Source organism: Chiloscyllium plagiosum, unplaced genomic scaffold, assembly GCF_037043375.1.
Source record: "Chiloscyllium plagiosum isolate Xiang-an unplaced genomic scaffold, Cpla_swu_hap1 HiC_scaffold_47, whole genome shotgun sequence".
NCBI lineage: Eukaryota > Metazoa > Chordata > Chondrichthyes > Orectolobiformes > Hemiscylliidae > Chiloscyllium > Chiloscyllium plagiosum.
This window is the reverse complement of record NW_028270185.1, coordinates 25,784,202-25,851,743: the sequence shown is the minus strand read 5'-3', so window position 1 is coordinate 25,851,743 and position 67,542 is coordinate 25,784,202.

Sequence of the window (67,542 nt, the reverse complement as noted above, 5' to 3'; positions counted from 1 at the left end):
TCCTGTGTCCCAGTCTCGAGCAGTTGAGTGACTGCCTCCTGTTCCTGTGTCCCAGTCTCGTGCAGTTGAGTGACTGCCTCCTGTTCCTGTGTCCCAGTCTCGAGCAGTTGAGTGACTGCCTTCTGTTCCTGTGTCCCAGTCTCGAGCATTTGAATGACTGCCTCCTGTTCCTGTGTCCCAGTCTCGAGCAGTTGAGTAACGCCCTCCTATTTCTGTGTCCCGGTCTGGAGCAGTTGAATGACTGCCTCCTGTTCCTGTGTCCCAGTCTCATGCAATTGAGTAACGCCCTCCTATTTCTGTGACCCAGTCTCGAGCAGTTGAGTGACTGCCTCCTGTTCCTGTGTCCCAGTTTCGAGCAGTTGAGTGACTGCCTCCTGTTCCTGTGTCCAAGTCTTGAGTAGTTGAGTAACACCCTCCTGTTTCTGTGTCCCAGTCTCGTGCAATTGAATGACTGCCTCCTGTTCCTGTGTCCCAGTCTCAAGCAGTTGAGTGCCTGCCTTCTGTTCCTGTGTCCCTGTCTCGTGCAGTTGAATGACTCCCTCCTGTTCCTGTGTCCAGTCTCGAGCAGTTAAGTGCCTGCCTTCTGTTCCTGTGTCCCTGTCCCGTGCAGTTGAACAACTGCCTCCTGATCCTGTGTCCCTGTCTCGGGCAGTTGAGTAACACCCTCCAGTTCCTGTGTCCCAGTCTTGAGCAGTTGAATGACTGCCTCCTGTTTCTGTGACCCAGTCTCGAGCAGTTGAATGACTGCCTCCTGTTCCTGTGTCCCAGTCTTCAGCAGTTGAGTAACGCCCTCCTGTTCCTGTGTCCCAGTCTCGAGCAGTTAAGTGACTGCCTCCTGTTCCTGTGTCCCAGTCTCGAACAGTTGAATGACTGCCTCCTGTTCCTGTGTCCCAGACTCGAGCAGTTGAGTGATGACTCCTGTTCCTGTGTCCCAGTCTTGAGCAGTTGAGTGACAGCCTCCTGTTCCTGTGTCCCAATCTCGAGCAGTTGAGTGGCTGCCTCCTGTTCATGTGACGCAGTCTCGAGCAGTTGAGTGACAGCCTCCTGTTCCTGTGTCCCAATCTCGAGCAGTTGAGTGCCTGCCTTCTGTTCCTGTGTCCCAGTCTCGAGCAGTTGAATGATTGCCTCCTGTTCCTGTGTCCCTGTCTCGAACAGTTGAATGACTGCCTCCTGTTCCTGTGTCCCAGTCTCGAGCAGTCGAGTGACTCCCTCCTGTTCCTGTGTCCCAGTCTTGAGCAGATGAGTAACGCCCTCCTGTTTCTGTGTCCCAGTCTCGTGCAGTTGAAGGACTGCCTCTTGTTCTTGTATCCCAGTCTTGAGCAGTTGAGTGATGCCTCCTGTTCCTGTGTCCCTGTCTCGAACAGTTGAATGACTGCCTCCTGTTCATGTGTCCCAGTCTCGAGCAGTTGAGTGATTGCCTCCTGTTCCTGTGTCCCAGTCTCGAGCAATTGAATGACTGCCTCCTGTTAATGTGTCCCATTCTCGAGCAGTCGAATGGCTACCTCCTGTTCCTGTGTCCCAGTTTCGAGCAGTTGAGTGACTGCCTCCTGTTCCTGTGTCCCAGTGTCGAGCGGTTGAGTGATGCCTCCTGTTCCTGTGTCACAGTCTCGAGCAATTGAGTGATGCCTCCTGTTCCTGTGTCCCAGTCTCATGCAGTTGAGTAACACCCTCCTGTTTCTGTGTCCCAGTCTCGAGCATTTGAGTGACTGCCTCCTTTCCTGTGACCCAGTCTCGAGCAGTTGAGTAACGCCCTCCTGTTTCTGTGTCCCAGTCTCGAGCAGTTGAATGACTGCCTCCTGTTCCTGTGTCCCATTCTCGTGCAGTTGAATGACTGCCTCCTGTTCCTGTGTCCCAGTCTTCAGCAGTTGAGTAACGCCCTCCTGTTTCTGTGTCCCAGTCTCGTGCAGTTGAATGACTGCCTACTGTTCCTGTGTCCCAGTCTCGAACAGTTGAATGACTGCCTCCTGTTCCTGTGTAACAGTCTCGAGCAGTTGAGTAACACCCTCCTGGTTCTGTGTACCAGTCTCGAGCAGTTGAGTGACTGCCTTCTGTTCCTGTGTCCCAGTCTCGAGCAATTGAGTGACTGGCTCCTGTTCCTTTGACCCAGTCTCGAGCAATTGAGTGACTGGCTCCTGTTCCTGTGACCCAGTCTCGAGCATCTGAGTGACTGCCTCCTGTTCCTGTGTCCCAGTCTCGAGCAGTTGAGTGACTGCCTCCTGTTCCTGTGTCCCTGTCTCGAGCAATCGAGTGACTGCCTCCTGTTCCTGTGTCCCAGTCTTGAGCAGTTGAGTGCCTGCCTCCTGTTCCTGTGTCCCAGTCTCGAGCAGTTGAGTAACGCCCTCCTGTTTCTGTGACCCAGTCTCGAGCAGTTGAGTGACTGCCTCCTGTTCCTGTGACCCAGACTCGAGCATTTGAGTGACTGCCTCCTGTTCCTGTGTCCCAGTTTCGAGCAGTTGAGTGACTGCCTCCTGTCCCTGTGTCCCAGTTTCGAGCAGTTGAGTGACTGCCTCCTGTTCCTATGTCCAAGTCTTGAGCAGTTGAGTAACACCCTCCTGTTTCTGTGTCCCAGTCTCGTGCAATTGAATGACTGCCTCCTGTTCCTGTGTCCCAGTCTCAAGCAGTTGAGTGCCTGCCTTCTGTTCCTGTGTCCCTGTCTCGTGCAGTTGAATGACTCCCTCCTGTTCCTGTGTCCAGTCTCGAGCAGTTAAGTGCCTGCCTTCTGTTCCTGTGTCCCTGTCCCGTGCAGTTGAACAACTGCCTCCTGATCCTGTGTTCCAGTCTCGGGCAGTTGAGTAACACCCTCCAGTTCCTGTGTCCCAGTCTTGAGCAGTTGAATGACTGCCTCCTGTTTCTGTGACCCAGTCTTGAGCAGTTGAATGACAGCCTCCTGTTCGTGTGTCCCCGTCTTGAGCAGTTGAGTAACGCCCTCCTGTTCCTGTGTCCCAGTCTCGAGCAGTTGAGTGACTGCCTCCTGATCCTGTGTCCCAGTCTCGAGCAGTTGAGTGACTGCCTCCTGTTCCTGTGTCCCAGTCTCGAGCAGTTGAGTGACTGCCTCCTGTTCCTGTGTCCCAGTCTCGAGCAGTCGAGTGACTCCGTCCTGTTCCTGTGTCCCAGTCTTGAGCAGATGAGTAACGCCCTCCTGTTCCTGTGTCCCAGTCTCGGGCAGTTGAAGGACTGCCTCCTGTTCCTGTGTCACAGTCTCGAGCAATTGAGTGATGCCTCCTGTTCTTGTGTCCCAGTCTCATGCAGTTGAGTAACACCCTCCTGTTTCTGTGTCCCAGTCTCGAGCATTTGAGTGACTGCCTCCTGTTCCTGTGACCCAGTCTCGAGCAGTTGAGTAACGCCCTCCTGTTTCTGTGTCCCAGTCTCGTGCAGTTGAATGACTGCCTACTGTTCCTGCGACCCTGTCTCGAACAGTTGAATGGCTGCCTCCTGTTCCTGTGTAACAGTCTTGAGCAGTTGAGTAACACCCTCCTGGTTCTGTGTCCCAGTCTCGAGCAGTTGAATGACTGCCTCCTGTTCCTGTGTCCCATTCTCGTGCAGTTGAATGACTGCCTCCTGTTCCTGTGTCCCAGTCTTCAGCAGTTGAGTAACGCCCTCCTGTTTCTGTGTCCCAGTCTCGTGCAGTTGAATGACTGCCTACTGTTCCTGCGACCCTGTCTCGAACAGTTGAATGGCTGCCTCCTGTTCCTGTGTAACAGTCTTGAGCAGTTGAGTAACACCCTCCTGGTTCTGTGTACCAGTCTCGAGCAGTTGAGTGACTGCCTTCTGTTCCTGTGTCCCAGTCTCGAGCAATTGAGTGACTGGCTCCTGTTCCTTTGACCCAGTCTCGAGCAATTGAGTGACTGGCTCCTGTTCCTGTGACCCAGTCTCGAGCATCTGAGTGACTGCCTCCTGTTCCTGTGTCCCAGTCTCGAGCAGTTGAGTGACTGCCTCCTGTTCCTGTGTCCCTGTCTCGAGCAATCGAGTGACTGCCTCCTGTTCCTTTGTCCCAGTCTTGAGCAGTTGAGTGCCTGCCTTCTGTTCCTGTGTCCCAGTCTCGAGCAGTTGAATGACTGCCTCCTGTTCCTGTGTCCCAGTCTCGAGCAGTCGGGTGACTCCCTCCTGTTCCTGTGTCCCAGTCATGAGCAGTTGAGTAACGCCCTCCTATTTCTGTGTCCTGGTCTCAAGCAGTTGAGTGACTGACTCCTGTTCCTGTGTCCCTGTCTCGAGCAGTTGAGTGCCTGCCTTCTGTTTTTGTGTCCCAATCTCGAGCAGTTGAGTGACAGCCTCCTGTTCCTGTGTCCCAGTCTCGAGCAATTGAGTGATGCCTCCTGTTCCTGTGTCCCAGTCTCGAGCAGTTGAGTGACTGCCTCCCATTCCTGGGTCCCTGTCTCGAGCAATCGAGTGACTGCCTCCTGTTCCTGTGTCCCAGTCTTCAGCAGTTGAGTAACGCCCTCTTGTTCCTGTGTCCCAGTCTTGAGCAGTTGAGTGACTGCCTTCTGTTCCTGTGTCCCAGTCTCGAGAAGTTGAGTGACTGACTCCTGTTCCTGTGTCCCTGTCTCGAGCAATCGAGTGACTGCCTCCTGTTCCTGTGTCCCACTCTTGATGAGTTGAATGACTGCCTCCTGTTTCTGTGTCCCAGTCTTGAGCAGTTGAGTAACGCCCTCCTGTTCCTGTGACCCAGTCTCGAGCAGTTGAGTGACTGCCTCCTGTTCCTGTGTCCCAGTCTCGTGCAGTTGAGTGACTGCCTCCTGTTCCTGTGTCCCAGTCTCGAGCAGTTGAGTGACTGCCTTCTGTTCCTGTGTCCCAGTCTCGAGCATTTGAATGACTGCCTCCTGTTCCTGTGTCCCAGTCTCGAGCAGTTGAGTAACGCCCTCCTATTTCTGTGTCCCGGTCTGGAGCAGTTGAATGACTGCCTCCTGTTCCTGTGTCCCAGTCTCATGCAATTGAGTAACGCCCTCCTATTTCTGTGACCCAGTCTCGAGCAGTTGAGTGACTGCCTCCTGTTCCTGTGTCCCAGTTTCGAGCAGTTGAGTGACTGCCTCCTGTTCCTGTGTCCAAGTCTTGAGTAGTTGAGTAACACCCTCCTGTTTCTGTGTCCCAGTCTCGTGCAATTGAATGACTGCCTCCTGTTCCTGTGTCCCAGTCTCAAGCAGTTGAGTGCCTGCCTTCTGTTCCTGTGTCCCTGTCTCGTGCAGTTGAATGACTCCCTCCTGTTCCTGTGTCCAGTCTCGAGCAGTTAAGTGCCTGCCTTCTGTTCCTGTGTCCCTGTCCCGTGCAGTTGAACAACTGCCTCCTGATCCTGTGTCCCTGTCTCGGGCAGTTGAGTAACACCCTCCAGTTCCTGTGTCCCAGTCTTGAGCAGTTGAATGACTGCCTCCTGTTTCTGTGACCCAGTCTCGAGCAGTTGAATGACTGCCTCCTGTTCCTGTGTCCCAGTCTTGAGCAGTTGAGTAACGCCCTCCTGTTCCTGTGTCCCAGTCTCGAGCAGTTAAGTGACTGCCTCCTGTTCCTGTGTCCCAGTCTCGAACAGTTGAATGACTGCCTCCTGTTCCTGTGTCCCAGACTCGAGCAGTTGAGTGATGACTCCTGTTCCTGTGTCCCAGTCTTGAGCAGTTGAGTGACAGCCTCCTGTTCCTGTGTCCCAATCTCGAGCAGTTGAGTGACTGCCTTCTGTTTTTGTGTCCCAATCTCGAGCAGTTGAGTGGCTGCCTCCTGTTCATGTGACGCAGTCTCGAGCAGTTGAGTGACAGCCTCCTGTTCCTGTGTCCCAATCTCGAGCAGTTGAGTGCCTGCCTTCTGTTCCTGTGTCCCAGTCTCGAGCAGTTGAATGATTGCCTCCTGTTCCTGTGTCCCTGTCTCGAACAGTTGAATGACTGCCTCCTGTTCCTGTGTCCCAGTCTCGAGCAGTCGAGTGACTCCCTCCTGTTCCTGTGTCCCAGTCTTGAGCAGATGAGTAACGCCCTCCTGTTTCTGTGTCCCAGTCTCGTGCAGTTGAAGGACTGCCTCTTGTTCTTGTATCCCAGTCTTGAGCAGTTGAGTGATGCCTCCTGTTCCTGTGTCCCTGTCTCGAACAGTTGAATGACTGCCTCCTGTTCATGTGTCCCAGTCTCGAGCAGTTGAGTGATTGCCTCCTGTTCCTGTGTCCCAGTCTCGAGCAATTGAATGACTGCCTCCTGTTCCTGTGTCCCATTCTCGAGCAGTCGAATGGCTACCTCCTGTTCCTGTGTCCCAGTTTCGAGCAGTTGAGTGACTGCCTCCTGTTCCTGTGTCCCAGTGTCGAGCGGTTGAGTGATGCCTCCTGTTCCTGTGTCACAGTCTCGAGCAATTGAGTGATGCCTCCTGTTCCTGTGTCCCAGTCTCATGCAGTTGAGTAACACCCTCCTGTTTCTGTGTCCCAGTCTCGAGCATTTGAGTGACTGCCTCCTTTCCTGTGACCCAGTCTCGAGCAGTTGAGTAACGCCCTCCTGTTTCTGTGTCCCAGTCTCGAGCAGTTGAATGACTGCCTCCTGTTCCTGTGTCCCATTCTCGTGCAGTTGAATGACTGCCTCCTGTTCCTGTGTCCCAGTCTTCAGCAGTTGAGTAACGCCCTCCTGTTTCTGTGTCCCAGTCTCGTGCAGTTGAATGACTGCCTACTGTTCCTGTGACCCTGTCTCGAACAGTTGAATGACTGCCTCCTGTTCCTGTGTAACAGTCTCGAGCAGTTGAGTAACACCCTCCTGGTTCTGTGTACCAGTCTCGAGCAGTTGAGTGACTGCCTTCTGTTCCTGTGTCCCAGTCTCGAGCAATTGAGTGACTGGCTCCTGTTCCTTTGACCCAGTCTCGAGCAATTGAGTGACTGGCTCCTGTTCCTGTGACCCAGTCTCGAGCATCTGAGTGACTGCCTCCTGTTCCTGTGTCCCAGTCTCGAGCAGTTGAGTGACTGCCTCCTGTTCCTGTGTCCCTGTCTCGAGCAATCGAGTGACTGCCTCCTGTTCCTGTGTCCCAGTCTTGAGCAGTTGAGTGCCTGCCTCCTGTTCCTGTGTCCCAGTCTCGAGCAGTTGAGTAACGCCCTCCTGTTTCTGTGACCCAGTCTCGAGCAGTTGAGTGACTGCCTCCTGTTCCTGTGACCCAGACTCGAGCATTTGAGTGACTGCCTCCTGTTCCTGTGTCCCAGTTTCGAGCAGTTGAGTGACTGCCTCCTGTCCCTGTGTCCCAGTTTCGAGCAGTTGAGTGACTGCCTCCTGTTCCTATGTCCAAGTCTTGAGCAGTTGAGTAACACCCTCCTGTTTCTGTGTCCCAGTCTCGTGCAATTGAATGACTGCCTCCTGTTCCTGTGTCCCAGTCTCAAGCAGTTGAGTGCCTGCCTTCTGTTCCTGTGTCCCTGTCTCGTGCAGTTGAATGACTCCCTCCTGTTCCTGTGTCCAGTCTCGAGCAGTTAAGTGCCTGCCTTCTGTTCCTGTGTCCCTGTCCCGTGCAGTTGAACAACTGCCTCCTGATCCTGTGTTCCAGTCTCGGGCAGTTGAGTAACACCCTCCAGTTCCTGTGTCCCAGTCTTGAGCAGTTGAATGACTGCCTCCTGTTTCTGTGACCCAGTCTTGAGCAGTTGAATGACAGCCTCCTGTTCGTGTGTCCCCGTCTTGAGCAGTTGAGTAACGCCCTCCTGTTCCTGTGTCCCAGTCTCGAGCAGTTGAGTGACTGCCTCCTGATCCTGTGTCCCAGTCTCGAGCAGTTGAGTGACTGCCTCCTGTTCCTGTGTCCCAGTCTCGAGCAGTTGAGTGACTGCCTCCTGTTCCTGTGTCCCAGTCTCGAGCAGTCGAGTGACTCCGTCCTGTTCCTGTGTCCCAGTCTTGAGCAGATGAGTAACGCCCTCCTGTTCCTGTGTCCCAGTCTCGGGCAGTTGAAGGACTGCCTTCTGTTCCTGTGTCCCAGTCTCAAGCAGTTGAGTAACACCCTCCTGTTTCTGTGTTCCAGTCTCAAGCATTTGAGTGACTGCCTCCTGTTCCTGTGACCCAGTCTCGAGCAGTTGAGTAACGCCCTCCTGTGTCTGTGTCCCAGTCTCGAGCGGTTGAGTGATGCCTCCTGTTCCTGTGTCACAGTCTCGAGCAATTAAATGACTGCCTCCTGTTCCTGTGTCCCTGTCTCGTGCAGTTGAATGACTCCCTCCTGTTCCTGTGTCCATTCTCGAGCAGTTAAGTGCCTGCCTTCTGTTCCTGTGTCCCTGTCTCGTGCAGTTGAGTAACACCCTCCAGTTCCTGTGTCCCAGTCTTGAGCAGTCGAATGACTGCCTCCTGTTCCTGTGTCCCAGTCTCAAGCAGTTGAGTGCCTGCCTTCTGTTCCTGTGTCCCAGTCTCATGAAGTTGAATGACTCCCTCCTGTTCCTGTGTCCCAGTCTTGAGCAGTTGAGTAACGCCCTCCTGTTCCTGTGTCCCAGTCTCGAGCAGTTAAGTGACTGCCTCCTGTTCCTGTGTCCCTGTCTCGAGCAGTTAAGTGACTGCCTCCTGTTCCTGTGTCCCTGTCTCGAACAGTTGAATGACAGCCTCCTGTTCGTGTGTCCCCGTCTTGAGCAGTTGAGTAACGCCCTCCTGTTCCTGTGTCCCAGTCTCGAGCAGTTGAGTGACTGCCTCCTGTTCCTGTGTCCCAGTCATGAGCAGTTGAGTAACGCCCTCCTATTTCTGTGTCCCAGTCTCGAGCAGTTGAATGACTGCCTCCTGTTCCTGTGTCCCAGTCTTGAGCAGTTGAGTAACGCCCTCCTGTTCCTGTGTCCCAGTCTCGAGCAGTTGAGTGACTGCCTTCTGTTCCTGTGTCCCTGTCTCGAGCAATCGAGTGACTGACTCCTGTTCCTGTGTCCCTGTCTCGAGCAATCGAGTGACTGCCTCCTGTTCCTGTGTCCCACTCTTGATGAGTTGAATGACTGCCTCCTGTTTCTGTGTCCCAGTCTTGAGCAGTTGAGTGACTGCCTCCTGTTCCTGTGTCCCAGACTCGTGCAGTTGAGTGACTGCCTCCTGTTCCTGTGTCCCAGTCTCGAGCAGTTGAGTGACTGCCTTCAGTTCCTGTGTCCCAGTCTCGAGCAGTTGAATGACTGCCTCCTGTTCCTGTGTCCCAGTCTCGAGCAGTTTAGTAACGCCCTCCTGTGTCTGTGTCCCGGTCTCGAGAGGTTGAATGACTGCCTTCTGTTTCTGTGTCCCAGTCTCGTGCAGTTGAAGGACTGCCTCTTGTTCTTGTATCCCAGTCTTGAGCAGTTGAGTGATTCCTCCAGTTCCTGTGTCCCAGTCTCATGCAGTTGAGTAACACCCTCCTGTTTCTGTGTCCCAGTCTCAAGCATTTGAGTGACTGCCTCCTGTTCCTGTGACCCAGTCTCGAGCAGTTGAGTAACGCCCTCCTGTGTCTGTGTCCCAGTCTCGAGCGGTTGAGTGATGCCTCCTGTTCCTGTGTCACAGTCTCGAGCAATTAAATGACTGCCTCCTGTTCCTGTGTCCCTGTCTCGTGCAGTTGAATGACTCCCTCCTGTTCCTGTGTCCAGTCTCTAGCAGTTAAGTGCCTGCCTTCTGTTCCTGTGTCCCTGTCTCGTGCAGTTGAGTAACACCCTCCAGTTCCTGTGTCCCAGTCTTGAGCAGTCGAATGACTGCCTCCTGTTTCTGTGTCCCAGTCTCGTGCAGTTGAATGACTGCCTCCTGTTCCTGTGTCCCAGTCTCGTGCAGTTGAATGACTGCCTCCTGTTCATGTGTCCCAATCTCGACCAGTTGAGTGCCTGCCTCCTGTTCATGTGTCCCAATCTCGACCAGTTGAGTGCCTGCCTCCTGTTCCTGTGTCCCAGTCTTGAGCAGTTGAGTAACACCCTCCTGTTTCTGTGTCCCAGTCTCGTGCAGTTGAAAGACTGCCTCCTGTTCCTGTGTCCCAGACTCGAGCAGTTGAGTGATGACTCCTGTTCCTGTGTCCCAGTCTCAAGCAGTTGAGTGCCTGCCTTCTGTTCCTGTGTCCCTGTCTCGTGCAGTTGAATGACTCCCTCCTGTTCCTGTATCCAGTCTCGAGCAGTTGAGTGCCTGCCTTCTGTTCCTGTGTCCCTGTCCCGTGCAGTTGAACAACTGCCTCCTGTACCTGTGTCCCTGTCTCGTGCAGTTGAGTGACTGCCTCCTGTTCCTGTGTCCCTGTCTCGTGCAGTTGAGTAACACCCTCCTGTTCCTGTGTCCCAGTCTTGAGCAGTTGAATGACTGCCTCCTGTTCCTATGTCCCACTCTTCAGCAGTTGAATGACTGCCTCCTGTTTCTGTGTCCCGGTCTTGAGCAGTTTAGTAACGCCCTCCTGTTTCTGTGTCCCAGTCTCGAGCAGTTGAATGACTCCCTCCTGTTCCTGTGTCCCTGTCTCGAACAGTTGAATGACAGCCTCCTGTTCCTGTGTCCCAGTCTCGAGCAGTTGAGTAACGCCCTCCTGTTCCTGTGTCCCAGTCTCGAGCAGTTGAGTGACTGCCTCCTGTTCCTGTGTCCCTGTCTCGAGCAATCGAGTGACTGCCTCCTGTTCCTATGTCCCACTCTTCAGCAGTTGAATGACTGCCTCCTGTTCCTGTGTCCCAGTCTTGAGCAGTTTAGTAACGCCCTCCTGTTCCTGTGTCCCAGTCTCGTGCAGTTGAATGACTCCCTCCTGTTCCTGTGTCCCTGTCTCGAACAGTTGAATGACAGCCTCCTGTTCGTGTGTCCCAGTCTCGAGCAGTTGAGTGATTGCCTCCTGTTCCTGTGTCCCAGTCTCGAGCAATTGAATGACTGCCTCCTATTCCTGTGTCCCATTCTCGAGCAGTCGAATGAGTGCCTCCCGTTCCTGTGTCCCAGTCTCGAGCAAATGAATGACTGCCTCCTGTTCCTGTGTCCCATTCTCGTGCAGTCGAATGAGTGCCTCCTGTTCCTGTGTCCCAGTTTCGAGCAGTTGAGTGACTGCCTCCTGTTCCTGTGTCCCAGTCTCGAGCGGTTGAGTGATGCCTCCTGTTCCTGTGTCACAGTCTCGAGCAATTGAGTGATGCCTCCTGTTCCTGTGTCCCAGTCTCATGCAGCTGAGTAACACCCTCCTGTTTCTCTGTCCCAGTCTCGAGCAGTTGAGTAACGCCCTCCTGTTTCTGTGTCCCAGTCTCGAGCAGTTGAATGACTGCCTCCTGTTCCTGTGTCCCATTCTCGTGCAGTTGAATGACTGCCACCTGTTCCTGTGTCCCAGTCTTCAGCAGTTGAGTAACGCCCTCCTGTTTCTGTGTCCCAGTCTCGTGCTGTTGAATGACTGCCTACTGTTCCTGTGACCCTGTCTCAAACAGTTGAATGACTGCCTCCTGTTCCTGTGTAACAGTCTTGAGCAGTTGAGTAACACCCTCCTGGTTCTGTGTACCAGTCTCGAGCAGTTGAGTGACTGCCTTCCATTCCTGTGTCCCAGTCTCGAGCAGTCGAACGACGGCCTCCTGTTTCTGTGTCCCAGTCTCGAGCAATTGAGTGACTGGCTCCTCTTCCTTTGACCCAGTCTCGAGCAGTTGAGTGACTGCCTCCTGTTCCTGTGTCCAAGTCTCGAGCAATCGAGTGACTGCCTCCTGTTCCTGTGTCCCAGTCTTGAGCAGTTGAGTGCTTGCCTTCTGTTCCTCTAACCCAGTCTCGAGCAGTTGAATGACTGCCTCCTGTTCCTGTGTCCCAGTCTCGAGCAGTCGAGTGACTCCCTCCTGTTCCTGTGTCCCAGTCATGAGCAGTTGAGTAACGCCCTCCTGTTCCTGTGTCCCAGTCGCGAGCAGTTGAGTGCCTGCCTTCTGTTCCTGTGTCCCAGTCTTGAGCAGTTGAGTAACCCCCTCCTGTTCCTGTGTCCCAGTCTCGAGCAGTTGAGTGACTGCCTCCTGTTCCTGTGTCCCTGTCTCGAGCAATCGAGTGACTGCCTCCTGTTCCTGTGTCCCAGTCTCGTGCAGTTGAATGACTCCCTCCTGTTCCTGTGTCCCTTTCTCGAACAGTTGAATGACAGCCTCCTGTTCGTGTGTCCCCGTCTTGAGCAGTTGAGTAACGCCCTCCTGTTCCTGTGTCCCAGTCTCGAGCAGTTGAGTGACTGCCTCCTGTTCCTGTGTCCCAGTCTCGAGCAGTTGAGTGACTGCCTCCTGTTCCTGTGTCCCAGTCTCGAGCAGTTGAGTGACTGCCTTCTGTTCCTGTGTCACAATCTCGTGCAGTTGAGTGACTGCCTCCTGTTCCTGTGTCCCTGTCTCGAGCAATCGAGTGACTGCCTCCTGTTCCTATGTCCCACTCTTCTGCAGTTGAATGACTGCCTCCTGTTTCTGTGTCCCAGTCTTGAGCAGTTTAGTAACGCCCTCCTGTTTCTGTGTCCCAGTCTCGAGCAGTTGAATGACTGCCTCCTGTTCCTGTGTCCCAGTCTTGAGCAGTTTAGTAACGCCCTCCTGTTCCTGTGTCCCAGTCTCGTGCAGTTGAATGACTCCCTCCTGTTTCTGTGTCCCTGTCTCGAACAGTTGAATGACAGCCTCCTGTTCGTGTGTCCCAGTCTCGAGCAGTTGAGTGATTGCCTCCTGTTCCTGTGTCCCAGTCTCGAGCAATTGAATGACTGCCTCATGTTCCTGTGTCCCATTCTCGAGCAGTCGAATGAGTGCCTCCTGTTCCTGTGTCCCAGTCTCGAGCAATTGAGTGATGCCTCCTGTTCCTGTGTCCCAGTTTCGAGCAGTTGAGTGACTGCCTCCTGTTCCTGTGTCCCAGTCTCGAGCGGTTGAGTGATGCCTCCTGTTCCTGTGTCACAGTCTCGAGCAATTGAGTGATGCCTCCTGTTCCTGTGTCCCAGTCTCATGCAGCTGAGTAACACCCTCCTGTTTCTCTGTCCCAGTCTCGAGCAGTTGAGTAACGCCCTCCTGTTTCTGTGTCCCAGTCTCGAGCAGTTGAATGACTGCCTCCTGTTCCTGTGTCCCATTCTCGTGCAGTTGAATGACTGCCTCCTGTTCCTGTGTCCCAGTCTTCAGCAGTTGAGTAACGCCCTCCTGTTTCTGTGTCCCAGTCTCGTGCAGTTGAATGACTGCCTACTGTTCCTGTGACCCTGTCTCAAACAGTTGAATGACTGCCTCCTGTTCCTGTGTAACAGTCTTGAGCAGTTGAGTAACACCCTCCTGGTTCTGTGTACCAGTCTCGAGCAGTTGAGTGACTGCCTTCCGTTCCTGTGTCCCAGTCTCGAGCAGTCGAACGACTGCCTCCTGTTTCTGTGTCCCAGTCTCGAGCAATTGAGTGACTGGCTCCTGTTCCTTTGACCCAGTCTCGAGCAGTTGAGTGACTGCTTCCTGTTCCTGTGACCCAGTCTCGAGCATTTGAATGACACTCTCCTGTTCCTGTGACCCAGTCTCGAGCATCTGAGTGACTGCCTCCTGTTCCTGTGTCCCAGTCTCGAGCAGTTGAGTGACTGCCTCCTGTTCCTGTGTCCAAGTCTCGAGCAATCGAGTGACTGCCTCCTGTTCCTGTGTCCCAGTCTTGAGCAGTTGAGTGCTTGCCTTCTGTTCCTGTATCCCAGTCTCGAGCAGTTGAATGACTGCCTCCTGTTCCTGTGTCCCAGTCTCGAGCAGTACAGTGACTCCCTCCAGTTCCTGTGTCCCAGTCATGAGCAGTTGAGTAACGCCCTCCTGTTCCTGTGTCCCAGTCTCGAGCAGTTGAGTGCCTGCCTTCTGTTCCTGTGTCCCTGTCTCGAGCAATCGAGTGACTGCCTCCTGTTCCTGTGTCCCAGTCTCGAGCAGTCGAGTGACTCCCTCCTATTCCTGTGTCCCAGTCATGAGCAGTTGAGTAACGCCCTCCTGTTCCTGTGTCCCAGTCTCGTGCAGTTGAGTGACTGCCTCCTGTTCCTGTGTCCCAGTCTCGAGCGGTTGAGTGACTGCCTTCTGTTCCTGTGACCCAATCTCGTGCAGTTGAATGACTGCCTCCTGTTCCTGTGTCCCTGTCTCGAGCAATCGAGTGACTGCCTCCTGTTCCTATGTCCCACTCTTCAGCAGTTGAATGACTGCCTCCTGTTTCTGTGTCCCAGTCTTGAGCAGTTTAGTAACGCCCTCATGTTTCTGTGTCCCAGTCTCGAGCAGTTGAATGACTGCCTCCTGTTCCTGTGTCCCAGTCTTGAGCATTTGAGTGACTCCCTCCTGTTCCTGTGTCCCAGTCTCGTGCAGTTGAATGACTCCCTCCTGTTCCTGTGTCCCTGTCTCGAACAGTTGAATGACTGCCTCCTGTTCCTGTGTCCCAGTCTTGAGCAGTTGAGTGACTGCCTCCTGTTCGTGTGTCCCAGTATCGAGCAGTTGAGTGATTGCCTCCTGTTCCTGTGTCCCAGTCTCGAGCAATTGAATGACTGCCTCCTGTTCCTGTGTCCCATTCTCGAGCAGTCGAATGAGTGCCTCCTGTTCCTGTGTCCCAGTCTCGAGCAATTGAGTGATGCCTCCTGTTCCTGTGTCCCAGTTTCGAGCAGTTGAGTGACTGCCTCCTGTTCCTGTGTCCCAGTCTCGAGCGGTTGAGTGATGCCTCCTGTTCCTGTGTCACAGTCTCGAGCAATTGAGTGATGCCTCCTGTTCCTGTGTCCCAGTCTCATGCAGCTGAGTAACACTCTCCTGTTTCTCTGTCCCAGTCTCGAGCAGTTGAGTAACGCCCTCCTGTTTCTGTGTCCCAGTCTCGAGCAGTTGAATGACTGCCTCCTGTTCCTGTGTCCCATTCTCGTGCAGTTGAATGACTGCCTCCTGTTCCTGTGTCCCAGTCTTCAGCAGTTGAGTAACGCCCTCCTGTTTCTGTTTCCCAGTCTCGTGCAGTTGAATGACTGCCTACTGTTCCTGTGACCCTGTCTCAAACAGTTGAATGACTGCCTCCTGTTCCTGTGTAACAGTCTTGAGCAGTTGAGTAACACCCTCCTGGTTCTGTGTACCAGTCTCGAGCAGTTGAGTGACTGCCTTCCGTTCCTGTGTCCCAGTCTCGAGCAGTCGAACGACTGCCTCCTGTTTCTGTGTCCCAGTCTCGAGCAATTGAGTGACTGGCTCCTGTTCCTTTGACCCAGTCTCGAGCAGTTGAGTGACTGCCTCCTGTTCCTCTGTCCCAGTCTCGAGCAGTTGAGTGACTGCCTCCTGTTCCTGTGTCCAAGTCTCGAGCAATCGAGTGACTGCCTCCTGTTCCTGTGTCCCAGTCTTGAGCAGTTGAGGGCTTGCCTTCTGTTCCTCTAACCCAGTCTCGAGCAGTTGAATGACTGCCTCCTGTTCCTGTGTCCCAGTCTTGAGCAGTTTAGTAACGCCCTCATGTTTCTGTGTCCCAGTCTCGAGCAGTTGAATGACTGCCTCCTGTTCCTGTGTCCCAGTCTTGAGCATTTGAGTGACTCCCTCCTGTTCCTGTGTCCCAGTCTCGTGCAGTTGAATGACTCCCTCCTGTTCCTGTGTCCCTGTCTCGAACAGTTGAATGACTGCCTCCTGTTCCTGTGTCCCAGTCTTGAGCAGTTGAGTGACTGCCTCCTGTTCGTGTGTCCCAGTCTCGAGCAGTTGAGTGATTGCCTCCTGTTCCTGTGTCCCAGTCTCGAGCAATTGAATGACTGCCTCCTGTTCCTGTGTCCCATTCTCGAGCAGTCGAATGAGTGCCTCCTGTTCCTGTGTCCCAGTCTCGAGCAATTGAGTGATGCCTCCTGTTCCTGTGTCCCAGTTTCGAGCAGTTGAGTGACTGCCTCCTGTTCCTGTGTCCCAGTCTCGAGCGGTTGAGTGATGCCGCCTGTTCCTGTGTCACAGTCTCGAGCAATTGAGTGATGCCTCCTGTTCCTGTGTCCCAGTCTCATGCAGCTGAGTAACACTCTCCTGTTTCTCTGTCCCAGTCTCGAGCAGTTGAGTAACGCCCTCCTGTTTCTGTGTCCCAGTCTCGAGCAGTTGAATGACTGCCTCCTGTTCCTGTGTCCCATTCTCGTGCAGTTGAATGTCTGCCTCCTGTTCCTGTGTCCCACTCTTCAGCAGTTGAGTAACGCCCTCCTGTTTCTGTTTCCCAGTCTCGTGCAGTTGAATGACTGCCTACTGTTCCTGTGACCCTGTCTCAAACAGTTGAATGACTGCCTCCTGTTCCTGTGTAACAGTCTTGAGCAGTTGAGTAACACCCTCCTGGTTCTGTGTACCAGTCTCGAGCAGTTGAGTGACTGCCTTCCGTTCCTGTGTCCCAGTCTCGAGCAGTCGAACGACTGCCTCCTGTTTCTGTGTCCCAGTCTCGAGCAATTGAGTGACTGGCTCCTGTTCCTTTGACCCAGTCTCGAGCAGTTGAGTGACTGCCTCCTGTTCCTCTGTCCCAGTCTCGAGCAGTTGAGTGCTTGCCTCCTGTTCCTGTGTCCAAGTCTCGAGCAATCGAGTGACTGCCTCCTGTTCCTGTGTCCCAGTCTTGAGCAGTTGAGTGCTTGCCTTCTGTTCCTCTAACCCAGTCTCGAGCAGTTGAATGACTGCCTCCTGTTCCTGTGTCCCAGTCTCGAGCAGTCGAGTGACTGCCTCCAGTTCCTGTGTCCCGGTCTCGAGCAGTTGAATGTGTGCCTCCTGTTCCTGTGTCCCAGTCTTGAGCAGTTGAGTAACGCCCTCCTGTTTCTGTGTCCCAGTCTCGTGCAGTTGAATGACTGCCTACTGTTCCTGTGACACTGTCTCGAACAGTTGAATGACTGCCTCCTGTTCCTGGGTAACAGTCTTGAGCAGTTGAGTAACACCCTCCAGGTTCTGTGTACCAGTCTCGTGCAGTTGTGTGACTGCCTTCCGTTCCTGTGTCCCAGTCTCGAGCAGTCGAATGACTGCCTCCAGTTCCTGTGTCCCGGTCTCGAGCAGTTGAATGACTGCCTCCTGTTCCTGTGTCCCAGTCTTGAGCACTTGAGTAACGCCCTCCTGTTCCTGTGTCCCAGTCTCGAGCAGTTGAATGACTGCATCCTGTTCCTGTGTCCCAGTCTCGAGCAGTGGAATGACTGCCTCCTGTTTCTGTGTCCCAGTCTTGAGCAGATGAGTAACGCCCTCCTGTTTCTGTGTCCCAGTCTCGTGCAGTTGAAGGACTGCCTCTTGTTCTTGTATCCCAGTCTTGAGCAGTTGAGTGATGCCTCCTGTTCCTGTGTCCCAGTCTTGAGCGGTTGAGAAATGCCCTCCTGTTCCTGTGACCCAATCTCGAGCAGTTGTGTGACTGCCTCCTGTTGCTTTGACACAGACTCGAGCAGTCGAATGACTGCCTCCTGTTCCTGTGTCCCAGTCTCGAGCAATTGAGTGATGCCTCATGTTCCTGTGTCCCAGTTTCGAGCATCTGAGTGACTGCCTCCTGTTCCTGTGTCCCAGTCTCGAGCAGTTGAGTGACTGCCTCCTGTTCCTGTGCCCAAGTCTCGAGCAATCGAGTGACTGCCTCCTGTTCCTGTGTCCCAGTCTTGAGCAGTTGAGTGCTTGCCTTCTGTTCCTGTATCCCAGTCTCGAGCAGTTGAATGGCTGCCTCCTGTTCCTGTGTCCCAGTCTCGAGCAGTCGAGTGACTCCCTCCTGTTCCTGTGTCCCAGTCATGAGCAGTTGAGTAACGCCCTCCTGTTCCTGTGTCCCAGTCTCGAGCAGTTGAGTGACTGCCTCCTGTTCCTGTGTCCCAGTCTCGTGCGTTGAGTGACTGCCTCCTGTTCCTGTGTCCCAGTCTCGAGCAGTTGAGTGACTGCCTTCTGTTCCTGTGACCCAATCTCGTGCAGTTGAGTGCCTGCCTCCTGTTCATGTGTCCCAGTCTCGAGCAGTTGAGTGACTGCCTTATGTTTCTGTGTCCCTGACTCGAACAGTTGAATGACAGCCTCCTGTTCGTGTGTCCCCGTCTTGAGCAGTTGAGTAACGCCCTCCTGTTCCTGTGTCCCAGTCTCAAGCAGTTGAGTGACTGCCTCCTGTTCCTGTGTCCCATTCTCGTGCAGTTGAATGATTGCCTCCTGTTCCTGTGTCCCAGTCTTCAGCAGTTGAGTAACGCCCTCCTGTTTCTGTGTCCCAGTCTCGTGCAGTTGAATGACTGCCTAATGTTCCTGTGACCCAGTCTCGAACAGTTGAATGACTGCCTCCTGTTCCTGTGTAACAGTCTTGAGCAGTTGGGTAACACCCTCCAGGTTCTGTGTACCAGTCTCGAGCAGTTGTGTGACTGCCTTCCGTTCCTGTGTCCCACTCTCGAGCAGTCGAATGACTGCCTTCTGTTCCTGTGACCCAATCTCGAGCAGTTGAGTAACACCCTCCTGTTTCTGTGTCCCAGTCTCGTGCAGTTGAATGACTGCCTCCTGTTCCTGTGACCCTATCTCGAGCAGTTGAGTAACGCCCTCCTGTTCCTGTGTCCCAGTCTCGAGCAGTTGAGTGCCTGCCTTATGTTTCTGTGACCCAATCTCGAGCAGTTGAGTGCCTGGCTCCTGTTCATGTGTCCCAGTCTCGAGCAGTTGAGTGATGACTCCTGTTCCTGTGTCCCTGTCTCGAGCAATTGAGTGATACCTCCTATTCCTGTGTCCCAGTCTCGAGCAGTTGAGTGCCTGCCTTCTGTTCCTGTGTCCCTGTCTCGTGCAGTTGAATGACTCCCTCCTGTTCCTGTGTCCAGTCTCGAGCAGTTGAGTGCCTGCCTTCTGTTCCTGTGTCCCAGTCTCGTGCAGTTGAGTAACACCCTCCTGTTCCTGTGTCCCAGTCTCGAACAGTGAATGACTGCCTCCTGTTCCTGTGTCCCAGTCTTGAGCAGTTGAGTAACACCCTCCTGTTCCTGTGTCCCAGTCTCAAGCAGTTGAGTGCCTGCCTCCTGTTCATGTGTCCCAGACTCGAGCAGTTGAGTGCCTGCCTTATGTTTCTGTGTCCCAGTCTCGAGCAGTTGAGTGCCTGCCTCCTGTTCCTGTGTCCCAGTCTTGAGCAGTTGAGTAACACCCTCCAGTTTCTGTGTCCCAGTCTCGCGCAGTTGAATGACTGCCTCCTGTTTCTGTGACCCAGTCTCGAGCAGTGAATGACTGCCTCCTGTTCCTGTGTCCCAGTCTTGAGCAGTTGAGTAACGCCCTCCTGTTCATGTGTCCCAGTCTCAAGCAGTTGAGTGCCTGCCTTCTGTTCCTGTGTCCCAGTCTCATGAAGTTGATTGACTCCCTCCTGTTCCTGTGACCCAATCTCGAGCAGTTGAGTGCCTGCCTCCTGTTCATGTGTCCCAGACTCGAGCAGTTGAGTGCCTGCCTTATGTTTCTGTGTCCCAGTCTCGAGCAGTTGAGTGCCTGCCTCCTGTTCCTGTGTCCCAGTCTTGAGCAGTTGAGTAACACCCTCCAGTTTCTGTGTCCCAGTCTCGCGCAGTTGAATGACTGCCTCCTGTTCCTGTGACCCAATCTCGAGCAGTTGAATGACTGCCTCCTGTTCATGTGTCCCAGTCTCGAGCAGTTGAGTGATGACTCCTGTTCCTGTCTCCCTGTCTCGAGCAATTGAGTGATACCTCCTGTTCGTGTGTCCCAGTCTCGAGCAGTTGAGTGCCTGCCTTCTGTTCCTGTGTCCCTGTCTCGTGCAGTTGAGTAACATCCTCCTGTTCCTGTGTCCCAGTCTTGAGCAGTTGAATGACTGCCTCCTGTTTCTGTGACCCAGTCTCGAGCAGTGAATGACTGCCACCTGTTCCTGTGTCCCAGTCTTGAGCAGTTGAGTAACGCCCTCCTGTTCCTGTGACCCAATCTCGAGCAGTTGAGTGCCTGCCTCCTGTTCATGTGTCCCAGTCTCGAGCAGTTGAGTGCCTGCCTTATGTTTCTGTGTCCCAATCTCGAGCAGTTGAGTGCCTGCCTCCTGTTTCTGTGTCCCAGTCTTGAGCAGTTGAGTAACACCCTCCAGTTTCTGTGTCCCAGTTTCGTGCAGTTGAATGACTGCCTCCTGTTCCTGTGTCCCAGTCTCGTGCAGTTGAATGACTGCCTCCTGTTCATGTGTCCCAGTCTCGAGCAGTTGAGTGCCTGCCTTATGTTTCTGTGTCCCAATCTTGAGCAGTTGAGTGACTGCCTCCTGTTCCTGTGTCCCAGTCTTGAGCAGTTGAGTGATGACTCCTGTTCCTGTCTCCCAGTCTCGAGCAATTGAGTGATGCCTCCTGTTCCTGTGTCCCAGTCTCGCGCAGTTGAATGACTGCCTCCTGTTCCTGTGACCCAATCTCGAGCAGTTGAATGACTGCCTCCTGTTCATGTGTCCCAGTCTCGAGCAGTTGAGTGATGACTCCTGTTCCTGTCTCCCTGTCTCGAGCAATTGAGTGATACCTCCTGTTCGTGTGTCCCAGTCTCGAGCAGTTGAGTGCCTGCCTTCTGTTCCTGTGTCCCTGTCTCGTGCAGTTGAGTAACATCCTCCTGTTCCTGTGTCCCAGTCTTGAGCAGTTGAATGACTGCCTCCTGTTTCTGTGACCCAGTCTCGAGCAGTGAATGACTGCCTCCTGTTCCTGTGTCCCAGTCTTGAGCAGTTGAGTAACGCCCTCCTGTTCCTGTGACCCAATCTCGAGCAGTTGAGTGCCTGCCTCCTGTTCATGTGTCCCAGTCTCGAGCAGTTGAGTGCCTGCCTTATGTTTCTGTGTCCCAATCTCGAGCAGTTGAGTGCCTGCCTCCTGTTTCTGTGTCCCAGTCTTGAGCAGTTGAGTAACACCCTCCAGTTTCTGTGTCCCAGTTTCGTGCAGTTGAATGACTGCCTCCTGTTACTGTGTCCCAGTCTCGTGCAGTTGAATGACTGCCTCCTGTTCATGTGTCCCAGTCTCGAGCAGTTGAGTGCCTGCCTTATGTTTCTGTGTCCCAATCTTGAGCAGTTGAGTGACTGCCTCCTGTTCCTGTGTCCCAGTCTTGAGCAGTTGAGTGATGACTCCTGTTCCTGTCTCCCAGTCTCGAGCAATTGAGTGATGCCTCCTGTTCCTGTGTCCCAGTCTCGAGCAGTTGAGTGCCTGCCTTCTGTTCCTGTGTCCCTATCCCATGCAGTTGAATGACTCCCTCCTGTTCCTGTGTCCCAGACTCGATAGTTGAGTGATGACTCCTGTTCCTGTCTCCCAGTCTCGAGCAATTGAGTGATGCCTCCTGTTCCTGTGTCCCAGTCTCGAGCAGTTAAATGCCTGCCTTCTGTTCCTTTGTCCCTGTCCCGTGCAGTTGAATGACTGCCTCCTGTTGCTGTATCCAGTCTCGAGCAGTTGAGTGCCTGCCTCCTGTACCTGTGTCCCTGTCTCGTGCAGTTGAGTGACTGCCTCCTGTTCCTGTGTCCCTGTCTCGTGCAGTTGAGTAACACGCTCCTGTTCCTGTATCCCAGTCTTGAGCAGTTGAATGACTGCCTCCTGTTTCTGTGACCCAGTCTCGAGCAGTTGAATGACTGCCTCCTGTTCCTGTGTCCCAGTCTTGAGCAGTTGTGTAACGCCCTCCTGTTCCTGTGTCCCAGTCTCAAGCAGTTGAATGACTCCCTCCTGTTCCTGTGTCCCTGTCTCGAACAGTTGAATGACAGCCTCCTGTTCGTGTGTCCCAGTCTAGAGCAGTTGAGTAACGCCCTCCTGTTCCTGTGTCCCAGTCTCGAGCAGTTGAGTGACTGCCTCCTGTTGCTGTGTCCCAGTCCTGAGCAGTTGAGTGACTGCCTTCTGTTCCTGTGACCCAGTCTCGAGCAGTTGAGTGACTGCCTCCTGTTCCTGTGACCCAGACTCGAGCATTTGAGTGACTGCCTCCTGTTCCTGTGTCCCAGTTTCGAGCAGTTGAGTGACTGCCTCCTGTTCCTGTGTCCCAGTCTCGTGCAGTTGAATGACTCCCTCCTGTTCCTGTGTCCCTGTCTCGAACAGTTGAATGACAGCCTCCTGTTCGTGTGTCCCCGTCTTGAGCAGTTGAGTAACGCCCTCCTGTTCCTGTGTCCCAGTCTCGAGCAGTTGAGTGACTGCCTCCTGTTGCTGTGTCCCAGTCCCGAGCAGTTGAGTGACTGCCTTCTGTTCATGTGTCCCAGTCTCATGCAGTTGAATGACTCCGTCCTGTTCCTGTGTCCCTGTCTCGTGCAGTTGAGTGACTGCCTCCTGTTCCTGTGACCCAATCTCGAGCAGTTGAGTAACGCCCTCCTGTTCCTGTGTCCCAGTCTCGAGCAGTTGAGTGCCTGCCTTATGTTTCTGTGTCCCAATCTCGAGCAGTTGAGTGCCTGCCTCCTGTTCCTGTGTCCCAGTCTTGAGCAGTTGAATAACACCCTCCTGTTTCTGTGTCCATGTCTCGTGCAGTTGAATGACTGCCTCCTGTTCCTGTGACCCAATCTCGAGCAGTTGAGTGCCTGCCTCCTGTTCATGTGTCCCAGTCTCGAGCAGTTGAGTGATGACTCCTGTTCCTGTGTCCCTGTCTCGAGCAATTGAGTGATACCTCCTGTTCCTGTGTCCCAGTCTCGAGCAGTTGAGTGCCTGCCTTCTGTTCCTGTGTCCCTGTCTCGTGCAGTTGAATGACTCCCTCCTGTTCCTGTGTCCAGTCTCGAGCAGTTGAGTAACGCCCTCCTGTTCCTGTGTCCCAGTCTCAAGCAGTTGAGTGCCTGCCTTCTGTTCCTGTGTCCCAGTCTCATGAAGTTGATTGACTCCCTCCTGTTCCTGTGACCCAATCTCGAGCAGTTGAGTGCCTGCCTCCTGTTCATGTGTCCCAGACTCGAGCAGTTGAGTGCCTGCCTTATGTTTCTGTGTCCCAGTCTCAAGCAGTTGAGTGCCTGCCTCCTGTTCCTGTGTCCCAGTCTCGTGCAGTTGAGTAACACCCTCCTGTTCCTGTGTCCCAGTCTCGAGCAGTGAATGACTGCCTCCTGTTCCTGTGTCCCAGTCTTGAGCAGTTGAGTAACGCCCTCCTGTTCCTGTGTCCCAGTCTCAAGCAGTTGAGTGCCTGCCTTCTGTTCCAGTGTCCCAGTCTCATGAAGTTGATTGACTCCCTCCTGTTCCTGTGACCCAATCTCGAGCAGTTGAGTGCCTGCCTCCTGTTCCTGTGTCCCAGTCTTGAGCAGTTGAGTAACACCCTCCAGTTTCTGTGTCCCAGTCTCGCGCAGTTGAATGACTGCCTCCTGTTCCTGTGACCCAATCTCGAGCAGTTGAGTGCCTGCCTACTGTTCTTGTGTCCCAGTCTCGAGCAGTTGAGTAACACCCTCCAGTTTCTGTGTCCCAGTCTCGCGCAGTTGAATGACTGCCTCCTGTTCCTGTGACCCAATCTCGAGCAGATGAGTGCCTGCCTCCTGTTCATGTGTCCCAGTCTCGAGCAGTTGAGTGATGACTCCTGTTCCTGTCTCCCTGTCTCGAGCAATTGAGTGATACCTCCTGTTCGTGTGTCCCAGTCTCGAGCAGTTGAGTGCCTGCCTTCTGTTCCTGTGTCCCTGTCTCGTGCAGTTGAGTAACATCCTCCTGTTCCTGTGTCCCAGTCTTGAGCAGTTGAATGACTGCCTCCTGTTTCTGTGACCCAGTCTCGAGCAGTGAATGACTGCCTCCTGTTCCTGTGTCCCAGTCTTGAGCAGTTGAGTAACGCCCTCCTGTTCATGTGTCCCAGTCTCAAGCAGTTGAGTGCCTGCCTTCTGTTCCTGTGTCCCAGTCTCATGAAGTTGATTGACTCCCTCCTGTTCCTGTGACCCAATCTCGAGCAGTTGAGTGCCTGCCTCCTGTTCATGTGTCCCAGTCTCGAGCAGTTGAGTGCCTGCCTTATGTTTCTGTGTCCCAATCTCGAGCAGTTGAGTGCCTGCCTCCTGTTCCTGTGTCCCAGTCTTGAGCAGTTGAGTAACACCCTCCAGTTTCTGTGTCCCAGTCTCGTGCAGTTGAATGACTGCCTCCTGTTCCTGTGTCCCAGTCTCGTGCAGTTGAATGACTGCCTCCTGTTCATGTGTCCCAGTCTCGAGCAGTTGAGTAACACCATCCTGTTTCTGTGTACTAGTCTCGTGCAGTTGAATGACTGGCTCCTGTTCCTGTGTCCCAGACTCGAGCAGTTGAGTGATGACTCCTGTTCCTGTCTCCCAGTCTCGAGCAATTGAGTGATGCCTCCTGTTCCTGTGTCCCAGTCTCGAGCAGTTGAGTGCCTGCCTCCTGTACCTGTGTCCCTGTCTCGTGCAGTTCAGTGACTGCCTCCTGTTCCTGTGTCCCAGTCTTGAGCAGTTGAATGACTGCCTCCTGTTTCTGTGACCCAGTCTCGAGCAGTTGAATGACTGCCTCCTGTTCCTGTGTCCCTTTCTCGAACAGTTGAATGACAGCCTCCTGTTCGTGTGTCCCCGTCTTGAGCAGTTGAGTAACGCCCTCCTGTTCCTGTGTCCCAGTCTCGAGCAGTTGAGTGACTGCCTCCTGTTCCTGTGTCCCAGTCTCGAGCAGTTGAGTGACTGCCTCCTGTTCCTGTGTCCCAGTCTCGTGCAGTTGAGTGACTGCCTCCTGTTCCTGTGTCCCAGTCTCGAGCAGTTGAGTGACTGCCTTCTGTTCCTGTGTCACAATCTCGTGCAGTTGAGTGACTGCCTCCTGTTCCTGTGTCCCTGTCTCGAGCAATCGAGTGACTGCCTCCTGTTCCTATGTCCCACTCTTCAGCAGTTGAATGACTGCCTCCTGTTTCTGTGTCCCAGTCTTGAGCAGTTTAGTAACGCCCTCCTGTTTCTGTGTCCCAGTCTCGAGCAGTTGAATGACTGCCTCCTGTTCCTGTGTCCCAGTCTTGAGCAGTTTAGTAACGCCCTCCTGTTCCTGTGTCCCAGTCTCGTGCAGTTGAATGACTCCCTCCTGTTTCTGTGTCTCTGTCTCGAACAGATGAATGACAGCCTCCTGTTCGTGTGTCCCCGTCTTGAGCAGTTGAGTAACGCCCTCCTGTTCCTGTGTCCCAGTCTCGAGCAGTTGAGTGACTGCCTCCTGTTGCTGTGTCCCAGTCCCGAGCAGTTGAGTGACTGCCTTCTGTTCATGTGTCCCAGTCTCATGCAGTTGAATGACTCCGTCCTGTTCCTGTGTCCCTGTCTCGTGCAGTTGAGTGACTGCCTCCTGTTCCTGTGACCCAATCTCGAGCAGTTGAGTAACGCCCTCCTGTTCCTGTGTCCCAGTCTCGAGCAGTTGAGTGCCTGCCTTATGTTTCTGTGTCCCAATCTCGAGCAGTTGAGTGCCTGCCTCCTGTTCCTGTGTCCCAGTCTTGAGCAGTTGAATAACACCCTCCTGTTTCTGTGTCCATGTCTCGTGCAGTTGAATGACTGCCTCCTGTTCCTGTGACCCAATCTCGAGCAGTTGAGTGCCTGCCTCCTGTTCATGTGTCCCAGTCTCGAGCAGTTGAGTGATGACTCCTGTTCCTGTGTCCCTGTCTCGAGCAATTGAGTGATACCTCCTGTTCCTGTGTCCCAGTCTCGAGCAGTTGAGTGCCTGCCTTCTGTTCCTGTGTCCCTGTCTCGTGCAGTTGAATGACTCCCTCCTGTTCCTGTGTCCAGTCTCGAGCAGTTGAGTAACGCCCTCCTGTTCCTGTGTCCCAGTCTCAAGCAGTTGAGTGCCTGCCTTCTGTTCCTGTGTCCCAGTCTCATGAAGTTGATTGACTCCCTCCTGTTCCTGTGACCCAATCTCGAGCAGTTGAGTGCCTGCCTCCTGTTCATGTGTCCCAGACTCGAGCAGTTGAGTGCCTGCCTTATGTTTCTGTGTCCCAGTCTCGAGCAGTTGAGTGCCTGCCTCCTGTTCCTGTGTCCCAGTCTCGTGCAGTTGAGTAACACCCTCCTGTTCCTGTGTCCCAGTCTCGAGCAGTGAATGACTGCCTCCTGTTCCTGTGTCCCAGTCTTGAGCAGTTGAGTAACGCCCTCCTGTTCCTGTGTCCCAGTCTCAAGCAGTTGAGTGCCTGCCTTCTGTTCCTGTGTCCCAGTCTCATGAAGTTGATTGACTCCCTCCTGTTCCTGTGACCCAATCTCGAGCAGTTGAGTGCCTGCCTCCTGTTCCTGTGTCCCAGTCTTGAGCAATTGAATGACTGCCTCATGTTCCTGTGTCCCATTCTCGAGCAGTCGAATGAGTGCCTCCTGTTCCTGTGTCCCAGTCTCGAGCAATTGAGTGATGCCTCCTGTTCCTGTGTCCCAGTTTCGAGCAGTTGAGTGACTGCCTCCTGTTCCTGTGTCCCAGTCTCGAGCGGTTGAGTGATGCCTCCTGTTCCTGTGTCACAGTCTCGAGCAATTGAGTGATGCCTCCTGTTCCTGTGTCCCAGTCTCATGCAGCTGAGTAACACCCTCCTGTTTCTCTGTCCCAGTCTCGAGCAGTTGAGTAACGCCCTCCTGTTTCTGTGTCCCAGTCTCGAGCAGTTGAATGAATGCCTCCTGTTCCTGTGTCCCATTCTCGTGCAGTTGAATGACTGCCTCCTGTTCCTGTGTCCCAGTCTTCAGCAGTTGAGTAACGCCCTCCTGTTTCTGTGTCCCAGTCTCGTGCAGTTGAATGACTGCCTACTGTTCCTGTGACCCTGTCTCAAACAGTTGAATGACTGCCTCCTGTTCCTGTGTAACAGTCTTGAGCAGTTGAGTAACACCCTCCTGGTTCTGTGTACCAGTCTCGAGCAGTTGAGTGACTGCCTTCCGTTCCTGTGTCCCAGTCTCGAGCAGTCGAACGACTGCCTCCTGTTTCTGTGTCCCAGTCTCGAGCAATTAAAGTGACTGGCTCCTGTTCCTTTGACCCAGTCTCGAGCAGTTGAGTGACTGCTTCCTGTTCCTGTGACCCAGTCTCGAGCATCTGAGTGACTGCCTCCTGTTCCTGTGTCCCAGTCTCGAGCAGTTGAGTGACTGCCTCCTGTTCCTGTGTCCAAGTCTCGAGCAATCGAGTGACTGCCTCCTGTTCCTGTGTCCCAGTCATGAGCAGTTGAGTGCTTGCCTTCTGTTCCTGTATCACAGTCTCGAGCAGTTGAATGACTGCCTCCTGTTCCTGTGTCCCAGTCTCGAGCAGTCGAGTGACTCCCTCCAGTTCCTTTGTCCCAGTCATGAGCAGTTGAGTAACGCCCTCCTGTTCCTGTGTCCCAGTCTCGAGCAGTTGAGTGCCTGCCTTCTGTTCCTGTGTCCCTGTCTCGAGCAATCGAGTGACTGCCTCGTGTTCCTGTGTCCCAGTCTCGAGCAGTCGAGTGACTCCCTCCTATTCCTGTGTCCCAGTCATGAGCAGTTGAGTAACGCCCTCCTGTTCCTGTATCCCAGTCTCGAGCAGTTGAGTGACTGCCTCCTGTTCCTGTGTCCCTGTCTCGAGCAGTTGAGTGACTGCCTACTGTTCCTCTGTCCCAGTCTCGTGCAGTTGAGTGACTGCCTCCTGTTCCTGTGTCCCAGTCTCGAGCGGTTGAGTGACTGCCTTCTGTTCCTGTGACCCAATCTCGTGCAGTTGAGTGACTGCCTCCTGTTCCTGTGTCCCTGTCTCGAGCAATCGAGTGACTGCCTCCTGTTCCTATGTCCCACTCTTCAGCAGTTGAATGACTGCCTCCTGTTTCTGTGTCCCAGTCTTGAGCAGTTTAGTAACGCCCTCCTGTTCCTGTGTCCCAGTCTTGTGCAGTTGAATGACTCCCTCCTGTTCCTGTGTCCCTGTCTCGAACAGTTGAATGACAGCCTCCTGTTCCTGTGTCCCAGTCTCGAGCAGTGAATGACTGCCTCCTGTTCCTGTGTCCCAGTCTTGAGCAGTTGAGTAACGCCCTCCTGTTCATGTGTCCCAGTCTCAAGCAGTTGAGTGCCTGCCTTCTGTTCCTGTGTCCCAGTCTCATGAAGTTGATTGACTCCCTCCTGTTCCTGTGACCCAATCTCGAGCAGTTGAGTGCCTGCCTCCTGTTCATGTGTCCCAGTCTCGAGCAGTTGAGTGCCTGCCTTATGTTTCTGTGTCCCAATCTCGAGCAGTTGAGTGCCTGCCTCCTGTTCCTGTGTCCCAGTCTTGAGCAGTTGAGGAACACCCTCCAGTTTCTGTGTCCCAGTCTCGTGCAGTTGAATGACTGCCTCCTGTTCCTGTGTCCCAGTCTCGTGCAGTTGAATGACTGCCTCCTGTTCATGTGTCCCAGTCTCGAGCAGTTGAGTGCCTGCCTTATGTTTCTGTGTCCCAATCTTGAGCAGTTGAGTGACTGCCTCCTGTTCCTGTGTCCCAGTCTTGAGCAGTTGAGTAACACCATCCTGTTTCTGTGTACTAGTCTCGTGCAGTTGAATGACTGCCTCCTGTTCCTGTGTCCCAGACTCGAGCAGTTGAGTGATGACTCCTGTTCCTGTCTCCCAGTCTCGAGCAATTGAGTGATGCCTCCTGTTCCTGTGTCCCAGTCTCGAGCAGTTGAGTGCCTGCCTCCTGTACCTGTGTCCCTGTCTCGGGCAGTTCAGTGACTGCCTCCTGTTCCTGTGTCCCAGTCTTGAGCAGTTGAATGACTGCCTCCTGTTTCTGTGACCCAGTCTCGAGCAGTTGAATGACTGCCTCCTGTTCCTGTGTCCCAGTCTCGAACAGTTGAATGACAGCCTCCTGTTCGTGTGTCCCCGTCTTGAGCAGTTGAGTAACGCCCTCCTGTTCCTGTGTCCCAGTCTCGAGCAGTTGAGTGACTGCCTCCTGTTCCTGTGTCCCAGTCTCGAGCAGTTGAGTGACTGCCTCCTGTTCCTGTGTCCCAGTCTCGTGCAGTTGAGTGACTGCCTCCTGTTCCTGTGTCCCAGTCTCGAGCAGTTGAGTGACTGCCTTCTGTTCCTGTGTCACAATCTCGTGCAGTTGAGTGACTGCCTCCTGTTCCTGTGTCCCTGTCTCGAGCAATCGAGTGACTGCCTCCTGTTCCTATGTCCCACTCTTCAGCAGTTGAATGACTGCCTCCTGTTTCTGTGTCCCAGTCTTGAGCAGTTTAGTAACGCCCTCCTGCTTCTGTGTCCCAGTCTCGAGCAGTTGAATGACTGCCTCCTGTTCCTGTGTCCCAGTCTTGAGCAGTTTAGTAACGCCCTCCTGTTCCTGTGTCCCAGTCTCGTGCAGTTGAATGACTCCCTCCTGTTTCTGTGTCTCTGTCTCGAACAGTTTAATGACAGCCTCCTGTTCGTGTGTCCCAGTCTCGAGCAGTTGAGTGATTGCCTCCTGTTCCTGTGTCCCAGTCTCGAGCAATTGAATGACTGCCTCATGTTCCTGTGTCCCATTCTCGAGCAGTCGAATGAGTGCCTCCTGTTCCTGTGTCCCAGTCTCGAGCAATTGAGTGATGCCTCCTGTTCCTGTGTCCCAGTTTCGAGCAGTTGAGTGACTGCCTCCTGTTCCTGTGTCCCAGTCTCGAGCGGTTGAGTGATGCCTCCTGTTCCTGTGTCACAGTCTCGAGCAATTGAGTGATGCCTCCTGTTCCTGTGTCCCAGTCTCATGCAGCTGAGTAACACCCTCCTGTTTCTCTGTCCCAGTCTCGAGCAGTTGAGTAACGCCCTCCTGTTTCTGTGTCCCAGTCTCGAGCAGTTGAATGAATGCCTCCTGTTCCTGTGTCCCATTCTCGTGCAGTTGAATGACTGCCTCCTGTTCCTGTGTCCCAGTCTTCAGCAGTTGAGTAACGCCCTCCTGTTTCTGTGTCCCAGTCTCGTGCAGTTGAATGACTGCCTACTGTTCCTGTGACCCTGTCTCAAACAGTTGAATGACTGCCTCCTGTTCCTGTGTAACAGTCTTGAGCAGTTGAGTAACACCCTCCTGGTTCTGTGTACCAGTCTCGAGCAGTTGAGTGACTGCCTTCCGTTCCTGTGTCCCAGTCTCGAGCAGTCGAACGACTGCCTCCTGTTTCTGTGTCCCAGTCTCGAGCAATTGAGTGACTGGCTCCTGTTCCTTTGACCCAGTCTCGAGCAGTTGAGTGACTGCTTCCTGTTCCTGTGACCCAGTCTCGAGCATCTGAGTGACTGCCTCCTGTTCCTGTGTCCCAGTCTCGAGCAGTTGAGTGACTGCCTCCTGTTCCTGTGTCCAAGTCTCGAGCAATCGAGTGACTGCCTCCTGTTCCTGTATCCCAGTCTCGAGCAGTTGAATGACTGCCTCCTGTTCCTGTGTCCCAGTCTCGAGCAGTCGAGTGACTCCCTCCAGTTCCTGTGTCCCAGTCATGAGCAGTTGAGTAACGCCCTCCTGTTCCTGTGTCCCAGTCTCGAGCAGTTGAGTGCCTGCCTTCTGTTCCTGTGTCCCTGTCTCGAGCAATCGAGTGACTGCCTCGTGTTCCTGTGTCCCAGTCTCGAGCAGTCGAGTGACTCCCTCCTATTCCTGTGTCCCAGTCTCGAGCAGTTGAGTGACTGCCTCCTGTTCCTGTGTCCCTGTCTCGAGCAGTTGAGTGACTGCCTACTGTTCCTGTGTCCCAGTCTCGTGCAGTTGAGTGACTGCCTCCTGTTCCTGTGTCCCAGTCTCGAGCGGTTGAGTGACTGCCTTCTGTTCCTGTGACCCAATCTCGTGCAGTTGAGTGACTGCCTCCTGTTCCTGTGTCCCTGTCTCGAGCAATCGAGTGACTGCCTCCTGTTCCTATGTCCCACTCTTCAGCAGTTGAATGACTGCCTCCTGTTTCTGTGTCCCAGTCTTGAGCAGTTTAGTAACGCCCTCCTGGTCCTGTGTCCCAGTCTCGTGCAGTTGAATGACTCCCTCCTGTTCCTGTGTCCCTGTCTCGAACAGTTGAATGACAGCCTCCTGTTCGTTTGTCCCAGTCTCGAGCAGTTGAGTGATTGCCTCCTGTTCCTGTGTCCCAGTCTCGAGCAATTGAATGACTGCCTCCTGTTCCTGTGTCCCATTCTCGAGCAGTCGAATGAGTGCCTCCTGTTCCTGTGTCCCAGTCTCGAGCAATTGAGTGATGCCTCCTGTTCCTGTGTCCCAGTTTCGAGCAGTTGAGTGACTGCCTCCTGTTCCTGTGTCCCAGTCTCGAGCGGTTGAGTGATGCCTCCTGTTCCTGTGTCACAGTCTCGAGCAATTGAGTGATGCCTCCTGTTCCTGTGTCCCAGTCTCATGCAGCTGAGTAACACCCTCCTGTTTCTCTGTCCCAGTCTCGAGCAGTTGAGTAGCGCCCTCCTGTTTCTGTGTCCCAGTCTCGAGCAGTTGAATGACTGCCTCCTGTTCCTGTGTCCCATTCTCGTGCAGTTGAATGACTGCCTCCTGTTCCTGTGTCCCAGTCTTCAGCAGTTGAGTAACGCCCTCCTGTTTCTGTGTCCCAGTCTCGTGCAGTTGAATGACTGCCTACTGTTCCTGTGACCCTGTCTCAAACAGTTGAATGACTGCCTCCTGTTCCTGTGTAACAGTCTTGAGCAGTTGAGTAACACCCTCCTGGTTCTGTGTACCAGTCTCGAGCAGTTGAGTGACTGCCTTCCGTTCCTGTGTCCCAGTCTCGAGCAGTCGAACGACTGCCTCCTGTTTCTGTGTCCCAGTCTCGAGCAATTGAGTGACTGGCTCCTGTTCCTTTGACCCAGTCTCGAGCAGTTGAGTGACTGCTTCCTGTTCCTGTGACCCAGTCTCGAGCAGTGGAATGACTGCCTCCTGTTCCTGTGTCCAAGTCTCGAGCAATCGAGTGACTGCCTCCTGTTCCTGTGTCCCAGTCTCGAGCAGTTGAGTGACTGCCTCCTGTTCCTGTGTCCAAGTCTCGAGCAATCGAGGGACTGCCTCCTGTTCCTGTGTCCCAGTCTTGAGCAGTTGAGTGCTTGCCTTCTGTTCCTCTAACCCAGTCTCGAGCAGTTGAATGACTGCCTCCTGTTCCTGTGTCCCAGTCTCGAGCAGTCGAGTGACTGCCTCCAGTTCCTGTGTCCCGGTCTCGAGCAGTTGAATGACTGCCTCCTGTTCCTGTGTCCCAGTCTTGAGCAGTTGAGTAACGCCCTCCTGTTTCTGTGTCCCAGTCTCGTGCAGTTGAATGACTGCCTACTGTTCCTGTGACACTGTCTCGAACAGTTGAATGACTGCCTCCTGTTCCTGGGTAACAGTCTTGAGCAGTTGAGTAACACCCTCCAGGTTCAGTGTACCAGTCTCGTGCAGTTGTGTGACTGCCTTCCGTTCCTGTGTCCCAGTCTCGAGCAGTCGAATGACTGCCTCCAGTTCCTGTGTCCCGGTCTCGAGCAGTTGAATGACTGCCTCCTGTTCCTGTGTCCCAGTCTTGAGCACTTGAGTAACGCCTTCTGTTTCTGTGTCCCAGTCTCAAGCAGTTGAATGACTGCATCCTGTTCCTGTGTCCCAGTCTCGAGCAGTGGAATGACTGCCTCCTGTTTCTGTGTCCCAGTCTTGAGCAGATGAGTAACGCCCTCCTGTTTCTGTGTCCCAGTCTCGTGCAGTTGAATGACTGCCTCTTGTTCTTGTATCCCAGTCTTGAGCAGTTGAGTGATGCCTCCTGTTCCTGTGTCCCAGTCTTGAGCGGTTGAGAAATGCCCTCCTGTTCCTGTGACCCAATCTCGAGCAGTTGTGTGACTGCCTCCTGTTGCTTTGACACAGACTCGAGCAGTCGAATGAGTGCCTCCTGTTCCTGTGTCCCAGTCTCGAGCAATTGAGTGATGCCTCATGTTCCTGTGTCCCAGTTTCGAGCATCTGAGTGACTGCCTCCTGTTCCTGTGTCCCAGTCTCGAGCAGTTGAGTGACTGCCTCCTGTTCCTGTGTCCAAGTCTCGAACAATCGAGTGACTGCCTCCTGTTCCTGTGTCCCAGTCTTGAGCAGTTGAGTGCTTGCCTTCTGTTCCTGTATCCCAGTCTCGAGCAGTTGAATGGCTGCCTCCTGTTCCTGTGTCCCAGTCTCGAGCAGTCGAGTGACTCCCTCCTGTTCCTGTGTCCCAGTCATGAGCAGTTGAGTAACGGCCTCCTGTTCCTGTGTCCCAGTCTCGAGCAGTTGAGTGCCTGCCTTCTGTTCCTGTGTCCCAGTCTTGAGCAGTTGAGGAAACCCCTCCTGTTCCTGTGTCCCAGTCTCGAGCAGTTGAGTGACTGCCTTCTGTTCCTGTGTCCCAGTCTCGAGCTTTTGAGTGACTCCCTCCTGTTCCTGTGTCCCTGTCTCGAACAGTTGAATGACAGCCTCCTGTTCGTGTGTCCCCGTCTTGAGTAGTTGAGTAACGCCCTCCTGTTCCTGTGTCCCAGTCTCGTGCAGTTGAATGACTCCCTCCTGTTCCTGTGTCCCTGTCTCGAACAGTTGAATGACAGCCTCCTGTTCGTGTGTCCCCGTCTTGAGTAGTTGAGTAACGCCCTCCTGTTCCTGTGTCCCAGTCTCGAGCAGTTGAGTGACTGCCTCCTGTTCCTGTGTCCCAGTCTCGAGCAGTTGAGTGACTGCCTCCTGTTCCTGTGTCCCAGTCTCGTGCGTTGAGTGACTGCCTCCTGTTCCTTGGTCACAGTCTCGAGCAGTTGAGTGACTGCCTCCTGTTCATGTGTCCCAGTCTCGAGCAGTTGAGTGACTGCCTTATGTTTCTGTGTCACAATCTCGAGCAGTTGAGTAACACCCTCCTGTTTCTGTGTCCCAGTCTCGTGCAGTTGAGTGATGACTCCTGTTCCTGTGACCCAGTCTCGAGCAGTTGAGTAACACCCTCCTGTTCCTGTGTCCCAGTCTCGTGCAGTTGAGTGATGACTCCTGTTCCTGTGTCCCAGTCTCGAGCAATTGAGTGATGCCTCCTGTTCCTGTGTCCCAGTCTCGAGCAGTTGAGTGCCTGCCTCCTGTTCCTGTGACACAGTCTCGTGCAGTAAAATGACTGCCTCCTGTTCCTGTGTGCCAGACTCGAGCAGTTGAGTGATGACTCCAGTTCCTGTGTCCCAGTCTCGAGCAATTGAGTGATGCCTCCTGTTCCTGTGTCCCAGTCTCGAGCAGTTGAGTGACTGCCTCCTGTTCCTGTGTCCCATTCTCGTGCAGTTGAATGATTGCCTCCTGTTCCTGTGTCCCAGTCTTCAGCAGTTGAGTAACGCCCTCCTGTTTCTGTGTCCCAGTCTCGTGCAGTTGAATGACTGCCTAATGTTCCTGTGACCCTGTCTCGAACAGTTGAATGACTGCCTCCTGTTCCTGTGTAACAGTCTTGAGCAGTTGGGTAACACCCTCCAGGTTCTGTGTACCAGTCTCGAGCAGTTGTGTGACTGCCTTCCGTTCCTGTGTCCCACTCTCGAGCAGTCGAATGACTGCCTTCTGTTCCTGTGACCCAATCTCGAGCAGTTGAGTGACTGCCTCCTGTTCATGTGTCCCAGTCTCGAGCAGTTGAGTAACACCCTCCTGTTTCTGTGTCCCAGTCTCGTGCAGTTGAATGACTGCCTCCTGTTCCTGTGACCCTATCTCGAGCAGTTGAGTAACGCCCTCCTGTTCCTGTGTCCCAGTCTCGAGCAGTTGAGTGCCTGCCTTATGTTTCTGTGTCCCAATCTCGAGCAGTTGAGTGCCTGCCTCCTGTTCCTGTGTCCCAGTCTTGAGCAGTTGAGTAACACCCTCCTGTTTCTGTGTCCAAGTCTCGTGCAGTTGAATGACTGCCTCCTGTTCCTGTGACCCAATCTCGAGCAATTGAGTGATACCTCCTGTTCCTGTGTCCCAGTCTCGAGCAGTTGAGTGCCTGCCTTCTGTTCCTGTGTCCCTGTCTCGTGCAGTTGAATGACTCCCTCCTGTTCCTGTGTCCAGTCTCGAGCAGTTGAGTGCCTGTCTTCTGTTCCTGTGTCCCAGTCTCGTGCAGTTGAGTAACACCCTCCTGTTCCTGTGTCCCAGTCTCGAGCATTGAATGACTGCCTCCTGTTCCTGTGTCCCAGTCTTGAGCAGTTGAGTAACACCCTCCTGTTCCTGTGTCCCAGTCTCAAGCAGTTGAGTGCCTGCCTCCTGTTCATGTGTCCCAGACTCGAGCAGTTGAGTGCCTGCCTTATGTTTCTGTGTCCCAGTCTCGAGCAGTTGAGTGCCTGCCTCCTGTTCCTGTGTCCCAGTCTTGAGCAGTTGAGTAACACCCTCCAGTTTCTGTGTCCCAGTCTCGCGCAGTTGAATGACTGCCTCCTGTTTCTGTGACCCAGTCTCGAGCAGTGAATGACTGCCGCCTGTTCCTGTGTCCCAGTCTTGAGCAGTTGAGTAACGCCCTCCTGTTCATGTGTCCCACTCTCAAGCAGTTGAGTGCCTGCCTTCTGTTCCTGTGTCCCAGTCTCATGAAGTTGATTGACTCCCTCCTGTTCCTGTGACCCAATCTCGAGCAGTTGAGTGCCTGCCTCCTGTTCATGTGTCCCAGACTCGAGCAGTTGAGTGCCTGCCTTATGTTTCTGTGTCCCAGTCTCGAGCAGTTGAGTGCCTGCCTCCTGTTCCTGTGTCCCAATCTTGAGCAGTTGAGTAACACCCTCCAGTTTCTGTGTCCCAGTCTCGCGCAGTTGAATGACTGCCTCCTGTTCCTGTGACCCAATCTCGAGCAGTTGAATGACTGCCTCCTCTTCATGTGTCCCAGTCTCGAGCAGTTGAGTGATGACTCCTGTTCCTGTCTCCCTGTCTCGAGCAATTGAGTGATACCTCCTGTTCGTGTGTCCCAGTCTCGAGCAGTTGAGTGCCTGCCTTCTGTTCCTGTGTCCCTGTCTCGTGCAGTTGAGTAACATCCTCCTGTTCCTGTGTCCCAGTCTTGAGCAGTTGAATGACTGCCTCCTGTTTCTGTGACCCAGTCTCGAGCAGTGAATGACTGCCTCCTGTTCCTGTGTCCCAGTCTTGAGCAGTTGAGTAACGCCCTCCTGTTCATGTGTCCCAGTCTCAAGCAGTTGAGTGCCTGCCTTCTGTTCCTGTGTCCCAGTCTCATGAAGTTGATTGACTCCCTCCTGTTCCTGTGATCCAATCTCGAGCAGTTGAGTGCCTGCCTCCTGTTCCTCTGTCCCAGTCTCGTGCAGTTGAATGACTGCCTCCTGTTCATGTGTCCCAGTCTCGAGCAGTTGAGTGCCTGCCTTATGTTTCTGTGTCCCAATCTTGAGCAGTTGAGTGACTGCCTCCTGATCCTGTGTCCCAGTCTTGAGCAGTTGAGTGATGACTCCTGTTCCTGTCTCCCAGTCTCGAGCAATTGAGTGATGCCTCCTGTTCCTGTGTCCCAGTCTCGAGCAGTTGAGTGCCTGCCTTCTGTTCCTGTGTCCCTGTCCCGTGCAGTTGAATGACTCCCTCCTGTTCCTGTGTCCCAGACTCGAGCAGTTGAGTGATGACTCCTGTTCCTATCTCCCAGTCTCGAGCAATTGAGTGATGCCTCCTGTTCCTGTGTCCCAGTCTCGAGCAGTTGAGTGCCTGCCTCCTGTACCTGTGTCCCTGTCTCGTGCAGTTGAGTGACTGCCTCCTGTTCCTGTGTCCCTGTCTCGTGCAGTTGAGTAACACCCTCCTGTTCCTGTGTCCCAGTCTTGAGCAGTTGAATGACTGCCCCCTGTTTCTGTGACCCAGTCTCGAGCAGTTGAATGACTGCCTCCTGTTCCTGTATCCCAGTCTTGAGCAGTTGTGTAACGCCCTCCTGTTCCTGTGTCCCAGTCTCGAACAGTTGAATGACAGCCTCCTGTTCGTGTGTCCCAGTCTTGAGCAGTTGAGTAACGCCCTCCTGTTCCTGTGTCCCAGTCTCGAGCAGTTGAGTGACTGCCTCCTGTTGCTGTGTCCCAGTCCTGAGCAGTTGAGTGACTGCCTTCTGTTCCTGTGACCCAGACTCGAGCAGTTGAGTGACTGCCTCCTGTTCCTGTGTCCCAGTTTCGAGCAGTTGAGTGACTGACTCCTGTTCCTGTGTCCCAGTCTCGTGCAGTTGAATGACTCCCTCCTGTTCCTGTGTCCCTGTCTCGAACAGTTGAATGACAGCCTCCTGTTCGTGTGTCCCAGTCTTGAGCAGTTGAGTAACGCCCTCCTGTTCCTGTGTGCCAGTCTCGAGCAGTTGAGTGATTGCCTCCTGTTCCTGTGTCCCAGTCTCGAGCAGTTGAGTGACTGCCTCCTGTTGCTGTGTCCCAGTCCCGAGCAGTTGAGTGACTGCCTTCTGTTCCTGTGTCCCAGTCTCATGAAGTTGAATGACTCCCTCCTGTTCCTGTGTCCAGTCTCGAGCAGTTGAGTAACGCCCTCCTGTTCCTGTGTCCCAGTCTCAAGCAGTTGAGTGCCTGCCTTCTGTTCCTGTGTCCCAGTCTCATGAAGTTGATTGACTCCCTCCTGTTCCTGTGACCCAATCTCGAGCAGTTGAGTGCCTGCCTCCTGTTCATGTGTCCCAGACTCGAGCAGTTGAGTGCCTGCCTTATGTTTCTGTGTCCCAGTCTCGAGCAGTTGAGTGCCTGCCTTCTGTTCCTGTGTCCCAGTCTCGTGCAGTTGAGTAACACCCTCCTGTTCCTGTGTCCCAGTCTCGAGCAGTGAATGACTGCCTCCTGTTCCTGTGTCCCAGTCTTGAGCAGTTGAGTAACGCCCTCCTGTTCCTGTGTCCCAGTCTCAAGCAGTTGAGTGCCTGCCTTCTGTTCCTGTGTCCCAGTCTCATGAAGTTGATTGACTCCCTCCTGTTCCTGTGACCCAATCTCGAGCAGTTGAGTGCCTGCCTCCTGTTCCTGTGTCCCAGTCTTGAGCAGTTGAGTAACACCCTCCAGTTTCTGTGTCCCAGTCTCGCGCAGTTGAATGACTGCCTCCTGTTCCTGTGACCCAATCTCGAGCAGTTGAGTGCCTGCCTACTGTTCTTGTGTCCCAGTCTCGAGCAGTTGAGTAACACCCTCCAGTTTCTGTGTCCCAGTCTCGCGCAGTTGAATGACTGCCTCCTGTTCCTGTGACCCAATCTCGAGCAGATGAGTGCCTGCCTCCTGTTCATGTGTCCCAGTCTCGAGCAGTTGAGTGATGACTCCTGTTCCTGTCTCCCTGTCTCGAGCAATTGAGTGATACCTCCTGTTCGTGTGTCCCAGTCTCGAGCAGTTGAGTGCCTGCCTTCTGTTCCTGTGTCCCTGTCTCGTGCAGTTGAGTAACATCCTCCTGTTCCTGTGTCCCAGTCTTGAGCAGTTGAATGACTGCCTCCTGTTTCTGTGACCCAGTCTCGAGCAGTGAATGACTGCCTCCTGTTCCTGTGTCCCAGTCTTGAGCAGTTGAGTAACGCCCTCCTGTTCATGTGTCCCAGTCTCAAGCAGTTGAGTGCCTGCCTTCTGTTCCTGTGTCCCAGTCTCATGAAGTTGATTGACTCCCTCCTGTTCCTGTGACCCAATCTCGAGCAGTTGAGTGCCTGCCTCCTGTTCATGTGTCCCAGTCTCGAGCAGTTGAGTGCCTGCCTTATGTTTCTGTGTCCCAATCTCGAGCAGTTGAGTGCCTGCCTCCTGTTCCTGTGTCCCAGTCTTGAGCCGTTGAGTAACACCCTCCAGTTTCTGTGTCCCAGTCTCGTGCAGTTGAATGACTGCCTCCTGTTCCTGTGTCCCAGTCTCGTGCAGTTGAATGACTGCCTCCTGTTCATGTGTCCCAGTCTCGAGCAGTTGAGTAACACCATCCTGTTTCTGTGTACTAGTCTCGTGCAGTTGAATGACTGCCTCCTGTTCCTGTGTCCCAGACTCGAGCAGTTGAGTGATGACTCCTGTTCCTGTCTCCCAGTCTCGAGCAATTGAGTGATGTCTCCTGTTCCTGTGTCCCAGTCTCGAGCAGTTGAGTGCCTGCCTCCTGTACCTGTGTCCCTGTCTCGTGCAGTTCAGTGACTGCCTCCTGTTCCTGTGTCCCAGTCTTGAGCAGTTGAATGACTGCCTCCTGTTTCTGTGACCCAGTCTCGAGCAGTTGAATGACTGCCTCCTGTTCCTGTGTCCCTTTCTCGAACAGTTGAATGACAGCCTCCTGTTCGTGTGTCCCCGTCTTGAGCAGTTGAGTAACGCCCTCCTGTTCCTGTGTCCCAGTCTCGAGCAGTTGAGTGACTGCCTCCTGTTCCTGTGTCCCAGTCTCGAGCAGTTGAGTGACTGCCTCCTGTTCCTGTGTCCCAGTCTCGAGCAGTTGAGTGACTGCCTTCTGTTCCTGTGTCACAATCTCGTGCAGTTGAGTGACTGCCTCCTGTTCCTGTGTCCCTGTCTCGAGCAATCGAGTGACTGCCTCCTGTTCCTATGTCCCACTCTTCAGCAGTTGAATGACTGCCTCCTGTTTCTGTGTCCCAGTCTTGAGCAGTTTAGTAACGCCCTCCTGTTTCTGTGTCCCAGTCTCGAGCAGTTGAATGACTGCCTCCTGTTCCTGTGTCCCAGTCTTGAGCAGCTTAGTAACGCCCTCCTGTTCCTGTGTCCCAGTCTCGTGCAGTTGAATGACTCCCTCCTGTTTCTGTGTCTCTGTCTCGAACAGATGAATGACAGCCTCCTGTTCGTGTGTCCCAGTCTCGAGCAGTTGAGTGATTGCCTCCTGTTCCTGTGTCCCAGTCTCGAGCAATTGAATGACTGCCTCATGTTCCTGTGTCCCATTCTCGAGCAGTCGAATGAGTGCCTCCTGTTCCTGTGTCCCAGTCTCGAGCAATTGAGTGATGCCTCCTGTTCCTGTGTCCCAGTTTCGAGCAGTTGAGTGACTGCCTCCTGTTCCTGTGTCCCAGTCTCGAGCGGTTGAGTGATGCCTCCTGTTCCTGTGTCACAGTCTCGAGCAATTGAGTGATGCCTCCTGTTCCTGTGTCCCAGTCTCATGCAGCTGAGTAACACCCTCCTGTTTCTCTGTCCCAGTCTCGAGCAGTTGAGTAACGCCCTCCTGTTTCTGTGTCCCAGTCTCGAGCAGTTGAATGAATGCCTCCTGTTCCTGTGTCCCATTCTCGTGCAGTTGAATGACTGCCTCCTGTTCCTGTGTCCCAGTCTTCAGCAGTTGAGTAACGCCCTCCTGTTTCTGTGTCCCAGTCTCGTGCAGTTGAATGACTGCCTACTGTTCCTGTGACCCTGTCTCAAACAGTTGAATGACTGCCTCCTGTTCCTGTGTAACAGTCTTGAGCAGTTGAGTAACACCCTCCTGGTTCTGTGTACCAGTCTCGAGCAGTTGAGTGACTGCCTTCCGTTCCTGTGTCCCAGTCTCGAGCTGTCGAACGACTGCCTCCTGTTTCTGTGTCCCAGTCTCGAGCAATTAAAGTGACTGGCTCCTGTTCCTTTGACCCAGTCTCGAGCAGTTGAGTGACTGCTTCCTGTTCCTGTGACCCAGTCTCGAGCATCTGAGTGACTGCCTCCTGTTCCTGTGTCCCAGTCTCGAGCAGTTGAGTGACTGCCTCCTGTTCCTGTGTCCAAGTCTCGAGCAATCGAGTGACTGCCTCCTGTTCCTGTGTCCCAGTCTTGAGCAGTTGAGTGCTTGCCTTCTGTTCCTGTATCACAGTCTCGAGCAGTTGAATGACTGCCTCCTGTTCCTGTGTCCCAGTCTCGAGCAGTCGAGTGACTCCCTCCAGTTCCTTTGTCCCAGTCATGAGCAGTTGAGTAACGCCCTCCTGTTCCTGTGTCCCAGTCTCGAGCAGTTGAGTGCCTGCCTTCTGTTCCTGTGTCCCTGTCTCGAGCAATCGAGTGACTGCCTCGTGTTCCTGTGTCCCAGTCTCGAGCAGTCGAGTGACTCCCTCCTATTCCTGTGTCCCAGTCATGAGCAGTTGAGTAACGCCCTCCTGTTCCTGTATCCCAGTCTCGAGCAGTTGAGTGACTGCCTCCTGTTCCTGTGTCCCTGTCTCGAGCAGTTGAGTGACTGCCTACTGTTCCTGTGTCCCAGTCTCGTGCAGTTGAGTGACTGCCTCCTGTTCCTGTGTCCCAGTCTCGAGCGGTTGAGTGACTGCCTTCTGTTCCTGTGACCCAATCTCGTGCAGTTGAGTGACTGCCTCCTGTTCCTGTGTCCCTGTCTCGAGCAATCGAGTGACTGCCTCCTGTTCCTATGTCCCACTCTTCAGCAGTTGAATGACTGCCTCCTGTTTCTGTGTCCCAGTCTTGAGCAGTTTAGTAACGCCCTCCTGTTCCTGTGTCCCAGTCTTGTGCAGTTGAATGACTCCCTCCTGTTCCTGTGTCCCTGTCTCGAACAGTTGAATGACAGCCTCCTGTTCGTGTGTCCCAGTCTCGAGCAGTGAATGACTGCCTCCTGTTCCTGTGTCCCAGTCTTGAGCAGTTGAGTAACGCCCTCCTGTTCATGTGTCCCAGTCTCGAGCAGTTGAGTGCCTGCCTCCTGTTCATGTGTCCCAGTCTCGAGCAGTTGAGTGCCTGCCTTATGTTTCTGTGTCCCAATCTCGAGCAGTTGAGTGCCTGCCTCCTGTTCCTGTGTCCCAGTCTTGAGCAGTTGAGGAACACCCTCCAGTTTCTGTGTCCCAGTCTCGTGCAGTTGAATGACTGCCTCCTGTTCCTGTGTCCCAGTCTCGTGCAGTTGAATGACTGCCTCCTGTTCATGTGTCCCAGTCTCGAGCAGTTGAGTGCCTGCCTCCTGTTCCTGTGTCCCAGTCTTGAGCAGTTGAGTAACACCATCCTGTTTCTGTGTACTAGTCTCGTGCAGTTGAATGACTGCCTCCTGTTCCTGTGTCCCAGACTCGAGCAGTTGAGTGATGACTCCTGTTCCTGTCTCCCAGTCTCGAGCAATTGAGTGATGCCTCCTGTTCCTGTGTCCCAGTCTCGAGCAGTTGAGTGCCTGCCTCCTGTACCTGTGTCCCTGTCTCGTGCAGTTCAGTGACTGCCTCCTGTTCCTGTGTCCCAGTCTTGAGCAGTTGAATGACTGCCTCCTGTTTCTGTGACCCAGTCTCGAGCAGTTGAATGACTGCCTCCTGTTCCTGTGTCCCAGTCTCGAACAGTTGAATGACAGCCTCCTGTTCGTGTGTCCCCGTCTTGAGCAGTTGAGTAACGCCCTCCTGTTCCTGTGTCCCAGTCTCGAGCAGTTGAGTGACTGCCTCCTGTTCCTGTGTCCCAGTCTCGAGCAGTTGAGTGACTGCCTCCTGTTCCTGTGTCCCAGTCTCGTGCAGTTGAGTGACTGCCTCCTGTTCCTGTGTCCAAGTCTCGAGCAGTTGAGTGACTGCCTTCTGTTCCTGTGTCACAATCTCGTGCAGTTGAGTGACTGCCTCCTGTTCCTGTGTCCCTGTCTCGAGCAATCGAGTGACTGCCTCCTGTTCCTATGTCCCACTCTTCAGCAGTTGAATGACTGCCTCCTGTTTCTGTGTCCCAGTCTTGAGCAGTTTAGTAACGCCCTCCTGTTTCTGTGTCCCAGTCTCGAGCAGTTGAATGACTGCCTCCTGTTCCTGTGTCCCAGTCTTGAGCAGTTTAGTAACGCCCTCCTGTTCCTGTGTCCCAGTCTCGTGCAGTTGAATGACTCCCTCCTGTTTCTGTGTCTCTGTCTCGAACAGTTGAATGACAGCCTCCTGTTCGTGTGTCCCAGTCTCGAGCAGTTGAGTGATTGCCTCCTGTTCCTGTGTCCCAGTCTCGAGCAATTGAATGACTGCCTCATGTTCCTGTGTCCCATTCTCGAGCAGTCGAATGAGTGCCTCCTGTTCCTGTGTCCCAGTCTCGAGCAATTGAGTGATGCCTCCTGTTCCTGTGTCCCAGTTTCGAGCAGTTGAGTGACTGCCTCCTGTTCCTGTGTCCCAGTCTCGAGCGGTTGAGTGATGCCTCCTGTTCCTGTGTCACAGTCTCGAGCAATTGAGTGATGCCTCCTGTTCCTGTGTCCCAGTCTCATGCAGCTGAGTAACACCCTCCTGTTTCTCTGTCCCAGTCTCGAGCAGTTGAGTAACGCCCTCCTGTTTCTGTGTCCCAGTCTCGAGCAGTTGAATGAATGCCTCCTGTTCCTGTGTCCCATTCTCGTGCAGTTGAATGACTGCCTCCTGTTCCTGTGTCCCAGTCTTCAGCAGTTGAGTAACGCCCTCCTGTTTCTGTGTCCCAGTCTCGTGCAGTTGAATGACTGCCTACTGTTCCTGTGACCCTGTCTCAAACAGTTGAATGACTGCCTCCTGTTCCTGTGTAACAGTCTTGAGCAGTTGAGTAACACCCTCCTGGTTCTGTGTACCAGTCTCGAGCAGTTGAGTGACTGCCTTCCGTTCCTGTGTCCCAGTCTCGAGCAGTCGAACGACTGCCTCCTGTTTCTGTGTCCCAGTCTCGAGCAATTGAGTGACTGGCTCCTGTTCCTTTGACCCAGTCTCGAGCAGTTGAGTGACTGCTTCCTGTTCCTGTGACCCAGTCTCGAGCATCTGAGTGACTGCCTCCTGTTCCTGTGTCCCAGTCTCGAGCAGTTGAGTGACTGCCTCCTGTTCCTGTGTCCAAGTCTCGAGCAATCGAGTGACTGCCTCCTGTTCCTGTATCCCAGTCTCGAGCAGTTGAATGACTGCCTCCTGTTTCTGTGTCCCAGTCTCGAGCAGTCGAGTGACTCCCTCCAGTTCCTGTGTTCCAGTCATGAGCAGTTGAGTAACGCCCTCCTGTTCCTGTGTCCCAGTCTCGAGCAGTTGAGTGCCTGCCTTCTGTTCCTGTGTCCCTGTCTCGAGCAATCGAGTGACTGCCTCGTGTTCCTGTGTCCCAGTCTCGAGCAGTCGAGTGACTCCCTCCTATTCCTGTGTCCCAGTCATGAGCAGTTGAGTAACGCCCTCCTGTTCCTGTGTCCCAGTCTCGAGCAGTTGAGTGACTGCCTCCTGTTCCTGTGTCCCTGTCTCGAGCAGTTGAGTGACTGCCTACTGTTCCTGTGTCCCAGTCTCGTGCAGTTGAGTGACTGCCTCCTGTTCCTGTGTCCCAGTCTCGAGCGGTTGAGTGACTGCCTTCTGTTCCTGTGACCCAATCTCGTGCAGTTGAGTGACTGCCTCCTGTTCCTGTGTCCCTGTCTCGAGCAATCGAGTGACTGCCTCCTGTTCCTATGTCCCACTCTTCAGCAGTTGAATGACTGCCTCCTGTTTCTGTGTCCCAGTCTTGAGCAGTTTAGTAACGCCCTCCTGGTCCTGTGTCCCAGTCTCGTGCAGTTGAATGACTCCCTCCTGTTCCTGTGTCCCTGTCTCGAACAGTTGAATGACAGCCTCCTGTTCGTTTGTCCCAGTCTCGAGCAGTTGAGTGATTGCCTCCTGTTCCTGTGTCCCAGTCTCGAGCAATTGAATGACTGCCTCCTGTTCCTGTGTCCCATTCTCGAGCAGTCGAATGAGTGCCTCCTGTTCCTGTGTCCCAGTCTCGAGCAATTGAGTGATGCCTCCTGTTCCTGTGTCCCAGTTTCGAGCAGTTGAGTGACTGCCTCCTGTTCCTGTGTCCCAGTCTCGAGCGGTTGAGTGATGCCTCCTGTTCCTGTGTCACAGTCTCGAGCAATTGAGTGATGCCTCCTGTTCCTGTGTCCCAGTCTCATGCAGCTGAGTAACACCCTCCTGTTTCTCTGTCCCAGTCTCGAGCAGTTGAGTAGCGCCCTCCTGTTTCTGTGTCCCAGTCTCGAGCAGTGGAATGACTGCCTCCTGTTCCTGTGTCCCATTCTCGTGCAGTTGAATGACTGCCTCCTGTTCCTGTGTCCCAGTCTTCAGCAGTTGAGTAACGCCCTCCTGTTTCTGTGTCCCAGTCTCGTGCAGTTGAATGACTGCCTACTGTTCCTGTGACCCTGTCTCAAACAGTTGAATGACTGCCTCCTGTTCCTGTGTAACAGTCTTGAGCAGTTGAGTAACACCCTCCTGGTTCTGTGTACCAGTCTCGAGCAGTTGAGTGACTGCCTTCCGTTCCTGTGTCCCAGTCTCGAGCAGTCGAACGACTGCCTCCTGTTTCTGTGTCCCAGTCTCGAGCAATTGAGTGACTGGCTCCTGTTCCTTTGACCCAGTCTCGAGCAGTTGAGTGACTGCTTCCTGTTCCTGTGACCCAGTCTCGAGCAGTGGAATGACTGCCTCCTGTTCCTGTGTCCAAGTCTCGAGCAATCGAGTGACTGCCTCCTGTTCCTGTGTCCCAGTCTCGAGCAGTTGAGTGACTGCCTCCTGTTCCTGTGTCCAAGTCTCGAGCAATCGAGGGACTGCCTCCTGTTCCTGTGTCCCAGTCTTGAGCAGTTGAGTGCTTGCCTTCTGTTCCTCTAACCCAGTCTCGAGCAGTTGAATGACTGCCTCCTGTTCCTGTGTCCCAGTCTCGAGCAGTCGAGTGACTGCCTCCAGTTCCTGTGTCCCGGTCTCGAGCAGTTGAATGACTGCCTCCTGTTCCTGTGTCCCAGTCTTGAGCAGTTGAGTAACGCCCTCCTGTTTCTGTGTCCCAGTCTCGTGCAGTTGAATGACTGCCTACTGTTCCTGTGACACTGTCTCGAACAGTTGAATGACTGCCTCCTGTTCCTGGGTAACAGTCTTGAGCAGTTGAGTAACACCCTCCAGGTTCAGTGTACCAGTCTCGTGCAGTTGTGTGACTGCCTTCCGTTCCTGTGTCCCAGTCTCGAGCAGTCGAATGACTGCCTCCAGTTCCTGTGTCCCGGTCTCGAGCAGTTGAATGACTGCCTCCTGTTCCTGTGTCCCAGTCTTGAGCACTTGAGTAACGCCTTCTGTTTCTGTGTCCCAGTCTCAAGCAGTTGAATGACTGCATCCTGTTCCTGTGTCCCACTCTCGAGCAGTGGAATGACTGCCTCCTGTTTCTGTGTCCCAGTCTTGAGCAGATGAGTAACGCCCTCCTGTTTCTGTGTCCCAGTCTCGTGCAGTTGAATGACTGCCTCTTGTTCTTGTATCCCAGTCTTGAGCAGTTGAGTGATGCCTCCTGTTCCTGTGTCCCAGTCTTGAGCGGTTGAGAAATGCCCTCCTGTTCCTGTGACCCAATCTCGAGCAGTTGTGTGACTGCCTCCTGTTGCTTTGACACAGACTCGAGCAGTCGAATGAGTGCCTCCTGTTCCTGTGTCCCAGTCTCGAGCAATTGAGTGATGCCTCATGTTCCTGTGTCCCAGTTTCGAGCATCTGAGTGACTGCCTCCTGTTCCTGTGTCCCAGTCTCGAGCAGTTGAGTGACTGCCTCCTGTTCCTGTGTCCAAGTCTCGAGCAATCGAGTGACTGCCTCCTGTTCCTGTGTCCCAGTCTTGAGCAGTTGAGTGCTTGCCTTCTGTTCCTGTATCCCAGTCTCGAGCAGTTGAATGGCTGCCTCCTGTTCCTGTGTCCCAGTCTCGAGCAGTCGAGTGACTCCCTCCTGTTCCTGTGTCCCAGTCATGAGCAGTTGAGTAACGGCCTCCTGTTCCTGTGTCCCAGTCTCGAGCAGTTGAGTGACTCCCTCCTGTTCCTGTGTCCCAGTCATGAGCAGTTGAGTAACGGCCTTCTGTTCCTGTGTCCCAGTCTTGAGCAGTCGAGTGACTCCCTCCTGTTCCTGTGTCCCAGTCATGAGCAGTTGAGTAACGGCCTTCTGTTCCTGTGTCCCAGTCTTGAGCAGTCGAGTGACTCCCTCCTGTTCCTGTGTCCCAGTCATGAGCAGTTGAGTAACGGCCTTCTGTTCCTGTGTCCCAGTCTTGAGCAGTTGAGGAAACCCCTCCTGTTCCTGTGTCCCAGTCTCGAGCAGTTGAGTGACTGCCTTCTGTTCCTGTGTCCCAGTCTCGAGCTTTTGAGTGACTCCCTCCTGTTCCTGTGTCCCTGTCTCGAACAGTTGAATGACAGCCTCCTGTTCGTGTGTCCCCGTCTGGAGTAGTTGAGTAACGCCCTCCTGTTCCTGTGTCCCAGTCTCGTGCAGTTGAATGACTCCCTCCTGTTCCTGTGTCCCTGTCTCGAACAGTTGAATGACAGCCTCCTGTTCGTGTGTCCCCGTCTTGAGTAGTTGAGTAACGCCCTCCTGTTCCTGTGTCCCAGTCTCGAGCAGTTGAGTGACTGCCTCCTGTTCCTGTGTCCCAGTCTCGAGCAGTTGAGTGACTGCCTCCTGTTCCTGTGTCCCAGTCTCGTGCGTTGAGTGACTGCCTCCTGTTCCTTGGTCACAGTCTCGAGCAGTTGAGTGACTGCCTCCTGTTCATGTGTCCCAGTCTCGAGCAGTTGAGTGACTGCCTTATGTTTCTGTGTCACAATCTCGAGCAGTTGAGTAACACCCTCCTGTTTCTGTGTCCCAGTCTCGTGCAGTTGAGTGATGACTCCTGTTCCTGTGACCCAGTCTCGAGCAGTTGAGTAACACCCTCCTGTTCCTGTGTCCCAGTCTCGTGCAGTTGAGTGATGACTCCTGTTCCTGTGTCCCAGTCTCGAGCAATTGAGTGATGCCTCCTGTTCCTGTGTCCCAGTCTCGAGCAGTTGAGTGCCTGCCTCCTGTTCCTGTGACACAGTCTCGTGCAGTCAAATGACTGCCTCCTGTTCCTGTGTGCCAGACTCGAGCAGTTGAGTGATGACTCCAGTTCCTGTGTCCCAGTCTCGAGCAATTGAGTGATGCCTCCTGTTCCTGTGTCCCAGTCTCGAGCAGTTGAGTGACTGCCTCCTGTTCCTGTGTCCCATTCTCGTGCAGTTGAATGATTGCCTCCTGTTCCTGTGTCCCAGTCTTCAGCAGTTGAGTAACGCCCTCCTGTTTCTGTGTCCCAGTCTCGTGCAGTTGAATGACTGCCTAATGTTCCTGTGACCCTGTCTCGAACAGTTGAATGACTGCCTCCTGTTCCTGTGTAACAGTCTTGAGCAGTTGGGTAACACCCTCCAGGTTCTGTGTACCAGTCTCGAGCAGTTGTGTGACTGCCTTCCGTTCCTGTGTCCCACTCTCGAGCAGTCGAATGACTGCCTTCTGTTCCTGTGACCCAATCTCGAGCAGTTGAGTGACTGCCTCCTGTTCATGTGTCCCAGTCTCGAGCAGTTGAGTAACACCCTCCTGTTTCTGTGTCCCAGTCTCGTGCAGTTGAATGACTGCCTCCTGTTCCTGTGACCCTATCTCGAGCAGTTGAGTAACGCCCTCCTGTTCCTGTGTCCCAGTCTCGAGCAGTTGAGTGCCTGCCTTATGTTTCTGTGTCCCAATCTCGAGCAGTTGAGTGCCTGCCTCCTGTTCCTGTGTCCCAGTCTTGAGCAGTTGAGTAACACCCTCCTGTTTCTGTGTCCAAGTCTCGTGCAGTTGAATGACTGCCTCCTGTTCCTGTGACCCAATCTCGAGCAATTGAGTGATACCTCCTGTTCCTGTGTCCCAGTCTCGAGCAGTTGAGTGCCTGCCTTCTGTTCCTGTGTCCCTGTCTCGTGCAGTTGAATGACTCCCTCCTGTTCCTGTGTCCAGTCTCGAGCAGTTGAGTGCCTGCCTTCTGTTCCTGTGTCCCAGTCTCGTGCAGTTGAGTAACACCCTCCTGTTCCTGTGTCCCAGTCTCGAGCAGTGAATGACTGCCTCCTGTTCCTGTGTCCCAGTCTTGAGCAGTTGAGTAACACCCTCCTGTTCCTGTGTCCCAGTCTCAAGCAGTTGAGTGCCTGCCTCCTGTTCATGTGTCCCAGACTCGAGCAGTTGAGTGCCTGCCTTATGTTTCTGTGTCCCAGTCTCGAGCAGTTGAGTGCCTGCCTCCTGTTCCTGTGTCCCAGTCTTGAGCAGTTGAGTAACACCCTCCAGTTTCTGTGTCCCAGTCTCGCGCAGTTGAATGACTGCCTCCTGTTTCTGTGACCCAGTCTCGAGCAGTGAATGACTGCCGCCTGTTCCTGTGTCCCAGTCTTGAGCAGTTGAGTAACGCCCTCCTGTTCATGTGTCCCAGTCTCAAGCAGTTGAGTGCCTGCCTTCTGTTCCTGTGTTCCAGTCTCATGAAGTTAATTGACTCCCTCCTGTTCCTGTGACCCAATCTCGAGCAGTTGAGTGCCTGCCTCCTGTTCATGTGTCCCAGACTCGAGCAGTTGAGTGCCTGCCTTATGTTTCTGTGTCCCAGTCTCGAGCAGTTGAGTGCCTGCCTCCTGTTCCTGTGTCCCAATCTTGAGCAGTTGAGTAACACCCTCCAGTTTCTGTGTCCCAGTCTCGCGCAGTTGAATGACTCCCTCCTGTTCCTGTGTCCCTGTCTCGAACAGTTGAATGACAGCCTCCTGTTCGTGTGTCCCAGTCTTGAGCAGTTGAGTAACGCCCTCCTGTTCCTGTGTGCCAGTCTCGAGCAGTTGAGTGATTGCCTCCTGTTCCTGTGTCCCAGTCTCGAGCAGTTGAGTGACTGCCTCCTGTTGCTGTGTCCCAGTCCCGAGCAGTTGAGTGACTGCCTTCTGTTCATGTGTCCCAGTCTCATGCAGTTGAATGACTCCATCCTGTTCCTGTGTCCCTGTCTCGTGCAGTTGAGTGACTGCCTCCTGTTCCTGTGACCCAATCTCGAGCAGTTGAGTGCCTGCCTCCTGTTCATGTGTCCCAGTCTCGAGCAGTTGAGTAACACCCTCCTGTTTCTGTGTCCCAGTCTCGTGCAGTTGAATGACTGCCTCCTGTTCCTGTGACCCTATCTCGAGCAGTTGAGTAACGCCCTCCTGTTCCTGTGTCCCAGTCTCGAGATGTTGAGTGCCTGCCTTATGTTTCTGTGTCCCAATCTCGAGCAGTTGAGTGCCTGCCTCCTGTTCCTGTGTCCCAGTCTTGAGCAGTTGAATAACACCCTCCTGTTTCTGTGTCCATGTCTCGTGCAATTGAATGACTGCCTCCTGTTCCTGTGACCCAATCTCGAGCAGTTGAGTGCCTGCCTTCTGTTCATGTGTCCCAGTCTCGAGCAGTTGAGTGATGACTCCTGTTCCTGTGTCCCTGTCTCGAGCAATTGAGTGATACCTCCTGTTCCTGTGTCCCAGTCTCGAGCAGTTGAGTGCCTGCCTTCTGTTCCTGTGTCCCTGTCTCGTGCAGTTGAATGACTCCCTCCTGTTCCTGTGTCCAGTCTCGAGCAGTTGAGTAACGCCCTCCTGTTCCTGTGTCCCAGTCTCAAGCAGTTGAGTGCCTGCCTTCTGTTCCTGTGTCCCAGTCTCATGAAGTTGATTGACTCCCTCCTGTTCCTGTGACCCAATCTCGAGCAGTTGAGTGCCTGCCTCCTGTTCATGTGTCCCAGACTCGAGCAGTTGAGTGCCTGCCTTATGTTTCTGTGTCCCAGTCTCGAGCAGTTGAGTGCCTGCCTCCTGTTCCTGTGTCCCAGTCTCGTGCAGTTGAGTAACACCCTCCTGTTCCTGTGTCCCAGTCTTGAGCAGTTGAGTAACGCCCTCCTGTTCCTGTGTCCCAGTCTCAAGCAGTTGAGTGCCTGCCTTCTGTTCCTATGTCCCAGTCTCATGAAGTTGATTGACTCCCTCCTGTTCCTGTGACCCAATCTCGAGCAGTTGAGTAACGCCCTCCTGTTCCTGTGTCCCAGTCTTGAGCAGTTGAGTAACACCCTCCAGTTTCTGTGTCCCAGTCTCGCGCAGTTGAATGACTGCCTCCTGTTCCTGTGACCCAATCTCGAGCAGTTGAGTGCCTGCCTCCTGTTCATGTGTCCCAGTCTCGAGCAGTTGAGTAACACCCTCCAGTTTCTGTGTCCCAGTCTCGCGCAGTTGAATGACTGCCTCCTGTTCCTGTGACCCAATCTCGAGCAGATGAGTGCCTGCCTCCTGTTCATGTGTCCCAGTCTCGAGCAGTTGAGTGATGACTCCTGTTCCTGTCTCCCTGTCTCGAGCAATTGAGTGATACCTCCTGTTCGTGTGTCCCAGTCTCGAGCAGTTGAGTGCCTGCCTTCTGTTCCTGTGTCCCTGTCTCGTGCAGTTGAGTAACATCCTCCTGTTCCTGTGTCCCAGTCTTGAGCAGTTGAATGACTGCCTCCTGTTTCTGTGACCCAGTCTCGAGCAGTGAATGACTGCCTCCTGTTCCTGTGTCCCAGTCTTGAGCAGTTGAGTAACGCCCTCCTGTTCATGTGTCCCAGTCTCAAGCAGTTGAGTGCCTGCCTTCTGTTCCTGTGTCCCAGTCTCATGAAGTTGATTGACTCCCTCCTGTTCCTGTGACCCAATCTCGAGCAGTTGAGTGCCTGCCTCCTGTTCATGTGTCCCAGTCTCGAGCAGTTGAGTGCCTGCCTTATGTTTCTGTGTCCCAATCTCGAGCAGTTGAGTGCCTGCCTCCTGTTCCTGTGTCCCAGTCTTGAGCAGTTGAGTAACACCCTCCAGTTTCTGTGTCCCAGTCTCGTGCAGTTGAATGACTGCCTCCTGTTCCTGTGTCCCAGTCTCGTGCAGTTGAATGACTGCCTCCTGTTCATGTGTCCCAGTCTCGAGCAGTTGAGTGCCTGCCTTATGTTTCTGTGTCCCAATCTTGAGCAGTTGAGTGACTGCCTCCTGTTCCTGTGTCCCAGTCTTGAGCAGTTGAGTAACACCATCCTGTTTCTGTGTACTAGTCTCGTGCAGTTGAATGACTCCCTCCTGTTCCTGTGTCCCAGACTCGAGCAGTTGAGTGATGACTCCTGTTCCTGTCTCCCAGTCTCGAGCAATTGAGTGATGCCTCTTGTTCCTGTGTCCCAGTCTCGAGCAGTTGAATGACTCCCTCCTGTTCCTGTATCCAGTCTCGAGCAGTTGAGTGCCTGCCTCCTGTACCTGTGTCCCTGTCTCGTGCAGTTGAGTGACTGCCTCCTGTTCCTGTGTCCTTGTCTCGTGCAGTTGAGTAACACCCTCCTGTTCCTGTGTCCCAGTCTTGAGCAGTTGAATGACTGCCCCCTGTTTCTGTGACCCAGTCTCGAGCAGTTGAATGACTGCCTCCTGTTCCTGTATCCCAGTCTTGAGCAGTTGTGTAACGCCCTCCTGTTCCTGTGTCCCAGTCTCGAGCAGTTGAATGACTGCCTCCTGTTCCTGTGTCCCAGTCTCGAGCAGTTGAGTGACTGCCTCCTGTTCCTGTATCCCAGTCTTGAGCAGTTGTGTAACGCCCTCCTGTTCCTGTGTCCCAGTCTCGAGCAGTTGAGTGACTGCCTCCTGTTCCTGTGTCCCAGTCTCGTGCGTTGAGTGACTGCCTCCTGTTCCTTGGTCACAGTCTCGAGCAGTTGAGTGACTGCCTCCTGTTCATGTGTCCCAATCTCGAGCAGTTGAGTGACTGCCTTATGTTTCTGTGTCACAATCTCGAGCAGTTGAGTAACACCCTCCTGTTCCTGTGTCCCAGTCTCGTGCAGTTGAGTGATGACTCCTGTTCCTGTGACCCAGTCTCGAGCAGTTGAGTAACACCCTCCTGTTCCTGTGTCCCAGTCTCGTGCAGTTGAGTGATGACTCCTGTTCCTGTGTCCCAGTCTCGAGCAATTGAGTGATGCCTCCTGTTCCTGTGTCCCAGTCTCGAGCAGTTGAGTGCCTGCCTCCTGTTCCTGTGACACAGTCTCGTGCAGTCAAATGACTGCCTCCTGTTCCTGTGTGCCAGACTCGAGCAGTTGAGTGATGACTCCAGTTCCTGTGTCCCAGTCTCGAGCAATTGAGTGATGCCTCCTGTTCCTGTGTCCCAGTCTCGAGCAGTTGAGTGACTGCCTCCTGTTCCTGTGTCCCATTCTCGTGCAGTTGAATGATTGCCTCCTGTTCCTGTGTCCCAGTCTTCAGCAGTTGAGTAACGCCCTCCTGTTTCTGTGTCCCAGTCTCGTGCAGTTGAATGACTGCCTAATGTTCCTGTGACCCTGTCTCGAACAGTTGAATGACTGCCTCCTGTTCCTGTGTAACAGTCTTGAGCAGTTGGGTAACACCCTCCAGGTTCTGTGTACCAGTCTCGAGCAGTTGTGTGACTGCCTTCCGTTCCTGTGTCCCACTCTCGAGCAGTCGAATGACTGCCTTCTGTTCCTGTGACCCAATCTCGAGCAGTTGAGTGACTGCCTCCTGTTCATGTGTCCCAGTCTCGAGCAGTTGAGTAACACCCTCCTGTTTCTGTGTCCCAGTCTCGTGCAGTTGAATGACTGCCTCCTGTTCCTGTGACCCTATCTCGAGCAGTTGAGTAACGCCCTCCTGTTCCTGTGTCCCAGTCTCGAGCAGTTGAGTGCCTGCCTTATGTTTCTGTGTCCCAATCTCGAGCAGTTGAGTGCCTGCCTCCTGTTCCTGTGTCCCAGTCTTGAGCAGTTGAGTAACACCCTCCTGTTTCTGTGTCCAAGTCTCGTGCAGTTGAATGACTGCCTCCTGTTCCTGTGACCCAATCTCGAGCAATTGAGTGATACCTCCTGTTCCTGTGTCCCAGTCTCGAGCAGTTGAGTGCCTGCCTTCTGTTCCTGTGTCCCTGTCTCGTGCAGTTGAATGACTCCCTCCTGTTCCTGTGTCCAGTCTCGAGCAGTTGAGTGCCTGCCTTCTGTTCCTGTGTCCCAGTCTCGTGCAGTTGAGTAACACCCTCCTGTTCCTGTGTCCCAGTCTCGAGCAGTGAATGACTGCCTCCTGTTCCTGTGTCCCAGTCTTGAGCAGTTGAGTAACACCCTCCTGTTCCTGTGTCCCAGTCTCAAGCAGTTGAGTGCCTGCCTCCTGTTCATGTGTCCCAGACTCGAGCAGTTGAGTGCCTGCCTTATGTTTCTGTGTCCAAGTCTCGAGCAGTTGAGTGCCTGCCTCCTGTTCCTGTGTCCCAGTCTTGAGCAGTTGAGTAACACCCTCCAGTTTCTGTGTCCCAGTCTCGCGCAGTTGAATGACTGCCTCCTGTTTCTGTGACCCAGTCTCGAGCAGTGAATGACTGCCGCCTGTTCCTGTGTCCCAGTCTTGAGCAGTTGAGTAACGCCCTCCTGTTCATGTGTCCCAGTCTCAAGCAGTTGAGTGCCTGCCTTCAGTTCCTGTGTCCCAGTCTCATGAAGTTAATTGACTCCCTCCTGTTCCTGTGACCCAATCTCGAGCAGTTGAGTGCCTGCCTCCTGTTCATGTGTCCCAGACTCGAGCAGTTGAGTGCCTGCCTTATGTTTCTGTGTCCCAGTCTCGAGCAGTTGAGTGCCTGCCTCCTGTTCCTGTGTCCCAATCTTGAGCAGTTGAGTAACACCCTCCAGTTTCTGTGTCCCAGTCTCGCGCAGTTGAATGACTCCCTCCTGTTCCTGTGTCCCTGTCTCGAACAGTTGAATGACAGCCTCCTGTTCGTGTGTCCCAGTCTTGAGCAGTTGAGTAACGCCCTCCTGTTCCTGTGTGCTAGTCTCGAGCAGTTGAGTGATTGCCTCCTGTTCCTGTGTCCCAGTCTCGAGCAGTTGAGTGACTGCCTCCTGTTGCTGTGTCCCAGTCCCGAGCAGTTGAGTGACTGCCTTCTGTTCATGTGTCCCAGTCTCATGCAGTTGAATGACTCCATCCTGTTCCTGTGTCCCTGTCTCGTGCAGTTGAGTGACTGCCTCCTGTTCCTGTGACCCAATCTCGAGCAGTTGAGTGCCTGCCTCCTGTTCATGTGTCCCAGTCTCGAGCAGTTGAGTAACACCCTCCTGTTTCTGTGTCCCAGTCTCGTGCAGTTGAATGACTGCCTCCTGTTCCTGTGACCCTATCTCGAGCAGTTGAGTAACGCCCTCCTGTTCCTGTGTCCCAGTCTCGAGCAGTTGAGTGCCTGCCTTATGTTTCTGTGTCCCAATCTCGAGCAGTTGAGTGCCTGCCTCCTGTTCCTGTGTCCCAGTCTTGAGCAGTTGAATAACACCCTCCTGTTTCTGTGTCCATGTCTCGTGCAATTGAATGACTGCCTCCTGTTCCTGTGACCCAATCTCGAGCAGTTGAGTGCCTGCCTTCTGTTCATGTGTCCCAGTCTCGAGCAGTTGAGTGATGACTCCTGTTCCTGTGTCCCTGTCTCGAGCAATTGAGTGATACCTCCTGTTCCTGTGTCCCAGTCTCGAGCAGTTGAGTGCCTGCCTTCTGTTCCTGTGTCCCTGTCTCGTGCAGTTGAATGACTCCCTCCTGTTCCTGTGTCCAGTCTCGAGCAGTTGAGTAACGCCCTCCTGTTCCTGTGTCCCAGTCTCAAGCAGTTGAGTGCCTGCCTTCTGTTCCTGTGTCCCAGTCTCATGAAGTTGATTGACTCCCTCCTGTTCCTGTGACCCAATCTCGAGCAGTTGAGTGCCTGCCTCCTGTTCATGTGTCCCAGACTCGAGCAGTTGAGTGCCTGCCTTATGTTTCTGTGTCCCAGTCTCGAGCAGTTGAGTGCCTGCCTCCTGTTCCTGTGTCCCAGTCTCGTGCAGTTGAGTAACACCCTCCTGTTCCTGTGTCCCAGTCTTGAGCAGTTGAGTAACGCCCTCCTGTTCCTGTGTCCCAGTCTCAAGCAGTTGAGTGCCTGCCTTCTGTTCCTATGTCCCAGTCTCATGAAGTTGATTGACTCCCTCCTGTTCCTGTGACCCAATCTCGAGCAGTTGAGTAACGCCCTCCTGTTCCTGTGTCCCAGTCTTGAGCAGTTGAGTAACACCCTCCAGTTTCTGTGTCCCAGTCTCGCGCAGTTGAATGACTGCCTCCTGTTCCTGTGACCCAATCTCGAGCAGTTGAGTGCCTGCCTCCTGTTCATGTGTCCCAGTCTCGAGCAGTTGAGTAACACCCTCCAGTTTCTGTGTCCCAGTCTCGCGCAGTTGAATGACTGCCTCCTGTTCCTGTGACCCAATCTCGAGCAGATGAGTGCCTGCCTCCTGTTCATGTGTCCCAGTCTCGAGCAGTTGAGTGATGACTCCTGTTCCTGTCTCCCTGTCTCGAGCAATTGAGTGATACCTCCTGTTCGTGTGTCCCAGTCTCGAGCAGTTGAGTGCCTGCCTTCTGTTCCTGTGTCCCTGTCTCGTGCAGTTGAGTAACATCCTCCTGTTCCTGTGTCCCAGTCTTGAGCAGTTGAATGACTGTCTCCTGTTTCTGTGACCCAGTCTCGAGCAGTGAATGACTGCCTCCTGTTCCTGTGTCCCAGTCTTGAGCAGTTGAGTAACGCCCTCCTGTTCATGTGTCCCAGTCTCAAGCAGTTGAGTGCCTGCCTTCTGTTCCTGTGTCCCAGTCTCATGAAGTTGATTGACTCCCTCCTGTTCCTGTGACCCAATCTCGAGCAGTTGAGTGCCTGCCTCCTGTTCATGTGTCCCAGTCTCGAGCAGTTGAGTGCCTGCCTTATGTTTCTGTGTCCCAATCTCGAGCAGTTGAGTGCCTGCCTCCTGTTCCTGTGTCCCAGTCTTGAGCAGTTGAGTAACACCCTCCAGTTTCTGTGTCCCAGTCTCGTGCAGTTGAATGACTGCCTCCTGTTCCTGTGTCCCAGTCTCGTGCAGTTGAATGACTGCCTCCTGTTCATGTGTCCCAGTCTCGAGCAGTTGAGTGCCTGCCTTATGTTTCTGTGTCCCAATCTTGAGCAGTTGAGTGACTGCCTCCTGTTCCTGTGTCCCAGTCTTGAGCAGTTGAGTAACACCATCCTGTTTCTGTGTACTAGTCTCGTGCAGTTGAATGACTCCCTCCTGTTCCTGTGTCCCAGACTCGAGCAGTTGAGTGATGACTCCTGTTCCTGTCTCCCAGTCTCGAGCAATTGAGTGATGCCTCTTGTTCCTGTGTCCCAGTCTCGAGCAGTTGAATGACTCCCTCCTGTTCCTGTATCCAGTCTCGAGCAGTTGAGTGCCTGCCTCCTGTACCTGTGTCCCTGTCTCGTGCAGTTGAGTGACTGCCTCCTGTTCCTGTGTCCTTGTCTCGTGCAGTTGAGTAACACCCTCCTGTTCCTGTGTCCCAGTCTTGAGCAGTTGAATGACTGCCCCCTGTTTCTGTGACCCAGTCTCGAGCAGTTGAATGACTGCCTCCTGTTCCTGTATCCCAGTCTTGAGCAGTTGTGTAACGCCCTCCTGTTCCTGTGTCCCAGTCTCGAGCAGTTGAATGACTGCCTCCTGTTCCTGTGTCCCAGTCTCGAGCAGTTGAGTGACTGCCTCCTGTTCCTGTATCCCAGTCTTGAGCAGTTGTGTAACGCCCTCCTGTTCCTGTGTCCCAGTCTCGAGCAGTTGAGTGACTGCCTCCTGTTCCTGTGTCCCAGTCTCGTGCGTTGAGTGACTGCCTCCTGTTCCTTGGTCACAGTCTCGAGCAGTTGAGTGACTGCCTCCTGTTCATGTGTCCCAGTCTCGAGCAGTTGAGTGACTGCCTTATGTTTCTGTGTCACAATCTCGAGCAGTTGAGTAACACCCTCCTGTTTCTGTGTCCCAGTCTCGTGCAGTTGAGTGATGACTCCTGTTCCTGTGACCCAGTCTCGAGCAGTTGAGTAACACCCTCCTGTTCCTGTGTCCCAGTCTCGTGCAGTTGAGTGATGACTCCTGTTCCTGTGTCCCAGTCTCGAGCAATTGAGTGATGCCTCCTGTTCCTGTGTCCCAGTCTCGAGCAGTTGAGTGCCTGCCTCCTGTTCCTGTGACACAGTCTCGTGCAGTCAAATGACTGCCTCCTGTTCCTGTGTGCCAGACTCGAGCAGTTGAGTGATGACTCCAGTTCCTGTGTCCCAGTCTCGAGCAATTGAGTGATGCCTCCTGTTCCTGTGTCCCAGTCTCGAGCAGTTGAGTGACTGCCTCCTGTTCCTGTGTCCCACTCTCGAGCAGTCGAATGACTGCCTTCTGTTCCTGTGACCCAATCTCGAGCAGTTGAGTGACTGCCTCCTGTTCATGTGTCCCAGTCTCGAGCAGTTGAGTAACACCCTCCTGTTTCTGTGTCCCAGTCTCGTGCAGTTGAATGACTGCCTCCTGTTCCTGTGACCCTATCTCGAGCAGTTGAGTAACGCCCTCCTGTTCCTGTGTCCCAGTCTCGAGCAGTTGAGTGCCTGCCTTATGTTTCTGTGTCCCAATCTCGAGCAGTTGAGTGCCTGCCTCCTGTTCCTGTGTCCCAGTCTTGAGCAGTTGAGTAACACCCTCCTGTTTCTGTGTCCAAGTCTCGTGCAGTTGAATGACTGCCTCCTGTTCCTGTGACCCAATCTCGAGCAATTGAGTGATACCTCCTGTTCCTGTGTCCCAGTCTCGAGCAGTTGAGTGCCTGCCTTCTGTTCCTGTGTCCCTGTCTCGTGCAGTTGAATGACTCCCTCCTGTTCCTGTGTCCAGTCTCGAGCAGTTGAGTGCCTGCCTTCTGTTCCTGTGTCCCAGTCTCGTGCAGTTGAGTAACACCCTCCTGTTCCTGTGTCCCAGTCTCGAGCAGTGAATGACTGCCTCCTGTTCCTGTGTCCCAGTCTTGAGCAGTTGAGTAACACCCTCCTGTTCCTGTGTCCCAGTCTCAAGCAGTTGAGTGCCTGCCTCCTGTTCATGTGTCCCAGACTCGAGCAGTTGAGTGCCTGCCTTATGTTTCTGTGTCCCAGTCTCGAGCAGTTGAGTGCCTGCCTCCTGTTCCTGTGTCCCAGTCTTGAGCAGTTGAGTAACACCCTCCAGTTTCTGTGTCCCAGTCTCGCGCAGTTGAATGACTGCCTCCTGTTTCTGTGACCCAGTCTCGAGCAGTGAATGACTGCCTCCTGTTCCTGTGTCCCAGTCTTGAGCAGTTGAGTAACGCCCTCCTGTTCATGTGTCCCAGTCTCAAGCAGTTGAGTGCCTGCCTTCTGTTCCTGTGTCCCAGTCTCATGAAGTTGATTGACTCCCTCCTGTTCCTGTGACCCAATCTCGAGCAGTTGAGTGCCTGCCTCCTGTTCATGTGTCCCAGACTCGAGCAGTTGAGTGCCTGCCTTATGTTTCTGTGTCCCAGTCTCGAGCAGTTGAGTGCCTGCCTCCTGTTACTGTGTCCCAATCTTGAGCAGTTGAGTAACACCCTCCAGTTTCTGTGTCCCAGTCTCGCGCAGTTGAATGACTGCCTCCTGTTCCTGTGACCCAATCTCGAGCAGTTGAATGACTGCCTCCTCTTCATGTGTCCCAGTCTCGAGCAGTTGAGTGATGACTCCTGTTCCTGTCTCCCTGTCTCGAGCAATTGAGTGATACCTCCTGTTCGTGTGTCCCAGTCTCGAGCAGTTGAGTGCCTGCCTTCTGTTCCTGTGTCCCTGTCTCGTGCAGTTGAGTAACATCCTCCTGTTCCTGTGTCCCAGTCTTGAGCAGTTGAATGACTGCCTCCTGTTTCTGTGACCCAGTCTCGAGCAGTGAATGACAGCCTCCTGTTCCTGTGTCCCAGTCTTGAGCAGTTGAGTAACGCCCTCCTGTTCATGTGTCCCAGTCTCAAGCAGTTGAGTGCCTGCCTTCTGTTCCTGTGTCCCAGTCTCATGAAGTTGATTGACTCCCTCCTGTTCCTGTGATCCAATCTCGAGCAGTTGAGTGCCTGCCTCCTGTTCATGTGTCCCAGTCTCGAGCAGTTGAGTGACTGCCTCCTGTTCCTCTGTCCCAGTCTCGTGCAGTTGAATGACTGCCTCCTGTTCATGTGTCCCAGTCTCGAGCAGTTGAGTGCCTGCCTTATGTTTCTGTGTCCCAATCTTGAGCAGTTGAGTGACTGCCTCCTGATCCTGTGTCCCAGTCTTGAGCAGTTGAGTGATGACTCCTGTTCCTGTCTCCCAGTCTCGAGCAATTGAGTGATGCCTCCTGTTCCTGTGTCCCAGTCTCGAGCAGTTGAGTGCCTGCCTTCAGTTCCTGTGTCCCTGTCCCGTGCAGTTGAATGACTCCCTCCTGTTCCTGTGTCCCAGACTCGAGCAGTTGAGTGATGACTCCTGTTCCTATCTCCCAGTCTCGAGCAATTGAGTGATGCCTCCTGTTCCTGTGTCCCAGTCTCGAGCAGTTGAGTGCCTGCCTCCTGTACCTGTGTCCCTGTCTCGTGCAGTTGAGTGACTGCCTCCTGTTCCTGTGTCCCTGTCTCGTGCAGTTGAGTAACACCCTCCTGTTCCTGTGTCCCAGTCTTGAGCAGTTGAATGACTGCCTCCTGTTTCTGTGACCCAGTCTCGAGCAGTTGAATGACTGCCTCCTGTTCCTGTGTCCCAGTCTTGAGCAGTTGTGTAACGCCCTCCTGTTCCTGTGTCCCAGTCTCGAACAGTTGAATGACAGCCTCCTGTTCGTGTGTCCCAGTCTTGAGCAGTTGAGTAACGCCCTCCTGTTCCTGTGTCCCAGTCTCGAGCAGTTGAGTGACTGCCTCCTGTTGCTGTGTCCCAGTCCTGAGCAGTTGAGTGACTGCCTTCTGTTCCTGTGACCCAGACTCGAGCAGTTGAGTGACTGCCTCCTGTTCCTGTGACCCAGACTCGAGCATTTGAGTGACTGCCTCCTGTTCCTGTGTCCCAATTTCGAGCAGTTGAGTGACTGCCTCCTGTTCCTGTGTCCCAGTCTCGTGCAGTTGAATGACTCCCTCCTGTTCCTGTGTCCCTGTCTCGAACAGTTGAATGACAGCCTCCTGTTCGTGTGTCCCAGTCTTGAGCAGTTGAGTAACGCCCTCCTGTTCCTGTGTGCCAGTCTCGAGCAGTTGAGTGATTGCCTCCTGTTCCTGTGTCCCAGTCTCGAGCAGTTGAGTGACTGCCTCCTGTTGCTGTGTCCCAGTCCCGAGCAGTTGAGTGGCTGCCTTCTGTTCATGTGTCCCAGTCTCATGCAGTTGAATGACTCCATCCTGTTCCTGTGTCCCTGTCTCGTGCAGTTGAGTGACTGCCTCCTGTTCCTGTGACTCAATCTCGAGCAGTTGAGTGCCTGCCTCCTGTTCATGTGTCCCAGTCTCGAGCAGTTGAGTAACACCCTCCTGTTTCTGTGTCCCAGTCTCGTGCAGTTGAATGACTGCCTCCTGTTCCTGTGACCCTATCTCGAGCAGTTGAGTAACGCCCTCCTGTTCCTGTGTCCCAGTCTCGAGCAGTTGAGTGCCTGCCTTATGTTTCTGTGTCCCAATCTCGAGCAGTTGAGTGCCTGCCTCCTGTTCCTGTGTCCCAGTCTTGAGCAGTTGAATAACACCCTCCTGTTTCTGTGTCCATGTCTCGTGCAATTGAATGACTGCCTCCTGTTCCTGTGACCCAATCTCGAGCAGTTGAGTGCCTGCCTTCTGTTCATGTGTCCCAGTCTCGAGCAGTTGAGTGATGACTCCTGTTCCTGTGTCCCTGTCTCGAGCAATTGAGTGATACCTCCTGTTCCTGTGTCCCAGTCTCGAGCAGTTGAGTGCCTGTCTTCTGTTCCTGTGTCCCTGTCTCGTGCAGTTGAATGACTCCCTCCTGTTCCTGTGTCCAGTCTCGAGCAGTTGAGTAACGCCCTCCTGTTCCTGTGTCCCAGTCTCAAGCAGTTGAGTGCCTGCCTTCTGTTCCTGTGTCCCAGTCTCATGAAGTTGATTGACTCCCTCCTGTTCCTGTGACCCAATCTCGAGCAGTTGAGTGCCTGCCTCCTGTTCATGTGTCCCAGACTCGAGCAGTTGAGTGCCTGCCTTATGTTTCTGTGTCCCAGTCTCGAGCAGTTGAGTGCCTGCCTCCTGTTCCTGTGTCCCAGTCTCGTGCAGTTGAGTAACACCCTCCTGTTCCTGTGTCCCAGTCTTGAGCAGTTGAGTAACGCCCTCCTGTTCCTGTGTCCCAGTCTCAAGCAGTTGAGTGCCTGCCTTCTGTTCCTATGTCCCAGTCTCATGAAGTTGATTGACTCCCTCCTGTTCCTGTGACCCAATCTCGAGCAGTTGAGTAACGCCCTCCTGTTCCTGTGTCCCAGTCTTGAACAGTTGAGTAACACCCTCCAGTTTCTGTGTCCCAGTCTCGCGCAGTTGAATGACTGCCTCCTGTTCCTGTGACCCAATCTCGAGCAGTTGAGTGCCTGCCTCCTGTTCATGTGTCCCAGTCTCGAGCAGTTGAGTAACACCCTCCAGTTTCTGTGTCCCAGTCTCGCGCAGTTGAATGACTGCCTCCTGTTCCTGTGACCCAATCTCGAGCAGATGAGTGCCTGCCTCCTGTTCATGTGTCCCAGTCTCGAGCAGTTGAGTGATGACTCCTGTTCCTGTCTCCCTGTCTCGAGCAATTGAGTGATACCTCCTGTTCGTGTGTCCCAGTCTCGAGCAGTTGAGTGCCTGCCTTCTGTTCCTGTGTCCCTGTCTCGTGCAGTTGAGTAACATCCTCCTGTTCCTGTGTCCCAGTCTTGAGCAGTTGAATGACTGCCTCCTGTTTCTGTGACCCAGTCTCGAGCAGTGAATGACTGCCTCCTGTTCCTGTGTCCCAGTCTTGAGCAGTTGAGTAACGCCCTCCTGTTCATGTGTCCCAGTCTCAAGCAGTTGAGTGCCTGCCTTCTGTTCCTGTGTCCCAGTCTCATGAAGTTGATTGACTCCCTCCTGTTCCTGTGACCCAATCTCGAGCAGTTGAGTGCCTGCCTCCTGTTCATGTGTCCCAGTCTCGAGCAGTTGAGTGCCTGCCTTATGTTTCTGTGTCCCAATCTCGAGCAGTTGAGTGCCTGCCTCCTGTTCCTGTGTCCCAGTCTTGAGCAGTTGAGTAACACCCTCCAGTTTCTGTGTCCCAGTCTCGTGCAGTTGAATGACTGCCTCCTGTTCCTGTGTCCCAGTCTCGTGCAGTTGAATGACTGCCTCCTGTTCATGTGTCCCAGTCTCGAGCAGTTGAGTGCCTGCCTTATGTTTCTGTGTCCCAATCTTGAGCAGTTGAGTGACTGCCTCCTGTTCCTGTGTCCCAGTCTTGAGCAGTTGAGTAACACCATCCTGTTTCTGTGTACTAGTCTCGTGCAGTTGAATGACTCCCTCCTGTTCCTGTGTCCCAGACTCGAGCAGTTGAGTGATGACTCCTGTTCCTGTCTCCCAGTCTCGAGCAATTGAGTGATGCCTCTTGTTCCTGTGTCCCAGTCTCGAGCAGTTGAATGACTCCCTCCTGTTCCTGTATCCAGTCTCGAGCAGTTGAGTGCCTGCCTCCTGTACCTGTGTCCCTGTCTCGTGCAGTTGAGTGACTGCCTCCTGTTCCTGTGTCCTTGTCTCGTGCAGTTGAGTAACACCCTCCTGTTCCTGTGTCCCAGTCTTGAGCAGTTGAATGACTGCCCCCTGTTTCTGTGACCCAGTCTCGAGCAGTTGAATGACTGCCTCCTGTTCCTGTATCCCAGTCTTGAGCAGTTGTGTAACGCCCTCCTGTTCCTGTGTCCCAGTCTCGAGCAGTTGAATGACTGCCTCCTGTTCCTGTGTCCCAGTCTCGAGCAGTTGAGTGACTGCCTCCTGTTCCTGTATCCCAGTCTTGAGCAGTTGTGTAATGCCCTCCTGTTCCTGTGTCCCAGTCTCGAGCAGTTGAGTGACTGCCTCCTGTTGCTGTGTCCCAGTCCCGAGCAGTTGAGTGACTGCCTTCTGTTCCTGTGACCCAGTCTCGAGCAGTTGAGTGACTGCCTCCTGTTCCTGTGACCCAGACTCGAGCATTTGAGTGACTGCCTCCTGTTCCTGTGTCCCAGTTTCGAGCAGTTGAGTGACTGCCTCCTGTTCCTGTGTCCCAGTCTCGTGCAGTTGAATGACTCCCTCCTGTTCCTGTGTCCCTGTCTCGAACAGTTGAATGACAGCCTCCTGTTCGTGTGTCCCAGTCTTGAGCAGTTGAGTAACGCCCTCCTGTTCCTGTGTCCCAGTCTCGAGCAGTTGAGTGACTGCCTCCTGTTCCTGTGTCCCACTCTCGAGCAGTTGAGTGACTGCCTCCTGTTGCTGTGTCCCAGTCCCGAGCTGTTGAGTGACTGCCTTCTGTTCCTGTGACCCAATCTCGAGCAGTTGAGTGACTGCCTCCTGTTCCTGTGACCCAGACTCGAGCATTTGAGTGACTGCCTCCTGTTCCTGTGTCCCAGTTTCGAGCAGTTGAGTGACTGCCTCCTGTCCCTGTGTCCCAGTTTCGAGCAGTTGAGTGACTGCCTCCTGTTCCTGTGTCCAAGTCTTGAGCAGTTGAGTAACACCCTCCTGTTTCTGTGTCCCAGTCTCGTGCAGTTGAATGACTCCCTCCTGTTCCTGTGTCCAGTCTCGAGCAGTTGAGTGCCTGCCTTCTGTTCCTGTGTCCCTGTCCAGTGCAGTTGAACAACTGCCTCCTGTTCCTGTGTCCCTGTCTCGTGCAGTTGAACAACTGCCTCCTGTTCCTGTGTCCCTGTCTCGTGCAGTTGAGTAACACCCTCCTGTTCCTGTGTCCCAGTCTTGAGCAGTTGAATGACTGCCTCCTGTTTCTGTGATCCAGTCTCGAGCAGTTGAATGACTGCCTCCTGTTCCTGTGTCCCAGTCTTGAGCAGTTAAGTAACGCCCTCCTGTTCCTGTGTCCCAGTCTTAAGCAGTTGAGTGCCTGCCTTCTGTTCCTGTGTCCCAGTCTCATGAAGTTGAATGGCTCCCTCCTGTTCCTGTGTCCCAGTCTTGAGCTTTTGAGTGACTCCCTCCTGTTCCTGTGTCCCAGTCTCGTGCAATTGAATGACTCCCTCCTGTTCCTGTGTCCCAGTCTCGTGCAATTGAATGACTCCCTCCTGTTCCTGTGTCCCAGTCTCGTGCAATTGAATGACTCCCTCCTGTTCCTGTGTCCCTGTCTCGAACAGTTGAATGACTCCCTCCTGTTCCTGTGTCCCAGTCTTGAGCAGTTGAGTAACGCCCTCCTGTTCCTGTGTCCCAGTCTCGAGCAGTTGAGTGACTGCCTCCTGTTCCTGTGTCCCAGTCTCGAGCAGTTGAGTGACTGCCTCCTGTTCCTGTGTCCCAGTCTCGTGCAGTTGAGTGACTGCCTCCTGTTCCTGTGTCCCAGTCTCGTGCAGTTGAGTGACTGCCTCCTGTTCCTGTGTCCCAGTCTCGAGCAGTTGAGTGACTGCCTTCTGTTCCTGCGTCCCAATCTCGTGCAGTTGAGTGCCTGCCTCCTGTTCATGTGTCCCAGTCTTGAGCAGTTGAATGACTGCATCCTGTTCCTGAGTCCCAGTCTCGAGCAGTTGAGTGCCTGCCTTCTGTTCCTGTGTCCCTGTCTCGTGCAGTTGAATGACTCCCTCCTGTTCCTGTGTCCAGTCTCGAGCAGTTGAGTGCCTGCCTTCTGTTCCTGTGTCCCTGTCCCGTGCAGTTGAACAACTGCCTCCTGTTCCTGTGTCCCTGTCTCGTGCAGTTGAGTGAATGCCTCCTGTTCCTGTGTCCCTGTCTCGTGCAGTTGAGTAACACCCTCCTGTTCCTGTGTCCCAGTCTTGAGCAGTTGAATGACTGCCTCCTGTTTCTGTGACCCAGTCTCGAGCAGTTGAATGACTGCCTCCTGTTCCTGTGTCCCTGTCTCGAGCAATCGAGTGACTGCCTCCTGTTCCTGTGTCCCAGTCTTGAGCAGTTGAGTGACTGCCTCCTGTTCCTGTGTCCCAGTCTCGAGCAGTCGAGTGACTGCCTCCTGTTCCTGTGTCCCAGTCTTGAGCAGTTGAATGACAGCCTCCTGTTTCTGTGTCCCAGTCTCGAGCAGTTGAGTGCCTGCCTTCTGTTCCTTTGTCCCAGTCTCGAGCAGTTGAATGACTGCCTCCTGTTCCTGTGTCCCAGTCTCGAGCAGTCGAGTGACTCCCTCCTGTTCCTGTGTCACAGTCATGAGCAGTTGAGTAACGCCCTCCTATTTCTGTGTCCCGGTCTCGAGCATTTGAATGACTGCCTCCTGTTCCTGTGTCCCAGTCTCGAGCAGTTGAGTGCCTACCTTCTGTTCCTGTGTGCCTGTCTCGAGCAATCGAGTGACTGCCTCCTGTTCCTGTGTCCCACTCTTGAGCAGTTGAATGACTGCCTCCTGTTTCTGTGTCCCAGTCTCGAGCAGTTGAATGACTGCCTCCTGTTCCTGTTTCCCAGTCTTGAGCAGTTTAGTAACGCCCTCCTGTTCCTGTGTCCCAGTCTCGAGCAGTTGAGTGCCTGCCTTCTGTTCCTGTGTCCCAGTCTCATGCAGTTGAATGACTCCATCCTGTTCCTGTGTCCCTGTCTCGAACAGGTGAATGACAGCCTCTTGTTCGTGTGTCCCAGTCTTGAGCAGTTGAGTAACGCCCTCCTGTTCCTGTGTCCCAGTCTCGAGCAGTTGAGTGACTGCCTCCTGTTCCTGTGTCCCTGTCTCGAGCAGTTGAGTGACTGCCTCCTGTTGCTGTGTCCCAGTCTCGAGCAGTTGAGTGACTGCCTTCTGTTCCTGAGACCCAGACTCGAGCATTTGAGTGACTGCCTCCTGTTCCTGAGACCCAGACTCGAGCATTTGAGTGACTGCCTCCTGTTCCTGTGTCCCAGTTTCGAGCAGTTGAGTGACTGCCTCCTGTTCCTGTGTCCCACTCTCGTGCAGTTGAGTGACTGCCTCCTGTTCCTGTGTCCCAGTCTCGAGCAGCTGAGTGACTGCCTTCTGTTCCTGTGACCCAATCTCGTGCAGTTGAGTGCCTGCCTCCTGTTCATGTGTCCCAATCTTGAGCAGTTGAATGACTGCCTCCTGTTCCTGTGTCCCAGTCTCGAGCAGTTTAGTAACGCCCTCCTGTTCCTGTGTCCCAGTTTCGATCAGTTGAGTGACTGCCTCCTGTTCCTGTGTCCCAGTCTCGTGCAGTTGAGTGACTGCCTCCTGTTCCTGTGTCCAAGTGTTGAGCAGTTGAGTAACACCCTCCTGTTTCTGTGTCCCAGTCTCATGCAATTGAATGACTGCCTCCTGTTCCTGTGTCCCTGTCCCGTGCAGTTGAACAACTGCCTCTGTTCCTGTGTCCCTGTCTCGTGCAGTTGAGTAACACCCTCCTGTTCCTGTGTCCCAGTCTTGAGCAGTTGAACGACTGCCTCCTGTTTCGGTGACCCAGTCTTGAGCAGTTGAGTAACGCCCTCCTGTTCCTGTGTCCCAGTCTCAAGCAGTTGAGTAACGCCCTCCTGTTCCTGTGTCCCAGTCTCAAGCAGTTGAGTGCCTGCCTCCTGTTCCTGTGTCCCAGTCTTGTGCCGTTTAGAAACGCCCTCCTGTTCCTGTGTCCCAGTCTCGAGCTTTTGAGTGACTGCCTCCTGTTCCTGTGTCCCTGTCTCGAGCAGTTGAGTGACTGCCTCCTGTTCCTGTGTCCCAGTCTTGTGCCGTTTAGTAACGCCCTCCTGTTCCTGTGTCCCAGTCTCGAGCAGTTGAGTGCCTGCCTTCTGTTCCTTTGTCCCAGTCTCGAGCAGTTGAATGACTGCCTCCTGTTCCTGTGTCCCAGTCTCGAGCAGTCGAGTGACTCCCTCCTGTTCCTGTGTCACAGTCATGAGCAGTTGAGTAACGCCCTCCTATTTCTGTGTCCCGGTCTCGAGCATTTGAATGACTGCCTCCTGTTCCTGTGTCCCAGTCTCGAGCAGTTGAGTGCCTACCTTCTGTTCCTGTGTGCCTGTCTCGAGCAATCGAGTGACTGCCTCCTGTTCCTGTGTCCCACTCTTGAGCAGTTGAATGACTGCCTCCTGTTTCTGTGTCCCAGTCTCGAGCAGTTGAATGACTGCCTCCTGTTCCTGTTTCCCAGTCTTGAGCAGTTTAGTAACGCCCTCCTGTTCCTGTGTCCCAGTCTCGAGCAGTTGAGTGCCTGCCTTCTGTTCCTGTGTCCCAGTCTCATGCAGTTGAATGACTCCATCCTGTTCCTGTGTCCCTGTCTCGAACAGGTGAATGACAGCCTCTTGTTCGTGTGTCCCAGTCTTGAGCAGTTGAGTAACGCCCTCCTGTTCCTGTGTCCCAGTCTCGAGCAGTTGAGTGACTGCCTCCTGTTCCTGTGTCCCTGTCTCGAGCAGTTGAGTGACTGCCTCCTGTTGCTGTGTCCCAGTCTCGAGCAGTTGAGTGACTGCCTTCTGTTCCTGAGACCCAGACTCGAGCATTTGAGTGACTGCCTCCTGTTCCTGAGACCCAGACTCGAGCATTTGAGTGACTGCCTCCTGTTCCTGTGTCCCAGTTTCGAGCAGTTGAGTGACTGCCTCCTGTTCCTGTGTCCCACTCTCGTGCAGTTGAGTGACTGCCTCCTGTTCCTGTGTCCCAGTCTCGAGCAGCTGAGTGACTGCCTTCTGTTCCTGTGACCCAATCTCGTGCAGTTGAGTGCCTGCCTCCTGTTCATGTGTCCCAGTCTTGAGCAGTTGAATGACTGCCTCCTGTTCCTGTGTCCCAGTCTCGAGCAGTTTAGTAACGCCCTCCTGTTCCTGTGTCCCAGTTTCGATCAGTTGAGTGACTGCCTCCTGTTCCTGTGTCCCAGTCTCGTGCAGTTGAGTGACTGCCTCCTGTTCCTGTGTCCAAGTGTTGAGCAGTTGAGTAACACCCTCCTGTTTCTGTGTCCCAGTCTCATGCAATTGAATGACTGCCTCCTGTTCCTGTGTCCCTGTCCCGTGCAGTTGAACAACTGCCTCTGTTCCTGTGTCCCTGTCTCGTGCAGTTGAGTAACACCCTCCTGTTCCTGTGTCCCAGTCTTGAGCAGTTGAACGACTGCCTCCTGTTTCGGTGACCCAGTCTTGAGCAGTTGAGTAACGCCCTCCTGTTCCTGTGTCCCAGTCTCAAGCAGTTGA